Below are 72,089 nucleotides of genomic sequence, written 5' to 3'. Positions count from 1 at the left end.
CTAACGCTAACCCATTTATGCTAATTTACAACAGATGGCCCTTTTAGCGTTTGCTGAAGACATTCGTATTATTCAGTAGGAACATGGAAAACAGGTGCTCATTAATTTGAACATAATTTCGTCAATTTTCTAATTCATTGAGCACATGGCAGCACATGGTAGCCAAGATGGCCTCCAGAAACTAAAATGGCTTCTAAAAAGCGGATAAGATAACTTCTAAATGCGAAATGGCTTCTGCTAACGCTAACCCATTTATGCTAATTTACAACAGTGTAATTTCTCGCTTGGCTAATACGAGCCACATGTCTATACATTTACTGGTAATCTTATTTTTGGGGGTGTGGGGGAACCAGTGTAGCACCCCTACTGCTATGTCGAACACTAAACTTCGTTCTGTGATCGCGTTCAGGGTGTCTCCCACCTCCTTCCAATATAGCTCCAGTGCCGACACGTCCACAGCATATGGCCCAGCTCCGCTCCAACTAGTGCACATCTGGGACAGGCCGCCCCGTCTTCATTGAAGTATTTTTGGATGCTTCCCGGCGTAAGGTACGCGCAGTGGAGGATAAAAAAGTGCACCAGCTGAAATCTGGTGTTGCGTGTGCTCTTCTGGGCCCTCCGCACAATCTGCGCCCAAGTTGTCTCAGGTATAGGTCTTCCTATCTCTGTTTCCCACTTCCCCTTATATGTCATTAGAGGGGTTAAATCCTCATTATCCATTCTGGAGTAAAGACAGGTGCATGCCTTGTAGGTTCCAGCAGAACTGGTACAGAGCAGGAATATCGTCGTAAAAATATCGACTAACATAAATATCGCTGCAAAAATATCTACAGGAAGAAATATCAATGACAAAAATATCGTCTGACCAGAATATCGACAGACAGGTAAGTAATATCGTTAACATTAATATAGTTGTAATAAATATCGTTTACAAAAACATAGTTTACAATAATATCGTTTTTTAAATAATTATAAGTAATGTAGTGTTTTTAATGATTATTTTTAGTCAAAGTAGTATTTTTAGTAGTATATTATTATTTAATAATGTATTTTCAGTTGAATTTAGTATTAATAGTTCCGTAGCGGGTTGTGGGTTTATAGGGGAGTAGGGTGGGAAGTAATTTAAATATAATGAAATAATACATTAATTAATGTTTTAAATGAATATAAATAGATTAATAAATAATAGTTAATTAATTTCAATTAGTTAATTGAATAATAATTATGTAATTAATTATGTTAATTTTTTAACTATTTTTAGGTGTGTGTACAGGATTTTTTTAGTGAAAATGTTTTTGGGTAAAGGGGTATTTTTAGGGTTCAGGGTCAGTTTTCAGTTTTTGGGTAAAGGGGTATTTTTAGGGTTCAGGGACAGTTTTCAGTTTTTGGGTAAAGGGGTATTTTTAGGGTTCAGGGTCAGTTTTTAGTTTTTGGGTAAAGGGGTATTTTTTGGGTTCAGGGTCAGTTTTCAGTTTTTGGGTAAAAGGGTATTTTTAGGGTTCAGGGTCAGTTTTCAGTTTTTGGGTAAAAGGGTATTTTTAGGGTTCAGGGTCAGTTTTCAGTTTTTGGGTAAAGGGGTATTTTTAGGGTTCAGGGTCAGTTTTCAGTTTTTGGGTAAAGGGGTATTTTTAGTGTTCAGGGTCAGTTTTCAGTTTTTGGGTAAAGGGGTTTTAAATATAATGAAATAATAGATTAATTAATGTTTTAAATAAATATAAATAGTGTAATAAATAATAGTTAATTAATTTTAATTAGTTAATTGAATAATAATTATGTAATTAATTATGTTAATTTTTAATTAATTTTAGGTGTGTGTACAGGATTTTTTTAGTGAAAATGTTTTTGGGTAAAGGGGTATTTTTAGGGTTCAGGGTCAGTTTTCAGTTTTTGGGTAAAGGGGTATTTTTAGGGTTCAGGGTCAGTTTTGGGTTTTTGGGTAAAGGGGTATTTTAATTATATATATGTATTATTGTTGTTATATAAAGTAATGTGTAAAATCAATTTATATGTCCACATTTATTAAGTTTATAATTAAAAAGTGTAGTAATTTTTTTTGAAATAGTTAAAAAATAAAAGTAATGTAATGTATTTTGTTAATAGTACTTATATTTATTTATTATTTAATGTAATTTTAATTATTTTAAAAAGTCGATATTTTTTACATCTATATTAATTACAACGATATTTTGGAGTCGATATTTATGTACTTACCTGTTTAAGTATAGTGTGTCGATATTTTTGTAAACGATATTTTTGCAACGATATTTATGTCAGCTATATTTTTGTTATCGATATTTTAACACCCTACCAGCAGAACTCATGGCATATTGGCACGCCATTGTCGTTTTCGGTTCAGTCAGGCCTTCTTTCCAGTGTTTCTGTATCGCTTGTGTTAACGCGGCATGGAGCAGGAAGTCACCCCTAGGTAAGTCGTACCATTCTAGTAGCGTCGGGTAGGGCACCAGGGCCCCATCCTCATATAAGTCTCCTACCATCTGTATTCCCGCCTCCTCCCGAAACTGCAGTCTTGACCAGTTGGCCCCTTGCGGGAGCGCTGTCAGCATTCCCAAAGGCATCTATGGGGCATATGGATGTATCACCCCCGCCTTACGTTGAGTGCGGTTCTAGCATAGCCTTATCGTATAACATACAAACTGATTATGACAACCAAAATCCAATGTGCACTATGCACACGTCTAAAAAACCAACAATTTGGTGCAAGCGACAACGCAGGTACCCCTGCACCATGGTGCAAGGATGACTGCATTGTTGGCAAGATTGGTTTTGTGCAGTAAGCGGCGCCTTCCTGCACAAAAACAATCCATGGAGGCACTTTCTGCATTCTATGTGTGCTGCATACTGCAGCATACATATAAAGAGGAAAAAACAAGGAGAAATGAAAACATTTCTTATTACGCCTGTTCCTGGGAGGTGTAAGGTTTTAGCGTTGCCCTAGGTCTATCATTCCATCCTTCTCACCCGTGGCAGGGCGGCGGGCATCGAGGGCCCTGCTTTGGCCTGGATCAGCTCCTTTCTGAGAGATCGCTCCCAGGCCGTTCACCTGGCCGAATTCATCGCCCCCCCCCCTCAGTCCGGTATGGTGTTCCCCAGGGTTCTTCCCTTTCTCCGTTATTATTTAACCTATACATCTATCCTCTTATTTCTGCACTTCAAAACATGGAGGTCACCGTATACAATTACGCCGATGACCTCCAACTCATCTTTCACCTGTCACATTCCCCTACCAGTATACTCAACTTCCAGTCGGTCATGCTGTTCATCAGCGATTGGATGAACGGCAACCATCTGAAATTAAATCCGGATAAGACGGAACTTGTTGTTACTGGTAGCACCCCCAGTCCCTGGTCCCCCAGTTTTTGGCCTCCTTCCCTGGGTACTTCCCCACTCCCTCTCTTTCCGTAAAAACTCTAGGGATCTCACTCAACAAGCATCTCACCCCCCACACTCAGATCAATTCTGTTGTCTCCTCCTGTTTCTTTGCCCTTCGCACTATACGTAAAATCTCCCGGTTCTTCTCTGTTCCCGCCCTTAAACTTATCCTGATGGCGATGGTTCTGTCCCGGCTGGACTATGGGAACATTGTATATAATGGAGCTCCCACATATGCTTTCCACCGTCTCCAGCTAGTCCAGAATCAGGCCGCTCGCCTGATCCATGGCCTACCCAGATTCCATCACGTCACTCCCCTTCTCCAATCCCTTCATTGGTTCCCTATTAAAGAGCGGGCTCTCTTTAAATTGGGTTGCACTACTTTTCAGGCCTTGGCGGGGACTGCCCCTGACTTCATCTCCTCCGCCATCAGCACTTATTGTCCCAACAGAGAACTCCGCTCCTCTACTAAATTTCTGCTTTCTGTCCCCCGGTTTAAGAAAAAGAAATCCGGGGGCCTGAAATTCAGGGTCCTTGCCCCTACTTTTTGGAACTCTCTCCCCTTCCACATTAGATCCATCCCCTCCTATTCTGATTTCCGTAGAGCACTTAAGACCTTTCTTTTCTCCCGTGCTTTTCCATCCTAGCATCTTGCTTCCCCTACTACTCACCTCTGGCTAAGCGTCCTCCTAGCGCCATGAAACCGCATGGTATAAGTGCGCTATATAAATTGTTGTAAATTCAAATTCAAATTCAAGTCTACTCGATTTTGTAAACCTGGAGCAGCGTCATAATCCATGGTTGTTGCGTGGGAACACCCACCACAGCTTTTCACTGCCTTGCCTTATTCCATATCTATGAGGCCTTGCAAAGCAACGCAGGGTGGCTTTGGCCTCATAGATTGAGAGGCCTGCACCAGGGCTGGACTGCCAGTAGTGGGAACCGGGCGATTTCCCAGTGGGCTGGAGAGGTGGGGGCCGCTTTTGTACTCATGGGGCAGGTTTTGCTTTTGGGGGCTGGTTTTGCAGCAGTGCTGCAATATCACCCCCTGTAACAAAAGTAGGAGCGCTGCTTCTCACGAACACACCCTTCCCCCTTCCCAGCTCCCAGGGCTAGTCAGGCATCAATCTGCCAGGGCTGTTTGCTGTTCCCAGTCCGGATCTGGCCCGCACCACCACAGTTTAAAAAAAAAAGGGATGCTTCAGCAGTGCAGGTCTCTTGTAAATAAGCACCCACGTTTTTAAGTACTTCTTGAACTGTGTAAAGTTATTTTCCTGTCGTAAATGACCCAAAAGGAAATTCCAAAGCATTGGAGCTTGGACGGAGAAGCTTCGTCCTTCACAGATATTTCTTTTTGTGTTTAGGGGTAACCAAATTGTTAATATTTGATGATTTTAGGAGTAGGCTAGGGATATATATCCTAAGTCTCTTTGTCATAAAGCGAGGATATATGCCATGTAAGCCTTAGAGCTCGGTGTACTAAATAAGTGATCCACTTTTAAAATGCCCGGTGGGACAGCCACCAGCCAATCCCCCACTGGAGGAGTAAGAGATAAATTCATATGGATAGTGGATACCTTCTCTCTAATTAATTTTCAAACACTCACAAGAACCCCACACCCAGAGATATCAAAACAGACTCCTGTTATGTGAGTATCACCCTGCTTCTTGTAGAAACATGCAGTTTCCTCTGTTAGACACTCACCCAGTCTACAAGTGGCATGCTTCATTATCGGGTCTCATCCTGGTCCCTAAAAACCAAGGGCCTCATTTATGAGGCCATGCGTCACTTTTAAAAAATGTGCCTTGTTGCACCATATTTACAAAGTGACGTATCTAGGTAGATGCATCACTTTGTAAACCCCTGCGCCACATTATACCTGCAGCAAGTATAATGTATGCAGTGGGGGCATTCTGACGCAGAAAGGGTCATAGAAGTGATGCAGTGAAACCTAAATGCTTTCACTGCGCCACTTCTAGAACGCAAATGCGTCAATATCTTACGCTTGCCTCACAGCAGGCATAAGACTGACACAGGCCCTTTCACATGGTGCTTGTCCCACGGCACATTGCTGGAGTTTCGTCACTTTTGTGTCACACTCCAGCAATGCGTCACTTTTGCACCATACAGATACGTCGGAAATACAGACGTATCTGTAACTCCTTGCGACATGAAGCGTCATACAGTAAATATGACACATCAATCATGTCGCAAGGAGGGCGCACTGAGAAGTGACGCATCGCTGCTTTCACGCAGCGATGCGTCACTTCTAAAAAATGAGGCACCAAGATGGGCTGGACCATGTTCCAGGGGGCACTTTATATATAGTTCCAGCCTGGGCCTTCTAAGAATAAAAGTACCTTGAACCACCATGGTATCCCCTTTGATATTGGTTGTTCGGGTATGATAAAAAAAGAATATGGAATTGTGAGGGCCCTATTTCCCTACTATTCTGTAAACATGATTCAAAAAAATGGCATCTTAGGGTCCAGGCCTGTCATCAGGATAAAGACGTTACTTCCGATCTACCTCTCTTTATGAGGGGGACATACAATCATGCAACAAATATTTCATGCAGATCTGGCTTCCTCGCCCAATCTGAAGAAGTAATATTGTCTTGAATCCCGATTAAGGAACCTCTCAAAACAACATGGAAGGAAGAGAGGCACAATATGATATATAAGGTTAATCTGAAATGAATTATTAAATACCGATGGTGCCTGTTAATCATTTGGGATAGGTGTGGTTGCAGGCCTTTGCCTGGTGATAAAACCGAATACTGCATAAAAGTGACTTTGTATCTCACACTTCTTCAAAATACAGATGACAGATTCCTAACATCTGCCTTGCCAACCCGTACCATCGTTGCCAGGACTTACCATAGTCGCCAGGACCTTTAAGAATTGTGGTCTCTATTCCATCACACATATTTTTAGATACCTTTACATGTGGCAGGGTCAGTCAAGGGAGAGACAATCCTGGAGTATCTGTTCAGCAGTGCCTTTAGTTTTGTCCATACACTACACTCTGCCACAGAAGAAGTGGTTGTAGCCTTATACAGCATCAAGGTGCTCAGAAAAATCTTACCCTACATCCCGATCATGTTAAGAAAGACGTTGATGGGAGCCTTCGTAATGTCCCGGATAGACTATTGTAACTCCCTCTATCTGGGAGCAGGAGAAAAACAACTGTCCAAATTACAGGCAATCCAAAATGCGGCGGCCAGAGCCGTACTGAACCTCCCCAAACGTCACCCTACATCCAAAGCCATTCAGGAGCTTCATTGGCTCCCGGCTAGACGCCGCATTCAATTCAAGGCTCTTTGCTTGGTACATAGATCTCTACATGGCAAGGGACCTGACGACTTCATTAATCTACTGCCCCGATATGTACCTTCGCGAACACTGAGGTCAGCCACCCATGACCTAGTCTGTCAGCCCAGAATAAACAGAGCACGATGGGGAGGAAAGTCATTCTCCTACCAGGCGGCTAAAATATGGAACTCGCTACCCCCAGCTTTACGCGCCCAAAAATCTAAAATGAGCTTCAGGAAGGATCTAAAGACCTGGCTCTTTACCTAAACCGATCTGCCCCACTGCTTTCCTCTCCTCTCTGTATCTCACAGCGCCAAGACGCCGCGGCATTCGTGCGCTTTACAAATATTTCAGTCAGTCAGTCATACAATCTTCAATAATCGCCCCCCAAGCCTACCTGGAACAGGGTGGACATACAACTTGCAAGAACTGACAGCAATCTCCTCAAGAACATATTTTATGACACCTGTATCTTGGCATTATTAGTATGCCCCCATATTACTGCTCCATAGGTTGCCACCAAAATGCACTTAGCTCTATAAACAGTGCAGGAGCTTCAATCCGCAAACTATTCAAAACTCATCTTTTCAATTAGCTTATGTGTAACTCTGCTGTTGGCCTGTCCGCTACTGTCTATGAGCGCCATGAAACCGTTTGGTGACTGTGCGCGGTAAAAATGATTTTAACATAACATAACAATCCTAGGTTGGATGAGAAGAAAAAAAGTTTTGTTATTGCCTTCACAAAGCGATCATTTCTTGAATTAATCTGCTGCTTCCAAGTACCACCAAATCAAAAGTTTCTCCAAAGTATGAGAAGGTGTTGGTGTAATTTCGATAGACTTCATTGACAACAAAACTGCGGGTTATAGTCTTATTAGACCCACACGTCATAAGAAACAACTTATTTAGACCTCCTTTTAATTTGAGTTCATCTTTGTAGGTTACAAAGGTAACCAATGATATCTGAAGAGCTTTCGGAGTGTGCGGGCATCAGACTGCGTCATCTACTTACAGGAGGGCAGGAATGGGACAGTTGCCAAACTGGGGGATGTCCATGCGCCTCTCCAGATTGTCAAGTTAAATACTTGCATTTTTGAGAAAAGTACTATTTTAATATATGCACACAAATCACAAAGGCAGCACACTACATAAAAACCACAATCTCTCATGGTTGGCTCTCTAGCATCATTCTGGCCAGTGTCCCAGAGTCCTTCCATCCACTTCTAGTTAGGCTGGGTATTCTTCTTCTACACTGAAGGTGACTCAAAGATGCAGTCCACACTATCCCCATGCCATAAAAGTCATATTCAAGTTTGTGCAAGTCCACAGTAGACCTCTACTAGCTTTGAACAGCCTTTACCGACCTGATGGCAGATGCTTAAGTGTAGGAGGAACGGTCATGTCTCATGGGCTCAGGTCTCCTGATGCTGAGGGTCCCCGACCCTGACCTCTTATGGCCTTTCCCCGATGAAGTGTTAGGCCATCTTCAGTCTCTGGATGGCTTGCGTCAGCTCCTCACAATTATTAAGCGTTCCTCACCGCAGCCTGGCCACGCCAATCCAGTTCCATGGGGCTCCATCCTGGCACATGGGGGTCGCTGACTGGGTCTGCACGTGGATGATGGCTCTTACTTCATGGTCCCCCCCTCACGTGGCATACTGGGGGTTGCTGGTTTGTTCTGCTCAAGGTTTATGACGCTTACTTTCATGGGGTCCCCACTAGGCATATGGGAGGGTCGCTAACTTTGTGAAAAGGTCTCATCCAGACCGGGCGTCTCACACTTCACTCACTGGCATCCACTCTGCAGGACCCCCGTTGGGCCTCTCTGCCTCCAGGTGCTATCCCACTGAACTTGGCAGACAAGTAGGCAGAAAGCTAGTGCTCCAGGTGCAGAACAAGTGGTCTTACTGTCTGGAGTGATGGCCCCTCACCAAGCAGGGAGACTGGCAGACCGTGGCCCCTAGTTCTGGTTCCGGCAATTAGAAATCTTGATGATCTCCCCCGCTGAACAGTGCTGCTGAACAACTTGTGGGTGTTGTGCACCCACTTTTATAGTACATCTCAAGACACAAGGTGATTTGGAATTGGATTATGGGAGTCAGCTCCTTTGGAGTGCTCTTTCCACTGCACTGCCATTTGTCAAATGGACAGTCTGCCACAGTAGGAATGGTTCCAGGTCTGTTTGACATGCAACACAGGCCAGAGTTCGCACTTGGTTGTCAGCTTCCACTGAACTATGCCTCATCCCGGTTCAAAGGCCGAAGCCTTCATCTCTATCAAGATTCCCTGGTCCACAGTGCCAACCTCATCAGTCCCACCATCTCCCTGACAATGAGTCCAGGCTGCAATGACCAGTAACTCTTCCTGGAATCAAAAAGACCTTTGGTTTGCACTGAGGATGGTCTGCTTCCCTTCTTTCAGTGGGTGCTCCCACCCCGCCCCCAGGAATGTCAGCAATACACATCTGCTGTCCGGGAGATGCATGACACACCTCTCCTGCCTCTCCAGGCCTTGTGCTTCCAAAATGGGACCCACAGACCTCCATGTTATGTTGCAAAAACAAGCGTACACATACATCCAAGCATGCAGACGCAACTATCACAAGCTGTTCAGCGCTACACACAATCCTTCTAGGCCAAGGGTGAGTTAACGTGATACAGGTAAAAAGTCTTTTCACAATATTGATCACTATGAAACTCAAAACAAATACGCTGTCACCACCATGCTTGTGTCACTTACCTACAGGAACTGCTGTCTGCCATTCTGAGGGTAGCACTTGGTGTGGTCCTGTCGATACAACAAGACCTCATTATCAAGAGACTGGCCTAAGACATGGGGCATGCGTGTGACACGTGTCTGCCCACAACCAAAAATTATTACCAGGAGAGCAGATATCTATGCAGCTGGGGCTCTCAGTGCAGGGAAGCACATTTGCCACCATACAAAGGAATCTTCCATCCTAACTTCTATGTTATCTCAAGCACCAACCAATTTTTATGTTGCGGTCCCATGAAAGGACTAGCAGAAGTATGTAAAGCACTACAAGTTCATCTCACTAACTACAATAATACAAATCAAGCAACAACAGCAACAGACCATACGTACAATGTGTTTGAAGTATTTAAACCATCCCAGAACAATTATCAGGATAGGGCAAGCATCTGGGAAATGGGTGGGAAAGACAGACATATCCTTAGGAGGGTTGGAGTACCTTGCAAACAGGTAAAAAGCAAAGGAGGCAACAACAGCAAAGCTTTACAAATGATAAAACCATACAAACCTTAGGAATCAATTCTTTTAGGCTCGCAGTTCACCTGGACCATTGTGGAGGTACATGTGGTTAAGAAGTCAGAAAAAACAACTTCTACAGAATAAGAGAAATGTAGATCTGAAGCCTGCGTTTACTGACCACCTGTTTGCGGTTCATCATTGACAGTTCTCTGAGACCACTGACATAGTGTCAGTCAAAGCCTCATGAAACTTATGAATTAACTGTGAAGACTAATTGAGGAAAATAATTTCTATAAAGTGATCTAATTTGGTCTCTATATTAGTACTTGGTATGTTCCTTTCAGACGTTTTTGAGCCTCATTAATATTACTCACCTACCCTCCATATTGCCAATGTTTATGTTCTTTTGTATTTTGTCAGCACTTTTCACACACCCAATACAAATCTGTTGTGTCAGTGTTAGGACCCAGACTATAGTAATGCTAAACTAACTTCAAGGCCCCCATGAAGAGGACTAGCATGGATCTTTCTTCTTTAGAACAATGCTCCCGGTGACCCTGTCACTGGACAAAAAGCATCGTAGGTGCCACCAGCACTACGCATAACATTTAGGGCCACATTTATGAAAAGTGACGCATAGCTGCGTGAAAACAGCGATGCGTCACTTTTCACTGCGCCCTCCTTGCGACACCAATGATGCGTCATATTTACAGAATGACGCATCATGTCGCAAGGAGTTACAGATACGTCAGTATTTCTGACGTATCTGTAGGCGCAAAAGTGACGCATTCCTGGAGTGTGTCACAAAAGTGACGCAACTCCAGCAATGTGTATTTTCACATGGACAAGTCCCATGTTGGTAGTGCCTGCATCAGTCTTACGCCTGCCATGAGGCAGGCGTAAGATTTTGACGCATTAGCGTCCAAGAAATGGGCGCAGTGAAATCTTATAGATTTCCCTGCGTCACTTCTATGACTCTTTTTTGCGTCAATACGCCCCCCTTGCATACATTATACCTGGGGCAGGTATAATGTGGCGCAGGGGTTTACAAAGTGACGCATCTACCTAGATGCGTCACTTTGTAACTATGGTGCAACAAGGCACATGTTTTACTCCGCTGGTGCTTCAAAAAAGTGACGCACCAACGACGTAAAAGTGGCGCAAGGGCTCATAAATGAGCTCCCTACACTTTACCAGACGAAAGCCAGAACAGATGGTTTTGCCAATGATTGTGTTAAGTTTTCAAACTCTTTAACTAATTTGTTTATGCAGACTTGCTGCCCTTTCACATCTGCTGCCTCCAAAAATGGTGTTTACTCACCGACCGCTCATCTCTTCTGATCACTCCAACTACTGCCAATGCTGAGCAATCTAGGTGGAGTCACCATTCACTCAAAGTGCCGGGTTAGCATGAGTTCGCTCTACAGGCTTCAGGATAGGTATCATATCAGTTGGATGCTCCGGTGATGTGTAAGCTTTCAAAAAAGAAAGTCGGAATGAGGAAAGAGCTTCCGTTCCATCATGAGCATACATGCCAACACTTTAAAAGAGCAAAATTGGAGATTTTGAAAAAATAATCATGAGAATGTATTTGCCCCATTGACGTCTATTAAAGCAAAAGCAATTTTAGGGAATCAGGCCTATTGGTGTGTTTGCATGAGTTTTTTTTCTTTATGTGACTGTCAGCAGGCACAGCAGGTTGACATCACACAACTGAAACAGAAATCAGTTGGTGCCATTATATGCGCTGACTGCTTAGAGTCTGATCGGTGCCCTCCAAGCACCTATCAGAGCAGGAAAGTTACTGCAGGGAAGGGGACAATATCCCCTTTCTAGGAGTGCTTCTCCCTAATGGATCCCCGCTTCGAAGTCAACCCAAGCACGGAGTCACCCTCTACATCATGGATTTACTTTTGGGAGGGCTGCCCCTTGGGCAAGTTCCTCCTCCCCCAAAGGAACAGTCTTTCTACCTCGCCAAGGATGTCGATTTGGGGGACTACTCGGAATTGTGCCCTGCTCCCCGATAAAGGCAGAAGACCCACTAGACCGCAAGGGCAAAGTCTTTTGTTGCAAAAAATGTGCTGAAAGAGGGTGGGGTAGCCATACACCATCCCGCAAGAGGGGAAAGAGTATTTCTTTATTTCTTCCCCCCTCGCCCCAAGAGACAGATTAGGTGGTTTTACCCCAAACTGCCCCGGGGGGAGGTAAAAAGCCTACACATGCAAATATTTTAAAATCAAGTTGATACTTCTCCAGGCATCAGGCCATGCCCCCACCCTTTTAGGGCTTGTAAGTCTTTCTGTCCCCTGAACTTACCCCAATGCTGCTCTTCCTTCAGGGACAGAAAGACCACTAGTCCACCAGGGATAATGTTTTAAAAAAACATAAGGTGTGGCACCATTCCACCGTGGCATAGGCCATGCATTCACACCATAACGACTGAAGAAAGTGACCCGAGTGGGCCACCCGGGTCAACCACGACCACCTCTCAGCGTTCCCCACAAATGAAGAGTCAGTCAGACAGTAGAGAATACAAACCAAAGTTATTTTATTAGTATTCGCTCAAGTGGAGTCCAGTCTGACCAGCCTCCTAGGATAGCTGCAGAGGGACTGACACCCGTCCTAAAGGTAAAGTTAGATATACATTTTTGGCACCTCTGAGACACTCCTAGACTGGAATTTTCCAGCCTGGGCACAGATGAACAAAGGAGTTACAGAAGGATGAGCTACCATCCTGAGACCGGGAACACACTATTTTAGCTTCAAGGTTACCCAGACCGTGTCCGTCTCTCTGAGAGTGGGAGCGTGCCTACAGTACATATGAGGAAAAGCGTGAAAACACAAAATGAGCTATTCATTTGTGCAACAAAGCACAAACTTGAATAAAAAGAAACAATTGAGGCTGCTTTTTTGCTGAGGCAGATGAGTACGAGACAGAAGCTTCATTTAATTTCATCACACAAAATGGTGGCTGGATATAAAATGGTGCAGCAAATGCTAACTTAACTCGCACAATTCCAGAAGGTGTCAACTTGGCATATTCTCAGCCCAACACAGCCCCAAAGGTCTTTCTGCCCTTCCTGGGACAGAGGTGGGGTGGGGGCGTTACTCTCAGTTTCCCCTAAATCCCACCCGGGGAGCAGAAAGCACGCAGACCACCAAGGAAGACATTGAACCCCACCAAAAAGAGGCAAACCAATCTTTATATCATTAGTATTGAGAGAAGTAAAGGAACGGTGTAGCAGGAATTTTCTAGCTCACCACAGATTCTGGAGATTTCTCTCACAGAAATGTGAGGAACATGTGCGATTTTAGAAAAAATTTGAGGTTTGCAGGGCATTCTGGGTAAGAAAAGGTTCAAGCAAATCACACCACTCTGGACTCTCCTGGGTGTCTAGCTTAGAGAAATGTCTAGATTTGGTAGGTTTCCCTTGAGAGACGGCCGAGCCCAGACCAAAATGCCGCACACACATCTACAGTGCCAACAGGGGCCCATTCTCATGGTGAAAATCGGCTGTCTTCACGTTGTGTTTTGGGGCCTATTGGATGTTGGGCAAAAGCTATGCCACACACATATGGTTTTGTTTTTATTGAAAAGTGGGCGGATGCTGAGTTGTTGGACTTTTATAGCTCCCCATGTATTCCAGATCATTCCCTCAGAAACATGAAAAAATTTGAGATTTTAGATAAAGGGCCTGGTTTAGATTTTGGCAGATGGGTTACTCTATCACAACAGTGACAGATATTCCATCCGCCAACATATAAATCCCATAATATCCTATGGTATTTATTTTTCGGCGGACAGGATATTTGTCACCATTGTGACGGAGAAACTCATCAGCTAAAATTTAAATCAGGCACAAAGTTTGCGGTTTGCAGGGCATTTTGGATAAGAAAAAATTATGGGATGCAAGTAAATCACTACTTCTCGAGTGTCTACTTTTACTTAGGTGGCGGCCAAACAGAGGGCCAAAAACAATAATGGGTACATTTTTACGGCAAAAATTTGATGTACCCACATTGTGTATTGGGGCCTTTACTCTCATGGGCTATAGCCCCAATCAAACAGGTGGGGTAAGGTATTTATCAGAAGTGTTAGAACACAGACTAGTATAACATTTGGTGTTAGCAATTGGATTTCTCTTCTTTTTTGGCATCCAAATGTGAGCCAGTGACCAAGAAATAATACATTTTACAAAATGGCCCTGAACCATATATTAGTATGTGGTTTACAAATAACCACTATTCCTAAACTTAGTATCTTAAGCACATTTAAAAAATGTATATGCTGCCTTCATGACCATTTTTAATTCATTAGATTTTACTACATAAATTAAGCATAGTCGTGCAAAAGGAAAAATCATTCTAAGCGGCAGGTCAGTTGTTGGCTCTGGGTATGGCATGATTTTGAAGCACAAACAAAAACTATAACGTCCTCAGATGGGAATGGTCTAACTGATGTACCAGTATATACTTTCTTAACTCAACCATTGGGGGACAAATGACGGATGAAAATGGTGTCACTTTTTTCTATTTTTCTGATTTATTTCTATTTTTTAATTTCAACAATTAGTTTTTATGAAAAAATCACAAGGAATCTACACAACTGACCCCTTACGGAATTCGGAGTTTTATCTTTTGTATCCTAAATGTGTAGCTTACCAGGTTCACCCATGGGTTTCACATCGGTTTACACATCAAATGGAAAGTAGTTAGAAATTTCAAAAAAGGAAAAATCGACTACTTTTAGAAAAATGCAAAAACTGTGGTTACCTATTTTTTCACAACTCCTCTTGATACTGAAGCAGGCAAGATGAAGATCAAAGCCCAGCAAACCTTTTATAGGTGACATTTCTAGATAAAAATATGCAGTCTTGTATAGTACTTTTTGCATTTTTAAATCAAATAAAATTTAAAAAAACACAATTTTGCAATATTTTGGCTGTTTTCTCTATCCCCTTCAGGTCAATCAACAAGCACGGGACCCTTTATAATCCCCAAGGTATAGGTAAAAAAGGACACAAACTCGAGCAGGATACCTTTCGTGCTGAAAAAGTTCTAGAGGCTCACAGGTAAAATGCCACAAAAAAAGTGACTCAGGTCTGGAAAAGCCTCAGCAGCTACTGTTCCTGAGGTTATTCCATATTGAAATCAGCACAAATTCAGTGCCTTTTTTCAGACATAAACCGGTTTGTTTTCTGAGAACAGGACATTTTATTGAAGGGAAAAAGTCATTTGGATACAAGTGGTCTTTCCAGTGAGTTTCCTTAGTAATGGTCAGTTTGCAATAGGTCCATAGTTGTATAGTTATAGTGATGAATGAGGGCCCAGGCTTCCTTTTTAGTCCTGATATAATAGTGATGTAGGATGTTACAGGCTTCATTTTCAGTCCTGATATGATAGTGATGTAGGATGGTCCAGGCTTCCTTTTCAGTCCTGATATGATAGTGATGTAGGATGCTACAGGCTTCCTCTTTAGTCCTGATATGATAGTGATGTTGGATAGCGCAGGCTTCCTTTTTAGTCCTGATATGATAGTGATATAGGATGGTCCAGGCTTCCTTTTCAGTCCTGATATGATAGTGATGTTGGATGGTGCAGGCTTCCTTTTTAGTCCTGATATGATAGTGATGTAGTATGTTACAGGCTTCCTTTTCAGTCCTGATATGATAGTGATGTTGGCTGGTCCAGGCTTCCTTTTCAGTCCTGATATGATAGTGATATAGGATGGTCCAGGCTTCCTTTTCAGTCCTGATATGATAGTGATGTTGGCTGGTCCAGGCTTCCTTTTCAGTCCTGATGTGATAGTGATGTAGGATGGTCCAGGCTTCCTTTTTAGTCCTGATATGATAGTGATGTTGGATGTTACAGGCTTCCTTTTCAGTCCTGATATGATAGTGATGTAGGATGGTCCAGGCTTCCTTTTCACTCCTGATATGATAGTGATGTTGGCTGGTCCAGGCTTCCTTTTCAGTCCTGATGTGATAGTGATGTAGGATGGTCCAGGCTTCCTTTTTAGTCCTGATATGATAGTGATGTAGGATGTTACTGTCAGGGTCTCAGGACTTTGCGCCTGCATTGTCTGTGCACTTAACAAGGAGCGTGCATAGAAAGAAATACAAGTGACGCTATATTTGGATAGGGACTACAACTCCCATGATCCCCGGTAGGGGAAGTACTTAGGCTGCAGTCACACGCTTCCTTGTTGCGTGTAATTCGGATTGTTGTCAGTAGAAGCCGGAAGCCGCTGCATGCCGCATCTGTTTAGAGCGGAGCCCGGAGGAAGAGAAGCCGGTGCTCGTACCAGCGTTGAACAGATCCAGGTAGGATCTGTCCCGTGGAACTCCTTGTTCGCGGGCGGTAGCGTCTTGCTCCGCCGCGCGTTCTTTTTTTGTCAAGGAAAAGAGCGGAACGCGGTGGTATCTCGCCACGCGTTACCGTTCTAAAAACCTCCCGCGAGTGAAGCTAACTGCGGAGGAGAACTTGTTTAAAGGGAAACTCATTTGCGCACCATTATTCCAGCTGAGTGGAAGTCTTGTGGGGTATTTTGATGTGCGGGCGCTGTGGTGGTCGAAACTACGCGTCACCGTCTTGAGCTCAAAGGGTGCCTGCACAGCGGAGCTCTGAGGAAAGATGTTGATACTATAAACCATTGACTCAGCTGTTTATGCACTATACAAACCCTGGTGGAAAGGGTCCTACGAATATAAGTTCTTTTGTGTTCTAGTGCAGAGCGGAGTGTTGTGGTTCTTGCTTCCCACACACCGCCGTTTCTGACAGAAGAGGAATCATTCTTTGCTTTATCCTTGAGAATCACTTTTGCTTTATCTACTACAATAGAGTGCTGCTTATTATTCTGTATCCAGCTATAACATCTCTCGCCTGTTGTCCTGGTATGCCACTTACATGGATGTAGTTGTTGGGAGTTTCTGTGTTTTGGGAGGTGTGTTGTGCCTGACGTGTCTTTTGTGTTCTATAGGCCAGTCAGGTGCCAGAAGGCGATAGAAGAGAAGTATGATCACAAAAGCAGTGGGCAGTTTATCTCAAGGTATACTGAGTTCATTTAGCGAGATATAATGAGTGTAGCCATGTGTTAATGAACGTGTATCTAAGTGGTTTGTTTTTGTCGTTACAGGTAATCCCTTCCCAGCTGGCCCCTCCCTTTCCCTTCCTGGTTCTATTTATCCCTCACCTAATGGCTCAACCCCTCTGTGTTTTTTCTACCAGAGGCGTTGTGACGTTTGGAGGTGGAACATTGTAAGCATCAATCGTATTCTGTGGAGCAATTCTGGACAGAATTACATGCCCACGAAATACTGCTTCACCCGATCCGATCGTGTTCACAATGGCTTCGCTTGATGATGTTTTACAGGCCTTGTTGTTGGTCCAACAGGAATTGGCTGCCTCTAAAACTGAGGCCGCTGCTTTGAGAGACAAGGTGGATAGGTTAAGTAGAAATCCCTTCGATGCGTCCACTTCACAGGTGCAGGTTACCGTCCCGCCACCCATTCCTTTGGCTAGTCCTGAGAGGTACTCAGGAGATCCAAATAAAACTCAGGTCTTTTTGACTCAGATCATGTTGCATTTCTCTTGCAAACCGGCCTCGTTTCCAAACCATCACTCCAGGGTTGCCTTTGCCATATCTTATTTGATTGGGGACGCAGCCAATTGGGCGGTGCCCCTGGTACGGAATAATGATGCTATATTGTCTGATTGGTCTGCGTTCCGTGCGGAGTTCGAAAGAGTGTTCGACAGACGCGCTACTACGTTTAGTGCGGATAGAGAGCTGCTCACTCTTAGACAGGGTAGGAGGGATCTGGTGTCATATTTGACAGACTTTAACAGGTTAGTGGCAGAGACGTCTTGGCCAGAGGAAAAGAGGATGTCGCTTTTTTACCAAGGACTAAGAGACGGGTTAAAAGATGTCATTGCCCAGATAGACCCTCAACCTGTTACATGCACAGATATGATTAATCTAACCCTGCGGTTGGATGGTAGGTTAAGCGAAAGAGGTGGAGAAAGAAGAAGGTGGGACAGGGCGTCTTTTGGGTCTGAGGCTAATCCACGAAAGGCATTGTCTTCTTCTGAAGCTAGCGCAGAACCCATGGAAATAGGAGCAGTACGAGCCCCTTTGTCTAAAGAAGAAAAGGAGAACCGTAGAGCATTGGGGTTGTGCTTATACTGCGGGAAAAAGGGGCATTTTGTAAAAGAGTGTCCTACCAAACCAAAAACCTCGGGAGCATGGAACAGGAGTAAAAGGATAGCCGTTTCGGTTGTGAGTGCATCCGAAACAGAGGCTGAGAAATCCTTGGAACCATCCAAGGCATCCCAGCCATTAAAGATACCTTCTCTGACTGTTCTGGCACTACAGAACTCGGAGACACACATCGTTCTCCCCATGATTCTAGAGAGCCAAGTACAGATACATCAAGTCAAAGTCATGATTGATTCAGGAGCCACAGGAAACTTCATCGATAGTGGTTTAGTATCCGCACTGGCTTTAGACAGAGTAACTAGAGAAACCCCGGAGGAGGTGCTTGCAGTAGATGGGAAACCTTTGATATCCGGACTCATAACGGAACAGACAGATGTGGTAGTGTTGTCCTTCAAGGGAAAAGAGGGATTGCATAGTGAGGAAATAACACTCAAAATAATAGAGGCACCGCAATACGAGGTCATTCTGGGTATGCCTTGGCTAAGCTACCACAACCCAATGATAAATTGGAAAACCAAAGAGGTCCGGTTTTTGTCAGAGGAATGCAAAGGGCATCTGAACACTGATAAGACATCACAGGCCGCCGCTTTACTTCTCCCAGTAGTTGTGGCTACTGCAGCGGAAAAAAATGTGATTCTTCCCTCTGAATATAGGCGTTTCCTGGATGTTTTTAGTGAAACGCAAGCAGAACAACTGCCCCCACATCGGATCTATGATTGTCGCATAGATTTGGTGGAGGGGGCCTCATTACCTTCCTGTCGTGTGTATGCACTCTCTGTACCAGAGACAGCGCATTTAAAAGAATACCTGGATCATTATGTTGCTACCGGGTTTATCAGACCCTCCAGATCCCCCGCAGCATCTCCTCTGTTTTTCATTAAAAAAGCCAATGGAGACTTGAGAGCCTGTGTAGACTACAGAGTGCTAAATAAAAACACGGTACGGAATAAATACCCGTTACCCCTCATTTCGGTCCTACTGGATCAAGTAAGGGATGCCCAAATCTACACCCGTCTGGACCTGAGGGGGGCGTACCATTTGGTGCGTGTTAGAGAGGGGGACGAGTGGAAGACTGCCTTCAAGACTCGTTATGGATTATATGAATATACAGTTATGCCATTTGGGTTGTGTAACGCCCCAGCGGCATTCCAGTATTTCCTTAACGATGTCTTGAAGGAGTTTGTGGATGTATGTGCGGTCGTCTACATAGACGACATACTCATTTACTCAGACAGGACAGAGATACACGGTCACCATGTGTCTCAGGTACTACAGAGGTTGGGTGAGAACAAACTGTTTTGTAAGTTGAGCAAATGCGAATTCAGCGTGACTGAAGTGGAATTCCTGGGAGTGATATTGAGCCCCTCTGGACTGCAGATGTCAGAGAGAAAGGTTCAGGCAGTCCAGGATTGGCCAGTTCCGTCCAGCGTAAAAGATGTCCAGAGCTTCCTGGGATTTGCGAACTATTATCGCAGGTTTATAGCTCAGTTCTCTCAGGTAGCGTCTCCCCTGTCTAAACTACTCAGAAAAGGTGTGTCTTTCCTGTGGTCTAACGAAGCCGAAAGAGCCTTTGTGTACATGAAACAGGCTTTTACCACTGCCCCGATCTTGGCCCATCCCAAACCTGAACATCCATTTATAGTGGAGGCAGATGCGTCAGATGTAGCGATAGGGGCCATCCTATCACAGAGGAATCAAACCACAGGGCAGCTGCATCCAGTAGCCTACATGTCCAAGAAATTGAGTACGGCAGACACGAATTATACTATAGCCGAGAAAGAGCTGCTAGCAATAAAGAAAGCTTTTCAGGAATGGCGCCAACATCTCTAGGGGGCTGCATTCCCAGTCACTGTGTTCTCAGATCATAGGAGCCTTCAATATATGAAAACCGCCCGGAACCTCACACAAAGACAGATGAGGTGGATGTTATTCTTTTCGGAATACGATTTCATTGTTACCTACAGACCAGGGGTAGAGAACAGAAAAGCCGATACCCTATCTAGGCTGGACCAAGCTGGCATCCTCCCGGGTGTTAAGGACCTGGAGTCGATTATAGATCCAGGGAAGGTGATTTGTGTTGTTCATGCCAACACCTTTTTGGATTTGGTCCGCCAAGCAATGTCTCCGGATGCATGGGTGAGGTGGGCTACACTAGGAAGCGGCCGCAGTTTAAAACAAGGACTACCTATGCAGAATGGCAAATTATACCTGCCCAACACTGACCTGAGGAAAAAGGCTTTCGAGTGGTGTCATAACACTTTGCTGGCAGGTCACTCGGGGGTGAACAAAACAACACAGTTGCTACAACGTCATTTCTGGTGGGAGACCGTCAAGGGTGATGTGAGCACATGGGTTGGAGCATGCGAGGAGTGCGCTCTTGCAAAGAACGAGACAGGAAAAAAGAAAGGGCTTTTGATGCCTCTGCCCACACCTAAAAGGCCTTGGCAAACCATCAGCCTTGATTTTATCACAGGTCTTCCTCCGGATCAAGGTAAAACAGCAATCCTGGTGGTGACAGACTATCTCACTAAAATGGGACACTTCATTCCGTGCACGAACCTCCCCACCGCTAGTCAGACAGCACAGCTGTTGTTGAGCAACATCATCCGTTTGCACGGGGTACCCGAAGTCATAATCTCAGATAGGGGTCCGCAATTCATCGCCAGGTTCTGGAAGGCTTGGTGCCAGGCCATGCAGATCCAGTCTTCTCTTTCCACTAGTTTCCACCCCCAGACAGACGGGCAGACGGAAAGGCTCAACCAAACCCTGAAGAAATACCTGAGATGCTATGCGGCCGAAGCCCAAGACTCGTGGGTGTCCCTGTTGTGGATGGCCGAGGTGGCGTACAACAACGCCTGGCACAGTTCGCTGGGGGTATCACCTTTTTGCGCTACGTATGGTTTTGACGCCCGAATACTACCTATCAGCATTCCAGAGGGGGTAGCTGATCAACCTGCAGTGTTGGGACAGATACGGAACATACAGGCAGTACACAAAAAGATCAGGGCTCATTTACAGAAGGCCAAGACCGAGTATAAAAAGAACGAGGACAAGCACCGGAGGGCAGGACCTTCCTACGAGATTGGAGATAAGGTGTGGCTGTCCACCAAGAACATCCGGTTCAAATTGCGCAGCATCTTTCACCCCAGATACATTGGTCCCTACGTTATCTTGAAACAAATCAACCCTGTGGCTTACAAGCTGAAGTTGCCAGGAACCTTGAGGATACATCCTGTGTTCCATTGTAATCTATTAAAACCTGCCCTTGATGCCAGAAGGCGTGCCCCTCCACCTGTGTTATGTGATGGAGGTTATGAATACGTGGTACGGAGTATCAAAGATTCCAAGTACAGGAGGGGGGTTCTGTGGTATCTGGTTTACTGGGAAGGATATTCGGCGGAGGATGATTCCTGGGAGCCTGTGCAGAATCTCCGCGCCCCTGAAGCCATCCGTTCCTTCGATCGTAGGTTCCCACAGAAACCTGGCCCTAGGAGGCGCTAGGAGGGAGGACATACTGTCAGGGTCTCAGGACTTGGCGCCTGCATTGTCTGTGCACTTAACAAGGAGCGTGCATAGAACGAAATACAAGTGACGCTATATTTGGATAGGGACTACAACTCCCATGATCCCCGGTAGGGGAAGTACTTAGGCTGCAGTCACACGCTTCCTTGTTGCGTATAATTCGGATTGTTGTCAGTAGAAGCCGGAAGCCGCTGCATGCAGCGGCTGTTTAGAGCGGAGCCCGGAGGAAGAGAAGCCGGTGCTCGTACCAGCGTTGAACAGATCCAGGTAGGATCTGTCCTGTGGAACTCCTTGTTCGCGGGCGGTAGCGTCTTGCTCCGCCGCGCGTTCTTTTTTGTCAAGGAAAAGAGCGGAACGCGGTGGTATCTCGCCACGCGTTACCGTTCTAAAAACCTCCCCCAAGTGAAGCTAACTGCGGAGGAGAACTTATTTAAAGGGAAACTCATTTGCGCACCATTATGTGGAAGTCTTGTGGGGTATTTTGATGTGCGGGGCGCTGTGGTGGTCGAAACTACGCGTCACCGTCTTGAGCTCAAAGGGTGCATGCACAGCGGAGCTCTGAGGAAAGACGGTGATACTATAAACCATTGACTCAGCTGTTTATGCACTATACAAACCCTGGTGGAAAGGGTCCTATGAATATAAGTTCTTTTGTGTTCTAGTGCAGAGCGGAGTGTTGTGGTTCTTGCTTCCCACACACCCCAGTTTCTGACAGAAGAGGAATCATTCTTTGCTTTATCCTTGAGAATCACTTTTGCTTTATCTACTACAATAGAGTGCTGCTTATTATTCTGTATCCAGCTATAACGTCTCTCGCCTGTTGTCCTGGTATGCCACTTACATGGATGTAGTTGTTGGGTGTTTCTGTGTTTTGGGAGGTGTGTTGTGCCTGACGTGTCTTTTGTGTTCTATAGGCCAGTCAGGTGCCAGAAGGCGATAGAAGAGACGTATGATCACAAAAGCAGTGGGCAGTTTATCTCAAGGTATACTGAGTTCATTTAGCGAGATATAATGAGTGTAGCCATGTGTTAATGAACGTGTATCTAAGTGGTTTGTTTTTGTCGTTACAGGTAATCCCTTCCCAGCTGGCCCCTCCCTTTCCCTTCCTGGTTCTATTTATCCCTCACCTAATGGCTCAACCCCTCTGTGTTTTTTCTACCAGAGGCGTTGTGACGTTTGGAGGTGGAACATTGTAAGCATCGATCGTATTCTGTGGAGCAATTCTGGACAGTTACAGGCTTCCTTTTCAGTCCTGATATGATAGTGATGTTGGCTGGTACAGGCTTCCTTTTCAGTCCTGATATGATAGTGATGTAGGATGGTCCAGGCTTCCTTTTTAGTCCTGATATGATAGTGATGTAGGATGGTCCAGGCTTCCTTTTTAGTCCTGATATGATAGTGATGTAGGATGTTACAGGCTTCCGTTTCAGTCCTGATATGATAGTGATGTTGGCTGGTCCAGGCTTCCTTTTCAGTCCTGATATGATAGTGATGTAGGATGGTCCAGGCTTCCTTTTTAGTCCTGATATGATAGTGATGTTGGCTGGTCCAGGCTTCCTTTTTAGTCCTGATATGGTAGTGATGTAGGATGTTACAGGCTTCCTTTTTAGTCCTGATATGGTAGTGATGTAGGATGTTACAGTCTTCCTTTTTAGTCCTGATATGATAGTGATGTTGGCTGGTCCAGGCTTCCTTTTCAGTCCTGATATGATAGTGATGTAGGATGGTCCAGGCTTCCTTTTCAGTCCTGATATGATAGTGATGTAGGATGGTCCAGGCTTCCTTTTTAGTCCTGATATGATAGTGATGTAGGATGTTACAGGCTTCCTTTTTAGTCCTGATATGATAGTGATGTTGGATGGTGCAGGCTTCCTTTTTAGTCCTGATATGATAGTGATGTTGGCGGGTCCAGGCTTCCTTTTCAGTCCTGATATGATAGTGATGTAGGATGGTCCAGGCTTCCTTTTTAGTCCTGATATGATAGTGATGTAGGATGGTCCAGGCTTCCTTTTTAGTCCTGATATGGTAGTGATGTAGGATGTTACAGGCTTCCTTTTTAGTCCTGATATGATAGTGATGTTGGCTGGTCCAGGCTTCCTTTTCAGTCCTGATATGATAGTGATGTAGGATGGTCCAGGCTTCCTTTTCAGTCCTGATATGATAGTGATGTTGGATGGTGCAGGCTTCCTTTTTAGTCCTGATATGATAGTGATGTAGGATGTTACAGGCTTCCTTTTTAGTCCTGATATGATAGTGATGTTGGATGGTCCAGGCTTCCTTTTTAGTCCTGATATGATAGTGATGTAGGATGTTACAGGCTTCCTTTTTAGTCCTGATATGATAGTGATGTAGGATGGTCCAGGCTTCCTTTTTAGTCCTGATATGATAGTGATGTAGGATGGTCCAGGCTTCCTTTTTAGTCCTGATATGGTGGTGATGTTGGCTGGTCCAGACTTCCTTTTCAGTCCTGATATGATAGGGATGTAGGATGGTCCAGGCTTCCGTTTCAGTCCTGATATGATAGTGATGTAGGATGGTCCAGGCTTCCTTTTTAGTCCTGATATGATAGTGATATAGGATGTTACAGGTTTCCTTTTTAGTCCTGATATGATAGTGATGTTGGATGGTGCAGGCGTCCTTTTTAGTCCTGATATGATAGTGATGTTGGCTGGTCCAGGCTTCCTTTTCAGTCATGATATGATAGTGATGTAGGATGGTCCAGGCTTCCTTTTTAGTCCTGATATGGTAGTGATGTAGGATGTTACAGGCTTCCTTTTTAGTCCTGATATGATAGTGATGTTGGCTGGTCCAGGCTTCCTTTTCAGTCCTGATATGATAGTAATGTAGGATGGTCCAGGCTTCCTTTTTAGTCCTGATATGATAGTGATGTAGGATGGTCCAGGCTTCCTTTTTAGTCCTGATATGATAGTGATGTAGGATGTTACAGGCTTCCTTTTTAGTCCTGATATGATAGTGATGTAGGATGGTCCAGGCTTCCTTTTTAGTCCTGATATGATAGTGATGGTGGATGTTACAGGCTTCCTTTTTAGTCCTGATATGATAGTGATGTTGGCTGGTCCAGGCTTCCTTTTCAGTCCTGATATGATAGTGATGTAGGATGGTCCAGGCTTCCTTTTCAGTCCTGATATGATAGTGATGTAGGATGGTCCAGGCTTCCTTTTTAGTCCTGATATGATAGTGATGTTGGATGGTGCAGGCTTCCTTTTTAGTCCTGATATGGTAGTGATGTAGGATGGTCCAGGCTTCCTTTTTAGTCCTGATATGATAGTGATGTTGGATGGTGCAGGCTTCCTTTTTAGTCCTGATATGATAGTGATGTTGGCTGGTCCAGGCTTCCTTTTCAGTCCTGATATGATAGTGATGTAGGATGGTCCAGGCTTCCTTTTTAGTCCTGATATGGTAGTGATGTAGGATTTTACAGGCTTCCTTTTTAGTCCTGATATGATAGTGATGTTGGCTGGTCCAGGCTCCCTTTTTAGTCCTGATATGATAGTGATGTAGGATGGTCCAGGCTTCCTTTTTAGTCCTGATATGATAGAGATGTTGGCTGGTCCAGGCTTCCTTTTCAGTCCTGATATGATAGTGATGTTGGATGGTGCAGGCTTCCTTTTTAGTCCTGATATGATAGTGATGTTGGCTGGTCCAGGCTTCCTTTTAAGTCCTGATATGATAGTGATGTAGGATGGTCCAGGCTTCCTTTTTAGTCCTGATATGATAGTGATGTTGGATGGTGCAGGCTTCCTTTTTAGTCCTGATATGATAGTGATGTTGGCTGGTCCAGGCTTCCTTTTCATTCCTGATATGATAGTGATGTAGGATGGTCCAGGCTTTCTTTTTAGTCCTGATATGATAGTGATGTTGGATGGTGCAGGCTTCCTTTTTAGTCCTGATATGATAGTGATGTTGGCTGGTCTAGGCTTCCTTTTAAGTCCTGATATGATAGTGATGTAGGATGGTCCAGGCTTCCTTTTTAGTCCTGATATGATAGTGATGTTGGCTGGTCCAGGCTTCCTTTTCATTCCTGATATGATAGTGATGTAGGATGGTCCAGGCTTCCTTTTTAGTCCTGATATGATAGTGATGTAGGATGGTCCAGGCTTCCTTTTTAGTCCTGATATGATGGTGATGTTGGATGGTGCAGGCTTCCTTTTTAGTCCTGATATGATAGTGATGTTGGCTGGTCCAGGCTTCCTTTTCATTCCTGATATGATAGTGATGTAGGATGGTCCAGGCTTCCTTTTTAGTCCTGATATGATAGTGATGTTGGCTGGTCCAGGCTTCCTTTTTAGTCCTGATATGATAGTGATGTAGGATGGTCCAGGCTTCCTTTTTAGTCCTGATATGATAGTGATGTAGGATGTTACAGGCTTCCTTTTTAGTCCTGATATGATAGTGATGTAGGATGGTCCAGGCTTCCTTTTCAGTCCTGATATGATAGTGATGTAGGATGGTCCAGGCTTCCTTTTTAGTCCTGATATGATAGTGATGTAGGATGTTACAGGCTTCCTTTTTAGTCCTGATATGATAGTGATGTTGGATGGTGCAGGCTTCCTTTTCAGTCCTGATATGATAGGGATGTAGGATGGTCCAGGCTTCCGTTTTAGTGCTGATATGATAGTGATGTTGGCTGGTCCAGGCTTCCTTTTTAGTCCTGATATGATAGTGATGTAGGATGGTCCAGGCTTCCTTTTTAGTCCTGATATGATAGTGATGTTGGATGGTGCAGGCTTCCTTTTTAGTCCTGATATGGTAGTGATGTAGGATGGTCCAGGCTTCCTTTTTAGTCCTGATATGATAGTGATGTTGGATGGTGCAGGCTTCCTTTTTAGTCCTGATATGATAGTGATGTTGGCTGGTCCAGGCTTCCTTTTCAGTCCTGATATGATAGTGATGTAGGATGGTCCAGGCTTCCTTTTTAGTCCTGATATGGTAGTGATGTAGGATTTTACAGGCTTCCTTTTTAGTCCTGATATGATAGTGATGTTGGCTGGTCCAGGCTCCCTTTTTAGTCCTGATATGATAGTGATGTAGGATGGTCCAGGCTTCCTTTTTAGTCCTGATATGATAGAGATGTTGGCTGGTCCAGGCTTCCTTTTCAGTCCTGATATGATAGTGATGTTGGATGGTGCAGGCTTCCTTTTTAGTCCTGATATGATAGTGATGTTGGCTGGTCCAGGCTTCCTTTTAAGTCCTGATATGATAGTGATGTAGGATGGTCCAGGCTTCCTTTTTAGTCCTGATATGATAGTGATGTTGGATGGTGCAGGCTTCCTTTTTAGTCCTGATATGATAGTGATGTTGGCTGGTCCAGGCTTCCTTTTCATTCCTGATATGATAGTGATGTAGGATGGTCCAGGCTTTCTTTTTAGTCCTGATATGATAGTGATGTTGGATGGTGCAGGCTTCCTTTTTAGTCCTGATATGATAGTGATGTTGGCTGGTCTAGGCTTCCTTTTAAGTCCTGATATGATAGTGATGTAGGATGGTCCAGGCTTCCTTTTTAGTCCTGATATGATAGTGATGTTGGCTGGTCCAGGCTTCCTTTTCATTCCTGATATGATAGTGATGTAGGATGGTCCAGGCTTCCTTTTTAGTCCTGATATGATAGTGATGTAGGATGGTCCAGGCTTCCTTTTTAGTCCTGATATGATGGTGATGTTGGATGGTGCAGGCTTCCTTTTTAGTCCTGATATGATAGTGATGTTGGCTGGTCCAGGCTTCCTTTTCATTCCTGATATGATAGTGATGTAGGATGGTCCAGGCTTCCTTTTTAGTCCTGATATGATAGTGATGTTGGCTGGTCCAGGCTTCCTTTTTAGTCCTGATATGATAGTGATGTAGGATGGTCCAGGCTTCCTTTTTAGTCCTGATATGATAGTGATGTAGGATGTTACAGGCTTCCTTTTTAGTCCTGATATGATAGTGATGTAGGATGGTCCAGGCTTCCTTTTCAGTCCTGATATGATAGTGATGTAGGATGGTCCAGGCTTCCTTTTTAGTCCTGATATGATAGTGATGTAGGATGTTACAGGCTTCCTTTTTAGTCCTGATATGATAGTGATGTTGGATGGTGCAGGCTTCCTTTTCAGTCCTGATATGATAGGGATGTAGGATGGTCCAGGCTTCCGTTTTAGTGCTGATATGATAGTGATGTTGGCTGGTCCAGGCTTCCTTTTTAGTCCTGATATGGTAGTGATGTAGGATGTTACAGGCTTCCTTTTTAGTCCTGATATGGTAGTGATGTAGGATGTTACAGTCTTCCTTTTTAGTCCTGATATGATAGTGATGTTGGCTGGTCCAGGCTTCCTTTTCAGTCCTGATATGATAGTGATGTAGGATGGTCCAGGCTTCCTTTTTAGTCCTGATATGATAGTGATGTAGGATGTTACAGGCTTCCTTTTTAGTCCTGATATGATAGTGATGTTGGATGGTGCAGGCTTCCTTTTTAGTCCTGATATGATAGTGATGTTGGATGGTGCAGGCTTCCTTTTTAGTCCTGATATGGTAGTGATGTAGGATGGTCCAGGCTTCCTTTTTAGTCCTGATATGATAGTGATGTTGGATGGTGCAGGCTTCCTTTTTAGTCCTGATATGATAGTGATGTTGGCTGGTCCAGGCTTCCTTTTCAGTCCTGATATGATAGTGATGTAGGATGGTCCAGGCTTCCTTTTTAGTCCTGATATGGTAGTGATGTAGGATTTTACAGGCTTCCTTTTTAGTCCTGATATGATAGTGATGTTGGCTGGTCCAGGCTTCCTTTTTAGTCCTGATATGATAGTGATGTAGGATGGTCCAGGCTTCCTTTTTAGTCCTGATATGATAGAGATGTTAGCTGGTCCAGGCTTCCTTTTCAGTCCTGATATGGTAGTGATGTAGGATGGTCCAGGCTTCCTTTTTAGTCCTGATATGATAGTGATGTTGGATGGTGCAGGCTTCCTTTTTAGTCCTGATATGATAGTGATGTTGGCTGGTCCAGGCTTCTTTTTAAGTCCTGATATGATAGTGATGTAGGATGGTCCAGGCTTCCTTTTTAGTCCTGATATGATAGTGATGTTGGATGGTGCAGGCTTCCTTTTTAGTCCTGATATGATAGTGATGTTGGCTGGTCCAGGCTTCCTTTTCATTCCTGTATGATAGTGATGTAGGATGGTCCAGGCTTCCTTTTTAGTCCTGATATGATAGTGATGTTGGCTGGTCCAGGCTTCCTTTTCAGTCCTGATATGATAGTGATGTAGGATGGTCCAGGCTTCCTTTTTAGTCCTGATATGATAGTGATGTAGGATGTTACAGGCTTCCTTTTTAGTCCTGATATGATAGTGATGTAGGATGGTCCAGGCTTCCTTTTCAGTCCTGATATGATAGTGATGTAGGATGGTCCAGGCTTCCTTTTTAGTCCTGATATGATAGTGATGTTGGATGGTGCAGGCTTCCTTTTCAGTCCTGATATGATAGTGATGTTGGCTGGTCCAGGCTTCCTTTTCAGTCCTGATATGATAGTGATGTAGGATGGTCCAGGCTTCCTTTTCAGTCCTGATATGATAGTGATGTAGGATGTTACAGGCTTCCTTTTTAGTCCTGATATGATAGTGATGTAGGATGGTCCAGGGTTCCTTTTCAGTCCTGATATGATAGTGATGTAGGATGGTCCAGGCTTCCTTTTTAGTCCTGATATGATAGTGATGTTGGATGGTGCAGGCTTCCTTTTCAGTCCTGATATGATAGTGATGTAGGATGGTCCAGGCTTCCTTTTTAGTCCTGATATGATAGTGATGTTGGATGGTGCAGGCTTCCTTTTTAGTCCTGATATGATAGTGATGTTGGCTGGTCCAGGCTTCCTTTTCATTCCTGATATGATAGTGATGTAGGATGGTCCAGGCTTCCTTTTTAGTCCTGATATGATAGTGATGTTGGCTGGTCCAGGCTTCCTTTTCAGTCCTGATATGATAGTGATGTAGGATGGTCCAGGCTTCCTTTTTAGTCCTGATATGATAGTGATGTAGGATGTTACAGGCTTCCTTTTTAGTCCTGATATGATAGTGATGTAGGATGGTCCAGTCTTCCTTTTCAGTCCTGATATGATAGTGATGTAGGATGGTCCAGGCTTCCTTTTTAGTCCTGATATGATAGTGATGTTGGATGGTGCAGGCTTCCTTTTCAGTCCTGATATGATAGTGATGTTGGCTGGTCCAGGCTTCCTTTTCAGTCCTGATATGATAGTGATGTAGGATGGTCCAGGCTTCCTTTTTAGTCCTGATATGATAGTGATGTAGGATGTTACAGGCTTCCTTTTTAGTCCTGATATGATAGTGATGTAGGATGGTCCAGGGTTCCTTTTCAGTCCTGATATGATAGTGATGTAGGATGGTCCAGGCTTCCTTTTTAGTCCTGATATGATAGTGATGTTGGATGGTGCAGGCTTCCTTTTTAGTCCTGATATGATAGTGATGTTGGATGGTGCAGGCTTCCTTTTTAGTCCTGATATGATAGTGATGTTGGATGGTGCAGGCTTCCTTTTTAGTCCTGATATGATAGTGATGTAGGATGGTCCAGGCTTCCTTTTTAGTCCTGATGTAGGATGCACCTTTCGTGCTGATTATGCTTAGTTCAAATTGCCTACAAATGTGTGTAGCCAAGAAGAATGTATGAGTCATTTTAGTCCAGACAGATATTTATGACAAAGAGGCAGTCTGGTCTGAAGTCAGAGAGCACAAGCTCCTCTCTTTGATAACAGGGAGACGTCTCAGTTTTCGATGTTCAATGGAGAATTTAAATAAATAAATTTTACTGAATCAATCCAAACGTTTTTCTCAACCCTCAAATCAGTTACAATTGCATCTAGAGTATTCCCAATAGAGTTCGTTGGGTGAGTGATTAGTTGTAAGAGGACAAGAGCTTCAAAGCTGATCATGAATAATGTATGTGGTGTGTTTCAGGCCTGCCTCACCAGGGGGCAATTACCCCCAAAAGGTACTTGCATGTGAAGCAGTACTGCATAGTATTGCTTCCCATACTCTTGAATAGTTTTGTGAAATGCCTAACTCTCCATTAGTAAAGGTGCAAAGAGGACACTGTCCTTACTGTTTGTACGGTTTATGAATTCAAGAGTATCTGGGAAAGCAGTCTCATGTGGGGGCAGCCAATAGTTTAGCAGGAGGGAGCCAGAGGAAGTCAGGTCAGGTGAGTATCACATGAGTAAAGCCTCACGCTACTATTCTGTGCACTTGGGTGATGGCAGTTGGTAATGATTATTTGGAAACCACCACTTGTCTCCAACCTCTTCTGTTGATTGGGAGGTTGCTATGTATGGGTAGGTAACCCTTACGGAGTGGCATTGTGTAGAATGGGTAAGGCATCTTATTCCAGCCAGGTTTTTATGACACAGTGGAAGTCTGGTTTGAAGTCAGAGAGTAGGTCTTGTATGAAGAGTTCTGTCGCGGGACCGTGCACTGATGAGGGTGGACGAAACATGGTTTAAAGGCAACTGGAAGTTCAGACATCCCCTGGGGAACTTAGCGGTTTTAGAGATTACTTGTTAATGAAGCTACAGACATGTGGAAGGAGGCAGTGGTTCTGTGCTCATGTTGCAAGTGGGCGGTCAATGACTGGCGATTGCTGTGTCGGGTAAGGCAGCAGGCTGTGTGGGATGGGAATTGTAACTGATCCTTATGGTAGTTGCACTAGAGGCTGCAACTGCTGTAGCCTGTCAACTCAATCTCAGAGTGAGTAAAAAGGGATAGTTGTTCTTTCCAGTGGTTGACCTGGCAGCTCTTCTGGCTGGCACAGCCATGGAAGCTGTGAGGCTGGCGGACTCTCTTGAAGGAGAGGCAACAGATATGGAAAGGTTTGGTTTATATAACCCTGGAGTAGTGGGATGATTGGTGGGTGACTGTTGATTGTTCAATGCTTTCTCCGGCATGTGTGGCAGTGGAGTCCATGTACAATTTGACCGCCTTTATGATACTGAGGTACATGTCCAGGCCCTAGAGTGGTTGAAAGACTCCTTGGATGGGCGTTGCCAGGTTGCCTCCATCCCCCCTTTTAAATCTAGGCCTGCTGATAAGATATGCGTACATTAGAGCTCCACCCTGAGTCCTACGCTTTTTAACATCTATGTGGCCCCAGGTGAAGGCTTTGGTATCATTAGGAATTGAGATCATCTCATATGCTGACGATATACAGCTGGTTCTGTCATTTGGTCAGGAGATCGAGCTCACTAAATTCAGATTTGAGGACTGCATGCATGCCATGGTTAACTTCAGTTAACTCCAGTCTTAGCTCCAACTGAATGGAGCTAAGACTGAAGTTATGCTTTTTGTAAAGCCACTCAAGCTGAGTCAGAAAACTGGAGGTCCCCGAACTGGGAGTTCCCCCCGCCCCAAAAAGGCAGTGAGACATCTGGGATTCAGAATGGCTGATAAGGTCACAATCGAAATATCATGTCACGGCCACATAAGAGTCATTTGTTTTGGCATAGTGGTTGCCTTTAGATTGTATAAAGAAGGTGACTCAGGCACTGATAACCAGTTGCATGGATTTTGACAAGGCCTTGCTGGTAGGCATGAACTCTTCTCTGATGCCTGGCCTTCAGCTGGTCCAAAACTCAGCAGCCTGTCTGGTGTGCTATTTATTTACTCCTTGCATTGGCTCCCTATCAGGAAGCGGTGCGTCTATAAACTTCTTTGCCTCTCTGAAAGACCCTGTATGACACAGGACTGTTATATATCTTCGTCTCGTATTTGTTTCTACCATCCAGCTAGGGCTATAAGGTCCTCTGATATTGCTCTGGCTATTTCATGCAGAATTCCCACTACTGAAAATCGTGGTAGTTCCTTCTCCATTCTCGCTTCTTACTACTGGGCCAAGTTACTTGTTTACAATCGCTCCCATAGCGCTGTTATGTAATACTCGCAGTCCAGATAGGTAGAAAGTAATTATGCTATTGGCACGGACCCTAGTTAGATTCTTTAGAGTCTGGGATCGGTGCCAATAGCATAGTTACCAACATAACAAGCGCCTTATTTCTTTTTAAAAAAACATGACTTTTTAACATTACATCTTTGTGAGTGCCTGGATGAGTTTATTTCCTCTCTTAAGCTGTTAGCGCCATACAGTGAGCTGTGTGTCGCGCTACAATAAATACACATAGCATAACAAAACAAGTTAATGACCAATTATTCACTTTATTTGGGACAATTCTTAAATTTACACAAGACCTATAACAATAATGTTATATTCTTATGTTCTCTGTTATGTAATACTCGCAGCCCAGATAGGTAGAAACCAGTATTTATTCATGTAAGTAAAGCACCACCAGTGAACATCGAGCTCCGTCTATTCCAACCTCCAACTCCCCTAACACAACACGGCACGGACCCAAGACTCTAGAACATCAATAGAATCTAACTAGGGTCCGTGTCAATAGCATAGTTACCAACATAACACATCTTCCCCCTTTAAACGAAAGAGAGAGAAAAGAAAAGAAAAAAACCATTATGAATACAACTTATTCCTAATACAATTTACAAAATCAGAAAAACATACAGGTTTTTGGCGTAAACGCTTAGTTGCAGAAAACTGATGAACAGAAATACTTTCATTTTCCTGAGAAACAATCGGCGAAGAAACATCAACATTATTAGAACACTTAGTATTGAGATCACTATAATTTCCATTGTTGCTGACATCAATGGAACTTTTCTTGGAAATATTCTCAATGTCAAGATCCTGCTTAGCTGCAATGTGTACTTCTTTATTTAATTTTCTGTTGCCTTTCAGCAAAGCAGTTCTGTTTAAATTCCAAACTTTTACCGTTGGAAAGTCTAACCGCATTTTTTAAAACTTCTTTCACAACAAAATGACCCATAAACTGACTTTCACCTTTGGATACTTTCCAAGGTTTCTTAACTCTTACAAGCATACCAACTTACATAATGGGATCTATGTTCGAACCTCTTCTTAAATCAAACTTGTGTTTGACAATGTGTGTTCTCTCAATCCTTTTCTTGACCTTATCCAAATGAATTTGACATTTAGTAGAAGATATTAACTAAGGTGGGTTAATTTTCATCCTGGGTAATATGCATGTCATAATCGCAAAAGGAGCACAGTCAGTCATATCATTGGGAGTGCATCTATTCTTCCACATGAGATTTTTACCACCTGAACCTCCCATTTGTCATCTTGAACACCAACCATTTGTATAGCACCTATGAGTACTCTATTCAATCTCTAAATAATACCATTCCCACTAGGGTTATAAAGAGATGTAGTACAACGTATGACACCAGTCTTTTGAAAATATTCCTTCGCCTTCTTAGATAAGAACTGTACACTATTATCAGTAATAATATAATACATATGGGCAGTCATTCCTCAGTAAAAACATCATCTAGAAACAAAAAGTCGGTATTTACCCTATGAACCACTTTTATGACAGGCCACCTAGAGAATTTGTCTCAAGTGGAGAAGTGTGGCTCAATGGTTAGAGCGGCAGACCCTGATGCAGAAGTCTAGCCCAGGACCAGGGTTCAATTCCCCGCCTCGGCGGGTCTTGGGCTCAAAAATTCCACGGACCTGATAAGTCTTGCCTCGGTGTCTATTCCAATCATGGAGTCCCACTCTGCAACTCTGGGCAATAGCTTGCTTAATCTCCACAACGGCCCCCACAACGCTAAGGATGCCTGGCCTCCACCTTGGGGGTGCCCAGTAGTGGACGCCTCACAGGGAAAGCCAGGAAAGGTTCCACAGCGGTATTCGTACAAGCGCCTTGAGACCCTTGCGGGTGAGTAGTGCGCTATACAAGTATCAATTTCCATTTTTTATTTACATTATGTCAATGGCTGCCACAATATATTTGCTGAAATGAAAAATGGGGCCTATAATATCCATAGCAATACTTTACCAAGGACCATTGGGAACACAGTGTTCTCCCATATTGGGTTTTAAGGTCTTCAAAAACTTATCTGAGTTGGCAACATTTATACAATCTCTAACGATACGTTCAACAAAGATATCTAAACCTGGCCACCAAAACATTTTTTTGACTGATTGCTTAGTCCTGGCAATGTCATTAGGACCTTCGTGGCCATGTACGACAATGATGTGTCTCATGCCAGTGGGAGGTACAGCTTTATCACCTCTCCAAATGGTACCCTCAGTAAAAGATGATTTGTTTCTCACCTCCCAAAAATTCCTAAGTTCAGGAGTAAGATTTTTCTTGGTAGGCCAAACTTTAATATTGTTTTTCTGAACTTCTTGTAAATTCCCATCTTCTAAATACTCAGCGCACTAATTCTCACTCTTAAGGACCAAACACCATCGTCCTGCACTAAAACAATTTGAAAATCATGCCATGAATTCTGAACACACTCTGAGTGGTAAAGGAAGTCTGGATAAGAAATCTGCGGTTACATTGTCTTTACCCGAGACATAAACAATTCTATAAATGAAGTCTTGCAACCTCATAGACATACGTGCTATTCTAGCAGAAGCTTTAATCGGAAGTGAGTAAACGTACCAAAGGTTTATGGTGACTTCTAATTCCACACTCCTTTCCCCAAACAAAAACTCTAAAATGTTCTAAGGCCCACACGCAGGCTAAAGTTTCCCTTTCAATTGTGGAATATTTCTCCTCAGTTGGAGTTAAAGCCCTTGAGGCATAAGCAATTATGGCTTCACCACCATTTTCCATTCTTTGTGCTAGAACAGCTCCCAATCCTTTCGAACTGGCATCAGTAGTGATGATGCAAGAATTCTGTGGATGAAAACTATTAAGTGCAGTAGCATTTCCAATGGCTAACTTGACATCCACAAATTCATTTTCACATTCAGCATCCCATACAAATGTACTTTTGTTTTTCAATAATTGTCTGATCAAGTCAAGTCAAGTCAAACCACTTTATTCGATTATTTAAAATCATAAAAGTATGCTATACATATACAAAACGTTAAAAATATTTGTTAAAAATATGTTATACAAGGTAAAAATACAGTGCAAAAACCATTTAAGAATCATAATCAGTCAGTTCCACGTTTAAAGCCATTGATCCGTATACATAGTCATTATAGTCAAGTCAAAAGATCTTTATTCGGAATAAAAACATCCATAAAAGTGCATACAGGATACAATTTCAGAAAAATACAGTACAATGATATAACAACCAACAAAAGGCATAATCCGATTAATTCCACAAAATCACAAAAATGTCTTTTTAAAAACAATATATACAGTATATACAATTAAAAATTTTAGGACAGCTAAAAAATAGCGACAAGAGTAATTAAATCAGATCAGTATACATACAAAATACAAATGTGCAGATTAGTAAATATGTAAAGCGCATAGTGCAATGTGCGAATATTATGCATCAATGTGCAAAGTGGCTCGTGACCGAACAGCAGCTTTAAGAAAACAGCTCACTCTGAATATTACTTCATCTGAGCCCAACAATAATAAGGTCCTCAGTGCTATCCTAAAATCCAACAACTTGTGTTTTCGACAGTAAGGCATTAGATAATGAGCGGTAAACAATTTATAAAAGTCACAGAAGAACAAAAAGTGCATAAGACTCTGTTTCATATTTGGGTTACATGGGCAACTGAAGGTTTCCAGATGTTTATTGTAGCCCAGGGAGAAGTTTAATAAATTTACAATACTCCCATCCCGAAAGCGAAACAGTAGGCTCCTGTTCCATCTACCAAGATGTAAATGTAGATATTTCTGTGGAGGGCCTGGGTGACTACTAGAGGGCTCAAAGTGGCCCATATACTTTGTAACAGTACACTTTGAAAAGTTCTTCCTTTCCCGCTCCTCTCTGTATAAATTATATAGGGCCCTTTGAATCAAGGTCTTATGTGAGCGATTTATTAAACTAGGTGAAATAAACAAATGGCCATGCCCAACACTCGTTAAACATTCTTTTACAGCTTTTAACCACGGTATACAATGTACCCTATCACAATTTAAACAATCCAAGATTATATCACGAGTCAATACGGCGGCCGGGTTTATCCATATCTTTAGCCAGAAGAGTGCTGGTCTTGATCTAACAAAGTCCTCTATATATGAGATGTTTAGTTCACTATGACATATATAGTTTGGGGAACAGATGACACCACCCAACACCTTCCGACAAAACCTATTTTCTTCGGTCTGGATATGGGTACAGTTAGTATAGCCCCATATCTCTGCGCCATAGGTGCCCGTTGGGATGCATTGGGTTTGATAAATTCTTACTAGTGGCGCGATCACATCAGCATGGTTGGGTTGTCGTAAGGAAATGATAGAATTTATCGCTTTACCCAACTTGTTCCTTGCATAGGAGACATGCGATTGCCAGGAACCAGTGTTGGAAAACATCAACCCCAAATATGGAAAGGTGCAGGTACTTTTTAGAACGTTTGCCCCTGATGTAACCTCAATGATTTTATACTTTTTAGGGCCACAACTCATAATAAGGGATTTTTTAAAATCTGTGGTTAAACCTAAATCGGCCATAAAGCTGACAAAACCTGAAATTAAAATACGCAGTGCCTTTGGTGTGCGGCCCATTAGGACCGCATCATCTGCGTAAAGAAGGGTAGGTATTGGAGTCCCATTTACGTATGGTACATCTTTTGTTAAGGTACTCAGGGAACTGCTCAATTCATTAATATATAAAATAAAAAGCAGGGGGGCCAGCACACATCCCTGTCTGACCCCCCTGCCAATGCTGATATCACTGGAAACTTCACCAGATTGATTTATGCGCCCACGTGCTCTTAAGTCGCTATGTAAATAGGATAAAAAATGAACCAAATAATCATCTAAACCATAGTTAAGAAGGATGGACCTTAAACGAGAACGATTTACAAAATCAAAGGCAGAACTTAAATCCATAAAACCAAAATATAAGGGGGATTTTTTGGCGATGTTATATTTTGCCATTATCAAATTCAAGTTCAAGCATTGTTCTACCGTGCCCACACTACTGCGAAAACCTAGCTGGCTTGAGTGTAGAATTTTACTTTCATCTGCCCAAGTTCTAATTCTTTTAAAGATTACCCTACCCAAAACTTTCAGGGTATTATCAATTAATGATATAGGCCGATAGCACCCAGGGTCCAGCCTCTCGCCTTTTTTGAAAATAGGTACAATAGTGCCACACGACCATGTTTCGGGGATGGATTCATTTATTAGGTTATTAAAGACGTTACATAACAGTGGGGCCCAAAATTTAAGTTCACATTTTAATTGGTCAATCGAAAGCCCATCAGGGCCAGGGGCTTTATTACCAGCACTTTCTATGATGGCATCCTCGACCTCAGACAAAGAGATGTTCAAAGGGGTTAAGGGGGGAGGGTTTACTGTGTGGTTGCCAGATGCGGTATAGATTTTAGAGAAATGGTCAACCCACACAGACCCAATGATATTACAATTAATTGGCGTCAAGTTTGAACCTAAAGATCTTAGGTTCTTTACCTCCCTCCAAAACCCCGAGGTGTCTTTTAGGTCAGCCATACGTGCAAGGGATTCCCAATGATCCTTAACTAATTCATTTGATCTAACGCGTAGGGTAGATTTATACTCTGCTCTGAGCAACCTTACCTGGGAAATGTCCCTTGGTTCCGATTTGAGCGCGGCCCTTAGATTCCGGTTTGCTCTAGAGCAAGAGGCATCAAACCATCTCGGGGTTTCCACAGGTTCCCTGGATACAGGTTTAGAAATCTCACTTTTTATTGCGGAGCAGAGTTCACTAAATGATTTAATCACATTACCCCCACAGCTATCAATAGTAAGGCAATTAGCAATCAATGCTGGATGTTTTTTAATTACCTTTGCCAGGACTCCCCTGTTATCCACTCCCCTCCAAACAACCCTTAGTTTGTCCGTTGAAGCTTCCAAATTTCTTGCTCCAATTTCATTTTGTGGTAGCTTACCCCCAAAAGATTTTAAGTGGATTACAATGGGATAATGGTCACTGTATACTTTACACACTACCTCAGCTTTAATTGAAACATCGGCAAGGGGGGATGAAACAAATATATAATCAATTGTTGTGGCGCTCCCATGGCCAATGAATGTGGGAATCGGGGCAGTGCTTGTTTCGGTACCAGCATGTTCCATGCAATTTACAAGTTCTCTAGTTGCAAGGAGATTGGATAATTCTGCGCCTCTCCTATAGGGGGGATTTCTTAAGTGTATATGTGCGTTGAAATCCCCTCCTAAACAGATACCATCGAATTTCCCGTATTTCCGTCCCTCTACTATTTCATCAATAAAATCAAACAAATCTATAAAATTACGATTAGGTTGAGATGAAAAATCATTATTGTAGAAATTAATCAGACATAGCCTTACCCTCTTTGTATATATCAGTGCCATAAAACTTAGACAATTAGTTTGTATTACTTCAATTTTGGCCTCTGCAGATATTTTAGCCCAAATCGATAGGCCCCCACTGGGTCGACCTAGAGAGGGGGCCAATGCAGTCCTGTTATGGCAACTATACCCTTCAAATAACAAGTCAGCTGTACACCAGGTTTCCTGAAACATTAGCACATCGTGGCAATTTACCCAGTCCTTCCAAGTTTTAATTTCCATCTTTGCCTTCAGGCCGGCAATGTTCCAACTAAGGATTGACAAGTTTTTATCAGGCCGTGAACAGACATCCTGGTTGGACACTTGGGTAGATACTATTATTTGGTTCACCGGTTGGTTACATTGTAGGGTTAAAGGCAAGGAAGAGTCCGATGATGTCAAGGGTACCTCAGACGGTGCTTCCTGTACAAAATCGACCTCAGGGGCCACAGCAGCTGGACCCTCGACAGTCAGTCCAAGGTACCCAGGTCACGAAGTATCGAGAATCTATTCTGCAGAGGAAACAAGGGAGGTGGCTGCATCATTCTATGTGGGGGTCTGTAAAAGTAACTCAGCGGTAGGGGGGTCACCACAGTGGATGGACCGGGCTGGACAAAATTCTTGTTCAACAGAAATTTTACAGTGCCAGGGCTCCTAAAGTTGACTATAATACAGTCCCCATTGATGTTTTTAAAAAGAGGACCGACCCAGGTTATCCGACGTGTGGATAAAATTTCTTTAGATATGTCGTAACCAGTCAATGCATTTGTTGTGTAACTGAACCCAAGATTCTCCTTGCCCTTCCCTAAGCGGTGGTATACCAGCCAGAACCAAGACGTAAGGACATGCCTCAGGTGGGAGATGTAAAGCAGGACCTTGATGTTTAAAAGGCCTGTTGTCCTCGTGCTGAGTCTAGTGCTGGCCGGGTTTGGGGGGGACCTTCTGCTTATTTGTGCTTGTAACAGAATTACATTTCTGGTTGTTCTTAATGACGCTAGGGGCGGTGGAAGACGGTAGAGGAGTAGATGACAAACATGGGGCAGAGTTGTTTTTCCTTGTATTTGCTTCCACCGTGGATGTTGTAGGCAGGGACTGACTACTAGCAATCGGTTATTCTTTAGCCCCATTTATTGTAAGTGAATTACAGTTTTTGATACGGTCACCACTAGAAAAGGCACTGGTAATAGACTCCAGGTCTTTTAACAAACGATCGCCTCTGATTTTATCTAGGCATACCGTACTGTGGTAAAGAAAATTACCTGGACATTTTTCTATACATTAATATCAATAGGAATAGCTCATATAATGAGAGGCAGAGTCCGTGGTATCTGAGTCAAAAGGGCTTTATTTCAATGGCTCGAGCCAGGGGAGAATCGGGTTCCATCACCACTAAGGTTCAGGAAGGGATATCTAACGTTTTATTAACATAACACATTATATATAGTAAAATCACATAATTGCAATGAATACAGTAGGCGTAACACTCCAGGCGGAGCAAGTGAAAAGAGAGAGATAAGAACATATGGGCGTAAAAGAAGGCGTGTAAAGAGGCTTACACATGGGTGTTCACTCGACGAGTCATAGGAGTGTCATAGGTGGGTGGATGCATAGAGGAGGTCTGCAGGATCAGCAAAAACCTTTAACCTACATGTGCGCGCAACTGGTCATGACGTGAAATTGACGTGTAACTGGGGAGAGCTGGGGGGTTGCCTTTAGCACTAGAAGAGGAGTCTGGAGTCTGGGATGTCAGAACGACCTGCACCTTTGGCATATCTGATATCTTGTGTTTGGAGAATGTATTGTCTGAAGTAAAGGTCTCTCGAGCAGAGGCCGTTCATCACTAATGCTAGAGTGTGCATATATTTCTTCGTGCATTACGTGGGGACATGGGCCTACTATGGCAACGGATTCAGTAAATCACTTGCATGGAGACAGGAAGGCTAGGCCCTATGCTCTGCAGGCGGAAAGTGTTTACCTATTTCACTAGACTGGAATGTGTTTTTGCGGAGGCTGAGCAGATAACTGTAGGCAAAATACCGTCTTGGCAGGCAGGCCAGGCCGGGCACCTCTCGGCTGGGCAGGGAGTAAGGGAGAGGTCAGGAATGCGAAACTGCAGCTTTCAGAAACAGAAGAGGCTCGGAGCCTGAATTCAGGGCCTGGCTCGGCTGGGCCACAAAAACGTGTGCTTCGCGTTATTTAAACGTGTACCATGTAAATGCATTGGCAATGCAGGCCTTAGTGCAGAATTAATGTTTCATTCATGGAAGGCCTAATAACTGACATGCTAATATTAGACGGAAATGCAGGGGCATCCTTATGCCAGGCACGGGATAGGAATTACATGATAACATGGACATATGTGGAGCATGGGTACGTGGATAGGGTGCGAGTGGGGGGACACACTGACCACATAGATTTTTCTATTTCCTCATTTCCTCCTTTGCCCCTACTGCGCCCTTTAGGATATATCTATTTTCATGAGACCATCTATTTGTTCATATAACATCATTTGCTCGTCTTTTTTCATTCGAGCACGGGAACGTGAACGTGGACGGGGAATGCAAGCGGTGGCACACAAGCCGCAAATCGCTGGGCCACATTGCAGACAGAGACAGCAACTGAATACTATGAGCAGTACTATCCCTAAAAATGACAGTACGGTCCAGCCCCATCCTGCTATTACACTCCAGAGCCAGCCGGACCAAGACCATGGGTCCTGATGCAACTCACGGGCTATCTTATGGAGTCTTGTTATTGCTGCATACACTGATGGTGCGTTATTTGGAATAAACACACAACAACTGGAGCCGATCACTCTACAAGCTCCACCCCTATCGGCCAGGATGACGTCAAGAACAAGGCGGTTCTGAAGAACAGCAAGTCTCATAGCAGACTGCTCTTCGGTCAAGTTTCCTAAGGCAAAAGTAGTCTCGTTCACTACTGCTTCAAGAGTTCTGGTTAACCTACGTATTATTTTACTATTTTGGACGGGACCTATGAACCAGAAGTATCCTTTAATGTAATCCTTGTACTGGTCCCACGCTGACTCAGAGTAATCGATAACTGGAGGAAGGTCTCTCTTGTGTCTTACATGTACAAGTCGGGAATCTCGATGATAATTGGATGGGGCTAGAAAAACCGGTGGCAGTAGGAACGCAATATAACATGTTCCATCCCAGTCTAAGGGCAGACGTACATAAGCTGTCTGACCACAAATAAAATAGGAATGGCGGGAAGCTTTGAAAGTAGACTTTCCTTTATCACTGAATTCGACCACAGTATTACAATCACTGTGTCCTAGGTGTACTGAACCATTTTTTCTGACGCATAATTCACCTTTCACTGGTAAGACTGTAATAAACGGTGAACCTGTATTGGTCTCGGACTGGACGTTCAGAATCATGAGGTTGAGGGAAAAATTGCCTAATTCGTACACTTCATTTTCTAAATCGGTCCCTTTCCTTTGGGGAAGACCGTCTGCGTCTGGAAAACATGCTTTATTCATAACTGTATTCAGGTCTCCCCATATCCAATCGCCTTGGGAAACTGAGGATTTACTGTCTAGTGATAACATTAAAGCAAACCATGCTCCGCACGAACCATTGTGTGTAAACGGATAGGGAAAGAGGGGCAGAGCTCCCTTCAATTTCTGGTAGGATGGGAGTCGGCCACATACCCAGCAATTCGTGACATTGCTGGTCTGGTGAGAATGGTGTAACATACGAATGAAAGTGTTGTTGCGCAGTGCTAGTCGATAGGATAGTTCGTGAGGTGGCAGGTCACTGAATGTGTGCTCTATAGTGTCATTGAAAGAAGAATGTACATGTGAACCAAGAGGAGGAAAGAAAACATGTAGCGTCAAACTTATACATATAATCGATATACTTAGAAAAAACATAATGATTAGGGTTATAATGCATCGACTGCGTAAGTTTTTGCAGTATTTGTCTTTCATTTCTTTCTGTCTATCTCTCTCACTATTTGGGTCTACAGTCTTATACATGTCAGGAACCTGTCTAACCGCTTCACCCGAGGGGGACTTAAACAAATAAACGCTGTCTGACTTACTAGACCGTAATTTAGACCTGTACTCCTGTTGTGGAGTCTTTTCTAGCAAAGGGAGTTTAGTGTCAGTATCGGGACAGTTCTCAGAAATCTTCACCGGGTCAAGTCCATGGAATCTTTTCACGTGGCTGGCGTGGAGCCAACCCTTCCGGCCCTCGATCTTGACGGCAGTCCTCGTGGTCATCAACACCAACTTCGGATCACGCCACCTGGGCTCCAGAGGGCTTGAACGGTCGAAATTGCGAACGCAGACTAAATCACCCGGAACAATTTCATGCGGTTTCACCTGGGTGTTATCAGGGAAGGCAGCTGCGACCTGTGAACGACAAGAAAGTAGTGCAGACATCAAGGAAGCCAGGTAATCTGTCAGCATATTACTGTCAACATCGGTGATTCTGCCCGGCATAGGCGTACCCCACATATTCGGCGGTCTACCAAAGACCACTTCGTACGGGGATAGTCCGGTTCTGGAATGAGCTACCATACGCATGTAAAAGAGGGCTACCGGTAAGGCTACCATCCAATCTACGCCTTTTTCTGCACAGACCTTCGGTCGTGTTTTTAGAGTCTGATTGTGTCTCTCTACGAGACCAGCTGCCTCTGGGTGTCGTACGCAATGGAATTTCCACTGGTACCCTAACAGGAGTGACACTTGTTTCATCAGTTCAGAAGAGAATGGCTGTCCATTATCTGAGTACACGACACGGGGCAAGCCGTATCGTGGGAAAAATTCATGGACCAACTGCTTGGCAGTCCCCACAGCAGTGTAATCTGGGACTGGGTATGCTTCTGTCCATCTGGAAAGAGCACATACTACTACGAGGACATACTTGAATCCTCGACATCTGTCCATCTGAATATAATCCATCTGGAGAACTTCGAAAGGGTGGTCAGGAGGATGAAATCCACCTTGTTCCACGGGAATGCCTTTGCCTGGATTGAACTGACAACAGATCATGCAGGTACGCACTTTCTGTTTCGCTGCTGCACGTAAATGCTTGTTGAACCAGATGTTCTGTATACTGTCTAACATGGCTTTTTCTCCTAAGTGTGCTGGACTATGTGCTGTATTTATGATAACTTGAACCATGGAGTCGGGGAGAAACCATGTGGCTTTGCCTTTTGTCATCCAACCCTGGTCTGTCTGGACCCCTCCTTGTTCAGTCCATTTCTTGATTTCGTCTGGAGTGGCATGTGTCTGTATGTCGAGTACATCTTGTGAGGGATCCCTGACTGTCATGCATTTTGTCAATGATGGTACATCAGTCTTTGTCGTGTCAGTCGGAATGTCTGTTTGAGTCTGAGCTCTAAGTTTAGCTGTTCGATCTGCCAGGTCGTTACCCTGGGAAATAGTGTCAGTGACTTTCGTATGTGCTTTGCACTTCATGATTGCTATTGCTGTAGGCAAATGTATTGCATCTAACAGAGCTTGAATGAGGGGACCATGCTGTATTTTGGCTCCGTGGGAGGTCAAAAAACCTCTCTCTTGCCAGAGGACACCGAAGTCGTGAACGACTCCGAATGCGTACTGTGAATCTGTGTATATGTTTACTTTCAGGTTCTTGGCTCGTATACAGGCTTGGGTCAGAGCAATGAGCTCTGCTGCTTGGGCAGACAGGGTGTCAATTCGATGTGTTTCTATAACTTCGGTATCAGTGGTCACGCCATATGCGGCCACTAACTCTCCTGTGCTTGTTCTCATACATGAACCATCCACATAAAGTGTCAGGTCTGGGTCGGATAATGCAATGTCTGTCAAGTCTTGTCTTGGTTTTGTTACAGTGTTAATTACTTCCACGCAGTCATGTGGTGCAGGGTCTGTTGAGCTCGAAGGTAAAAGTGTAGCAGGGTTTAGTGTATTGCAACGTCTGATCTCTATGTGTGGCTGGAACAGTGTCAATTCATATCCTGTCAATCTTGCTATGGTCAAGTGCTGTGTCTGTGTCCGGTTCAGGAGAACTTCCACTGAGTGTAGAACTTGTACTGTCAGGGAATGTCCTAACACTATGGAATCGCTTTGTCTGATTGCTAGAGCTGTTGCTGCAACTGATTTCAGGCACGCAGGCAGAGCCTGGGCCACTGGATCCAGTGTACTAGAAAAGTAAGCACAAGGCTTGTGTTTTCCTGCCTGATTTTGTGTGAGAACAGATAATGCTGTGCCATCGCGTTCAGTGACAAAAAGCGTAAAAGGTTGGCTGTAACATGGTGTCGCTAAAACAGGTGCTTGACATAGAGCTTTCTTCAGTTCATCAAAAGCAAGTGTATGTTCCTGAGTCCAAGGGAGGACAGTCGAAGTCGCTGCCTCCTGTGTTGTCAACTGTATGAGTGGTTTGGCTAGATATGCGTACTGAGGAATCCATTGTCTGCAGTAAGAAGTGAGGCCAATGAAGGCCCGCACTTCCTTTTGTGTCTTGGGCTGTGGAAGATGTGCAATTAACTGAATGCGGTCAGGTGTCAACTGTCTACCCCTCTTGGACAGCAAGTGTCCAAGGTATACCACTTGCTGGGCACAGAATTGCAGCTTCGAAGGGGACACTTTGTGCCCCTTTTCCGCCAGGAAGTATAAGACTGTCAGTGATGCACGTTAGCAGTCTCGTTCTGTTCGCGCTGTGATCAATAGATCATCAACGTATTGGAGCAGTGCAGTGTCAGTAGGCATGTGAATACTGTCTAGTTGTCTTTTCAATGCTTGACTGTAAATACTAGGACTTTCTGTGAATCCTTGAGGAGCTCTCGCAAATTTGAAGCTTCGACCATTTAAACAGAACCCGAAGAGGTACTGGCTTTCCGGATGGATCGGGACACTAAAGAAGGCGTTCTTGAGATCTATGACAGGAAAGAACGCTGCTTCGGAATCAATAGCAGTCAATAGTAAAGAAATGTCTGGGACCACTGGGTACTGGGGTATTATGCATTTGTTCAATTCTCGAAGATCAATCACTAGTCTGTAGACCGGTGGTGCATTCGGGTCAGTTCGCTTAAGAATCGGAATGATAGGAGAATTACATACATTGGAGTCAGTTTCTACAACCACTCCTTGTGCAATGAGCTCGTCAACAATTTTCAGCAAGGCTACTACAGCATCAGGTGGTAATTTGTATTGTCGGATTCGTGGCAGTACAACTCCTTGCTTGAGTGTGACACGGTATGGTGTAATGTGCATGTAACCTACATCAGTCGGACCTTGTGCCCATAAATGCTGAGGTATATTCTGAAGTCTGGGGTCAAAATCTCTCAATACATACTGTCCTTTAAAATCACGTAAAAACAATCTCACTCCTTCCGGAGAACAACAAATCACTGCTCCTAGTTCTTTCAACGTTTTTATACCAAGCAAGTTTTCTGGACATGATTTCGTAAGCAACAAGTCTGTAGTGCGGGACAATGGTCCAACTCCTAGGGGAACTGGCTTTGACACTTCGTTAACAATAGGCTTTCCTGAAAATCCCAGGGAAATATTCTGTGAGCCTGAGAGGGGTGCCCCTGGAACCTCGTCATGACTGATGGTAGTTCTGCTCGCCCCTGTGTCAATCACAAATTTTCTGTCCTGTCCCAATACACGACTATGTACATAGGGACCGTCTTGATCTACAGGAACTTCAATAAGGGGCAAGCCAACCTCCCTCTCTAGGCTGTTTCATGAGTACTGTTGATAATCTGGGTAGTCTGACTGTGCATACTGGTGCATTTGTTGCGTGACATGTTGTGTGGCAGCAATGGGTTGGGGTTGGGGTACAGCTACTGTCTGTTGTGCGTTCTGTGGCGGTTGCGTGTTCTGCGGGATATTTTGAGGAATGTGTTCTTGTCTAGGAGGACGCGGTCTTTCTTTCGTCTTGCCTGTAGCTATATTGTATTTCAGGACAGCACATTCGTTTATATAGTGACCTGGCTGTTTGCAATAGTTGCAATTTCCTTTTACGGGAGCTGCTGAATGACCGGGAGGTGCCGTACCCCTTTTCTGACCATCGGCTGGGACTGATTGAGCAACTAGTACTTTCATTTTCGTGTCTTTTATGCGTCTCTGTTCGTGTTCATGTTCTTCTCTAATTCGGTTCTGATGGTACTGTAAAATTTGTAGCATTTGGGAAGGGCTATTTGCTTGCCAGGTACGCTCAACCTTCAGTACTCTATTTTTAATCTGGGGTAAGGAATTCTCTACTAATTTGGTCACAAAAAGATGTGGGTATGATTCACTACTTGTCTTCAGGCCACTATTAATAAGAAAACATTTCTCAAATCTAGAGTAAAAATCACTAGTGTCTTCATCATGTTTCTGTTTGCAGGCTGAGATAGCATCCCAGTCTTCCTTTTTGGTAGTCAATAATCTCGGCAAAACCGGTATCAATAGCTCGGGTAATTCTTTAGCTTTATCCCCGAGACCAGTACCAGGGGTTCGTCCTTTATCCTCGTCTTCTATTTCTGCCCAATTAATCTTTTTCTCTCCCACCTCCCACTCTTTTTCTTTAAGTTTTTCGTAAATGCCTGCTGGCAACAATACTTTCAACATTTTAATGATATCGGCGTATGTATACTCCCCCATGCGGAGCATGTCTTTTAATTCACGGTGGAACCCCCCTGGGTCTTTATCATGACAGGGCAGTATTTTTTTCATTTCCAATAATTCCATTTTCGTTAAGGGTGTGTAAACGTATACTCGTTCAAGCTCACCCCCTGTAGTCCGAACAGGATGAACCTCTCGTATGGGATTCTGTCTGTCTATGTAAAAAGTCTTTCTTTCTCGGTGAGGGACAGGAATAAAGCGCGGAGTTAGGAAAGTCATGTATTTATGTTGTTGCTCTAGAATTTTATTAATTAATTCGGTACCTAGGCCTCTCCATCTTGCTAGGAGTAAATCGTCCAATAAGTTATACAAGGGACCTGGATCAGAATGCTGACTCTCGTATAGTGTGATGAGGTGTTGAATCATGTAAATACCAGCTAAACGCTGTTCTTCTGGGGGAAGACTCAAAAATGTTTGCGCTACTATGTCATCTTTATATATGTTAGAATTGCTAGCCCATTGAACTGCTGACCGGGCTAGTTCCTGTTCATGCAAAGTACTAAGTTCGCTACTCCCTACTCGTTTTCTCAGTGCTTGGTCAGTGGCTTGGAATATGTGTTCAAGGGAATATTGTTCTGGTATGGGAGAGAGAGAACGTTTCTTGTATTCTAGACGTACGGGTCTATCAAACGGTCTTGCCCTACCTACGTAAAGTATTTTACTTGTGTCCTCTGGTTCTACATCAACATATCGTCCTCTGAGACTTCGTCGCCTTCTTTCTCGGCGGCTTCCTTTTTGGCCTGTTCTCTCTTACGTATTTCAAGAATTTCTTTACGAATTTTCCTGTACATTGCCTCTACACAACTTTGTTTATCATGTTTCCCGACCGCTATGTTGTCACTCCAAGCTATCATACCTTTAGTTACTTCTCTATTTGGCTGGTCTTGTTCCCTGATCAAACAATTAACCAGAAACTGCAAAATCATGCGTTGAGTCTCCACCTTTCTATGTGCCATGGCTTCATGTATACTGTCTGGTCCCTCCCCCGTTCTAATGAAGTGGTATATTCTGTCTAAATGCTCCCTCATGCCTGGTAAAATGATCAAATAGTCTGCAACGCGTCTTAATCGTATTGAGTATATGATCATTGAACCCTCACCTGGAACTGGATCATATATACAATCAGTAAGGTACTGTCTAAGGGCTGCGTATGTCGCTGCTTTTGGCGTGTGTTGTAGTGCTAAATCTCGTAGTGATGTTCGTTTTAATGGTGGTGGGGTGGAGGGACCCCCTTCCGCTGCTCCTAGACTTGAGTCGCCTGGGCTTGAGGCGGCTTTTACTGGCAGCGCTGTCGCTGTCAGCGTTGTCGCTAGTAATGTTGGTTGATCTTGTACTACGGTTGCTGTGTGAAAAGGATTGGTAGGGTCAGTGACAGTGACAGGAGGATTAGGAGGAGGATTAGTAGGAGGTGCATTAGTAGGAGTTGCATTTACATTTACGTACTCTGGGGCAGCGTCATCTAAATAGGAGGAAAGGAAAATGTCCGCTGAGGTCTGTTTATGACTACGGAGTTTAGTCGGGATCAGTGGTGGCGGCAAATTACTGGGTACTTCCGGGGTCACTTTAGGTAGGCCCTCGGCGAGGAGGGGATACATGCCTTTAATAAGGGCATTTCTTTGTCTGTCTAATTGTTCTGCTTTAACCCGTTCACCTTCTTCTAGTAGTTCTTTTTCTTTGGCTTTTTCTGATGCTTCTCTACTTCTCTCTGCTTTCTTAATTTCTTTCTCTGTTCTTCTATGCGCTTCTTTACGCCATAACTCTATGGCATCTTTCTGAGATTGTCTGGCTTTCTTTTTCCACAGTGCTTCCTCTACTCTCATGATGCAATCAGCATCCCATGTCCCTGAGACAGGCCATCTATATTTCTCTTCCAGATCTTTAGTGTAATCAACCCATAAGTCTAAGTACAGTATGGCATCTAAGCCATGTTTGTGGTACATAAAATGTCCGGGAGTGTCCCTAGGCGGGACGGGAACTGCCTCTTCGAGTATCCCTTTCCGGGTTCCTATCTGACGTAATTTCGAAAACAGCGGCATGTTTAAACTAGTTTGAACAAAAACACAAAAGGCACAAGAATAGACTGCAAACAATCATTCGTACCACGACATTAAAACATTTGAAACAGATACTAACTAGTACATAGAATAACACAATTTTTAACAATCCTAAAATACAATACTATACTGGATGCACTGCTAGAACAGTACAGTCATACCGGTCCCATAAAGAGACACGTCATACCGCATCCACCTAAATGGACACGTCTATACCGGATCTGTGTACCCAGACCCGTCTTGACTGGGCTCAATTAATGAACCCGTCTATATGCGTTCCCAACAACGGTGCTCACCGGGAAGCAAAACTGAAGGCCTCGGAAACTCGATACTGGACTGGACTGCTACGGCTTCTCGCTGCTTGCTGCTGCGCATGCGCCTCGGAACAGGTGGACCTCCGGATACCTCGGACCTTGCTCTCTTGTCTCGGGCTCTGGTCGGGACAGTCCGCAATCCTCACCGCCTCGTATGGATGCCTGGTCGCAGTCTCCGTCTCCTCCGTGGGCCTGAGGGAGTTAGCAGGAAAACCCGCGGATGTGCACAGAATGGGTCCGTCACGGCTATAGAAGGGGTCAGGGGCTGCGCTTACATCACCGGCGCGTGGGGAAGGGGACTAGTCCCTATTCGGGCGCCAGAATGTGGTAAAGAAAATTACCTGGACATTTTTCTATACATTAATATCAATAGGAATAGCTCATATAATGAGAGGCAGAGTCCGTGGTATGTGAGTCAAAAGGGCTTTATTTCAATGGCTCGAGCCAGGGGAGAATCGGGTTCCATCACCACTAAGGTTCAGGAAGGGATATCTAACGTTTTATTAACATCACACATTATATATAGTAAAATCACATAATTGCAATGAATACAGTAGGCGTAACACTCCAGGCGGAGCAAGTGAAAAGAGAGAGATAAGAACATATGGGCGAAAAAGAAGGCGTGTAAAGAGGCTTACACATGGGTGTTCACTCGACGAGTCATAGGAGTGTCATAGGTGGGTGGATGCATAGAGGAGGTCTGCAGGATCAGCAAAAACCTTTAACCTACATGTGCGCGCAACTGGTCATGACGTGAAATTGACGTGTAACTGGGGAGAGCTGGGGGGTTGCCTTTAGCACTAGAAGAGGAGTCTGGAGTCTGGGATGTAAGAACGACCTGCACCTTTGGCATATCTGATATCTTGTGTTTGGAGGATGTATTGTCTGAAGTAAAGGTCTCTCGAGTAGAGGCCGTTCATCACTAATGCTAGAGTGTGCATATATTTCTTCGTGCATTACGTGGGGGCATGGGCCTACTATGGCAACGGATTCAGTAAATCACTTGCATGGAGACAGGAAGGCTAGGCCCTATGCTCTGCAGGTGGAAAGTGTTTACCTATTTCACTAGACTGGAATGTGTTTTTGCGGAGGCTGAGCAGATAACTGTAGGCAAAATACCGTCTTGGCAGGCAGGCCAGGCCGGGCACCTCTCGGCTGGGCAGGGAGTAAGGGAGAGGTCAGGGATGCGAAACTGCAGCTTTCAGAAACAGAAGAGGCTCGGAGCCTGAATTCAGGGCCTGGCTCGGCTGGGCCACAAAAACGTGTGCTACGCGTTATTTAAACGTGTACCATGTAAATGCATTGGCAATGCAGGCCTTAGTGCAGAATTAACGTTTCATTCATGGAAGGCCTAATAACTGACATGCTAATATTAGACGGAAATGCAGGGGCATCCTTATGCCAGGCACGGGATAGGAATTACATAATAACATGGACATACGTGGAGCATGGGTACGTGGATAGGGTGCGAGTGGGGGGACACACTGACCACATAGATTTTTCTATATCCTCAGTACCCTTTCTCTTAGCGTCATCATTTTTCATAAGGGTTTCCATTCTATCAAGTCTCTTAAAAATAGTATTAAATTGCTTGATCATTTGACCTTCTAATTGTTTAAAAATTGTATCGGCAATAGTCTCAATAAGATTTCCCTTTGATTTGAAATGAAGACTGCTTTCGTTTGGGAATTCTGTCTGTGTAGAGATTGTATTGGAATTTATGCCATCATGTATTACAATGGTGTCGCAATGGTCTCCCAAGTCAGGGGGAGCTGGCAAAGACCCTGTTTGTTGTTGTTTCTTCCCCCTGGTCCACATACTCTGTGGGGTTGGCTGATTATTACTCCTAGGGGGCTGCTTCCTTTTGCTTATTGTGGATTTAACTGGACCCCTTTTTCGCTTAGCTCCAATGTTCTCAGTTCTATCAGTGCTCACAGTGGTTGTTGGTGATGCTAATTGCGAAACGGGATCAGGAACAGCAACGGGGGCTGTGTTAATGGTCTATCCATCTTTTGGTAGATCGGTCAAACTAACAGCAGCAGGGTTTGCTTTTACCACAATTACTTCTGGAAATAAGTGCGTGGTATCATTTGGACTAACTATTGTACTAGGTTGGTTAATAATAAGTGAGCCCATAGAAAGCCTCCTCTCAGTTTCAGCAATCTCATTGAAGGCAGTGTCTATTAGTGTCTCAAACGATAGTTGAAAAGATGCGGGAGTTTCAATGTCCTGTATATCAGTGACTATGGTATTGCTTGTAGCGTTGCGTTTACCCATTATTGGTGCAGTGGGCTCACCTGGTATTAGATGTTAGATGGGTGGCCCGCCCGACCACTGTTGACCTCTGAGGGCCTCAGAGGGCCCTCCCTTTGCCCGGGCTTCGCCCCGCGCGCTCCGGCGACGCGGGGGTGGCAGTTGTTTAAATGCGCCTCCGGGCGCTCCGATGACGGCGTCAGGGTGCGCCGCCGCACGTGGTGATGGGAAAGCGAGTCCTCCGCTCGGCGGCCGCTGGAATGGAAAGAGCGGCGGCGGGAGGACTCGCGATGCAGGGCGATGCGAGGCGCAGGGCGCTGGACCCCTTCACAGGAAGACAGAAGCTGGCACAGGGACTGACGCAGTCTCAGTCCCAAGGGCTCCGGTGGCAAGTAGATCCCGCTTCCGCCGGGGGTTGCAGTTGTTTAAATGCGCCTCCGGGCGCTCCGATGACGGCATCAGGGTGCGCCGCCGCAGGTGGTGATGGGAAAGAGAGTCCTCCGCTCGGCGGCCGCTGGAATGGAAAGAGCGGCGGCGGGAGGACTCGCGATGCAGGGCGATGCGGGGCGCAGGGCGCTGGACCCCTTCACAGCAAGACAGAAGCTGGCACAGGGACTGACGCAGTCTCAGTCCCAAGGGCTCCGGTGGCAAGTAGATCCCGCTTCCGCCGGGGTTGGCAGTTGTTTAAATGCGCCTCCGGGTGCTCCAATGACGGCGTCAGGGTGCTCCGCCGCAGGTGGTGATGGGAAAGCGAGTCCTCCGCTCGGCGACCGCTGGAATGGAAAGAGCGGCGGCGGGAGGACTCACGATGCAAGGCGATGCTGGGCGCAGGGCGCTGGACCCCTTCACAGGAAGACAGAAGCTGGCACAGGGACTGACGCAGTCTCAGTCCCAAGGGCTCCGGTGGCAAGTAGATCCCCAGTCATTATATTAAAAGGAATGAGTTTCTTGTGCAGCTTTCTGTCTAACCCTCCTGCTTCTAACAGACACAGCAAGGAAGCTGGCAACACAAAACATGACTTCAGGGGATTCCAACAGTTGTAAAAACAGTAAAGCATTGAATAAAATTCATCTTTTTCAATAATGGGAGAATAAACCTTTTCCTGGCCTCATGGTACAAAGGACAACAGATCATAAAGTGCAAGGTGTCTTGGGGGAAAAATCATCACATTTGCATGGAGCAGCATCCTCAAGCCCACTCCAGCCCTGAAAATCCCAAAGTACCATATGTATTTGGTTGAACCAGAATTTTGTCAATAGCCATCTATGAAAAGAATTAGTCACTATGGACAAGTCGGGAGACAGCGCTAATGACAAAGTAACAAGAACATGTCCCCTGACCGATGGTTTACATAATTCTACAGCTTCCCGCTCTGCCTCACTTAGCTTAGTAAAATGTGTTTTTACCCAAGCTATGTCAGCCTTACATAGAGATTCTGGATTTAAAAAAATCTCGGGGCACCCCATATACACAGCTAACATTTTTATATAAGACAACCACTGGATTTCCTTCATATTATCTAGGTTGATACAGTCCTTTAGAATCTTGTGGTTTAGGGAAAGGTTCGAATTCAGCCAAATTTTGATCCATAGTAGGTTAGGGGCTATTTTAATTATATCTGCTATGTATCCTATCCCCAACTCAAGATGGACAGAGTGGGTAGCTGTGGATTGTGGAAGGCCTAGAAGGGACCGTAAAAATGTATTTTCTTCTGTTTGAATGGGGTCAGGTTTGGTAAACCCCCATATTGCAGCCCCATACCTTGCGATAGATATTGTCTTGGCTTTATAGATTGCCAAGATCGCCTCAAAGGGTTTCACCCCCAATCTTTTAGCAAATCCTAACACTGCAGCAGAAGAACTTCTCACTGCGTTTACCTTTATTGAGAGCTGTGGGGACCAAGTTCCCCTATCATCAAAAACTACTCCTGAATATGTAAATACTTTTACTCTGGTGATTTTTTCACTGCCACAGTAAAAGGTCTTAACTTTATTTTTTGAGATACCTAACGACATAACATGAGATTTGCCATTATTTACCACCAGATCCAGGCTTTTCATAAAATCCCCAAAAGAGTCCAGCAATCTTTGTAGGCCCAGTGGGGTCCTTGCTAATAAGACAGCGTCTTCGGCATAGAGGAGCACCGGGATCGGTGTTCCTCCCATGCGCTGGATGTCAGGAGTGGCTGTTAACAAATTTACCTCCAGCGAGTTTACATACAGCGTAAACAACATGGGGGCCAAGATGCAAACCTGACGCACCCCTCTACCCGACTTAAAACTTGACGTGCATTTCCCCTCGGTCGTCATTCTAATTGAGGCATTTAGGTCTATATGCAGCTCGGCCAAAAAATACACAAGGTACCGATCAAGGCCCATCTCCAGGAGCATTGTCCACAGCCTTGATCTATTAACTAGATCAAAGGCCGTGGACAAGTCCATAAAACCCAGGAAAATAGAGCCCTTAGCCGCCTTCGTGTATTTGGCTATAATTAGGTGAAGGTTCAGACATTGGCCCTCCGTGCTCCTCCCCGCTCTAAAGCCATACTGGGCGTCGGACAGTATGTTATTGTCCGAAGCCCACCCTGTTATCCTTGCTAGAATAACCTTCCCTATGATTTTTATGGAGGAATCTAGCAAGGATATAGGCCTATAGCATCTAGGGTCTCCCCTTTGACCCTTCTTAAACACTGGAATTATTATAGATCGAGACCATGACTTAGGGAATCCTACACAGGCCGAGGTATTGAAAAAATTAGTCAGGATATTTGCCCAGTACATAGGGTTTGCCTTGTACATATCTGAGGGTACCCCATCGGGCCTGGTGCCTTTCGTCCTGCTGTGCCCTTAATTGCTTTGGCAACTGCCGCTAAATAAAACCTTACTGGCATAACAGGAGGTCTGAGGCTGGGGCCACAAAAGTTTCCAGTTCTAGATGACTTCCATACATTTTTTCAAAGTTGCTCAACCAGTCCTCCTCTGCAATATTTACTTCTAAGACAGTATTTTGAGTACAGGAAAACAAGGGGGTATTAATAATAGACCAAAACTTGGCACTATCTTTTAGGGTTGCTTTATCCATAAGCTCAGCCCATGCATCATGTTTAATTTAATTTTTCCTTTCCCGAACTGCTCTTGAATACTCTCTCCTAAGCTGGGCAACCAGAATTGTATTCCTGGTTTGATCCTGAAGAGCTTTTTTGAGAAGGTTATGGGTTTTAGTACATTTGTGGTCGAACCAGCCCATTACTGGTTTATTTTTTGCTGGTCGACTTTTGGTCGTTGGTTCTTTAGCCACTTGGGAGCAGATAGCTTCATATGAGGTTATTACATCCGCCCCATTAGAGAGGGGATCTCCACAGATGTTTAAATCCTGGGCGGCCTTAGCAGTGATGGTATGAAAAAACTCTTCTGGCACAACCTTACTCCAATTTAACCTCCTCCCCTGGTCTTTGGCTTTAACCTCCACTACAGCCTGTGGCGGAACAGATTTATTTAAAAGAAAAAAAACATTTACTAACTCAATCACCACAGGATTGTGGTCACTAAAAGTAGAAGGTATAGCATTATAAGCAATTACATATTTTAAAAGTCCTGAAGAGAGAAATATGTAGTCAATTATTGTTTCACAATCCCTGCCTATATACTTGGCTACACGGGTACTTTTATCAAAAAACCCTGCTTCAAACAAATCGTTATTAGACAGGAGTTTGTCCAGTGCTTCCCCCTTGTGATTATGCTTGAAATGCTGCATGGATGTGAAATCTGGCCCATCATTATCAATTAATAAACAGTTCTGACTACATAAATGCACATTAAAATCGCCCAACAAGATATATTGGCAAAAAGTGGTTTGCTTTGCATTATAAGTAATTAAAAAGTCAGTCAACCAAACCAAATGTTCATTTGGAGAATCCCATTGCTGCGAATTATAGCAGTTCACTAGAATTAATTTGGTGTTATTAGTGAGGCTTAGTTCCAGAAAAAGAAAATTATGAGAGGCATTATCTATCCTTTTAACTCTCCCCCAACAGCACAAGGCCCCCTCTATCTCTACCTGCTGACGATCTCAATGCAGGAACAAAATGCGACGTGAAACCATCCACCCAAAAATCACAATCCTTATCCCATGTCTCTTGGAGAGCCACAATATCATGTTGTTAACAAAATTTAACCAATTACTACCATCTCTCTTGGAACGCAGACCAGCAACGTTCCAACTTATCATCTTAACCGTTTCCCCCTTCGCATTGCATATAGTTGCGGAGTTACAGTGTGTATCGAGAGAAGTCAATGTAGGATGATCAAGTACCAAGGGAACCAAGTCTGGGGGGACTCTTCTCCTTGTCCCTCACAAACCTCTCGTCAATCGCACATCTCTAGACCAGAGAGTGCATCAAATCTGTTATGTGTGACGATATTGGGCCCATATTTACAATACTTCTCTCCACCGGGTCCCTGCAATAAGCCTGGCGTCTGAGCCATGACGGGTGTATAAGGTCTCAGTCTCGCACTATGTGGGGGGGCTCTAGTAAGGTGATTATAAAAGAACCCAAGAGGGCGCACACAAATACTATTGGCATCGTACGTCATAGAAGCTGCCCTTAACAAAACTGTAGCCACATGTTGTGGGTGTCTAAAATTTACAATTATGCAGTCCCCATTACACGTCTTTCTAGAGGGCCCAATCCAGTTGGCCCTTCTAGTTGTTATAATGTCACAGGCAAATTTTATAGGGAAACCACACCTGTTCAACCACGACACAGTTTTGTTTTTGAGGGAGTCATGCGATTCCTCGGGTGTCTGCGCCGAATGCATATCATGGGGCGGGACATTGGTTAAAACAACTACGTAGGGGGTACAATCCGGGGGAAGGTTGATAAATTTACTTCTCCTAGCAGGATTGTTGCTAGAAGTACCATCAGGCCCTGTTGTCGGTCGTGTTGCTACACTCGCTACAGTGGTAGGGGCCGGGGTAACTGGGTCAGTTCTAGTTATGGGCTGGGGGGGTTGCAGCTGATTTTCGGCTCTAACTTCCTGCTCTGGCCCCCCTATGCCCTTTCCAGCCGGTGTAGGTGTCAAAATACCGGTCGGAAACGGCCGAAAATACAGATTTTCGGCCGTTTACAACCGGTATTTTGACATTGGTATGTAGGGCATTGAAAATCCTACAGATTCTGTAATTTTACCGAATTGGTACCGATTCTGTAATTCTGTTAAATTACAGAATCTGTAAATTTGACTGATTCTGTAAATTTACCGATCTGTAAAATTACTGAATCTGTATTTTCCTATGTAGGTAGCACTTCTAACAGTGCTACAGGGCCTTTAGAATTCGTTATTTACCATGTAATACAATTGCATGGTAAATAACTAATTCTTGTGTACATGCACATCTGTGCATGTACACCTGTGCCATGTGACACACATACATGCCCTTAGGGCCTGTATGTGTGCCACATGGCACACAAGCCAGAAACAGGGGTGTAACAGGGTGTCAAAGTGACACCCTGTCCCTCTTGGCAATTCGGTATTTTTACCGATTTGCTATTGAATCCTATGGGCTTCATGGCCCATATGATTCAATAGCAAATACCGATTCGGTATTTACTGAATCGGTAAATACCGAATCTTAACGATTCAGTAAAAAATATCGATTTATTACCTACATCAGATTTACCGATTCTAAAATGCCGAATCAGTAAAATTCGGTATTTTAGAATCGGTAAATCTAATTTACCTACATCTAGCCCCTGGTTATTTAGAATGATATCTTTCAACTTTAATCTCTAAATGAACATCAGAGTGTCAGTTTAAGTATCAAAATAATTAATAACAGTCCTTGCCATAAACAAAATGTCTGTTTGTAATCATATATGTTCACCCCCCTCTACCACCCCCCCCCCTCCCCAAATAGTTAATAATCACAGATATTGAACTGGCTTCGCCTTTTCTCAGAGTTCATGAAAACATAACCTTTTGCAACTCTGTTTGCTTTTAGCAAAGTTGAGGAAGCATTTGTGGGAGAGTGCGTGCAGTCCTTTTAAACTCTCTTGAGTCAAAATAAAAGTACCAAAGAGTAGTAAGTTGTGGTTTGGGGGGTGTACTCTGGAATAACAAGTACAAGAATATGGTGACATGCTACTGTTGTAGCCAAAATATGGTGAGTGCACAGAGGGTTCACTCCTCTTAACTCCACATGGATGTTACTGAATATATATATATATATATCGCATCTGACAGCCCCAGTTTTCTACTAACCTGAGAGGAGGGGCGCTGCAGTCAAACGGGGACACAGAGCTGGCACCGCGATGTTCATCGTCCTTCAAACCACCCCATCCATCTGCAAGGGCACAAAACCACGTTGTTCTCCACTCCTCTACACCAGCCACCTGACATTGCAGACACTATGCATGCTGGGATTTGGAGTCCGCCAAATTCAAAACGGGCTGCCATTCGCTGTGCTGACCGCATTAAGGGGAGGGAACACAGTGCCTCGAGATGAACTTACACAGAAGGAGCTAATTGGGGAGAGGCTCGTTAAGGAGGAAGACGCTGAGGAAGGCACATATGCCGAAATGCATTCGTCAAACCCGGGACCCTGAAATAAACGGAAGCCTGTTCTCGACTCCCCGTGTGGCCTCTTCTCTTTTCTTTGGGAAAGTGTGAATGGTGATTTATACTGCGCAGCCAGACGCGCAGAAAAGAGGCCCTGCAGCTTCAAGTGATACTGGGTTCAACTGGCAAACACGCTGCTTGCAGCTCAAGGACTATCGAGGGATCGATTAACCCAGATATCCGCCAGGATTTTCAGCGCGGTGGTAACTGACAGAGGTATTTCATCTCGAGGGGGCAATCTGTCTCGCATCTGACAGCCCCAGTTTTCTACTAACCTGAGAGGAGGGGCGCTGCAGTCAAACGGGGACACAGAGCTGGCACCGCGATGTTCATCGTCCTTCAAACCACCCCATCCATCTGCAAGGGCACAAAACCACGTTGTTCTCCACTCCTCTACACCAGCCACCTGACATTGCAGACACTATGCATGCTGGGATTTGGAGTCCGCCAAATTCAAAACGGGCTGCCATTCGCTGTGCTGACCGCATTAAGGGGAGGGAACACAGTGCCTCGAGATGAACTTACACAGAAGGAGCTAATTGGGGAGAGGCTCGTTAAGGAGGAAGACGCTGAGGAAGGCACATATGCCGAAATGCATTCGTCAAACCCGGGACCCTGAAATAAACGGAAGCCTGTTCTCGACTCCCCGTGTGGCCTCTTCTCTTTTCTTTGGGAAAGTGTGAATGGTGATTTATACTGCGCAGCCAGACGCGCAGAAAAGAGGCCCTGCAGCTTCAAGTGATACTGGGTTCAACTGGCAAACACGCTGCTTGCAGCTCAAGGACTATCGAGGGATCGATTAACCCAGATATCCGCCAGGATTTTCAGCGCGGTGGTAACTGACAGAGGTATTTCATCTCGAGGGGGCAATCTGTCTCGCATCTGACAGCCCCAGTTTTCTACTAACCTGAGAGGAGGGGCGCTGCAGTCAAACGGGGACACAGAGCTGGCACCGCGATGTTCATCGTCCTTCAAACCACCCCATCCATCTGCAAGGGCACAAAACCACGTTGTTCTCCACTCCTCTACACCAGCCACCTGACATTGCAGACACTATGCATGCTGGGATTTGGAGTCCGCCAAATTCAAAACGGGCTGCCATTCGCTGTGCTGACCGCATTAAGGGGAGGGAACACAGTGCCTCGAGATGAACTTACACAGAAGGAGCTAATTGGGGAGAGGCTCGTTAAGGAGGAAGACGCTGAGGAAGGCACATATGCCGAAATGCATTCGTCAAACCCGGGACCCTGAAATAAACGGAAGCCTGTTCTCGACTCCCCGTGTGGCCTCTTCTCTTTTCTTTGGGAAAGTGTGAATGGTGATATATATAGATATATATATATATATATATATATATATATATATATATACTCAGCATGTTACATCACATTAGATACAGAAAATATACACATACTTCCCTGCCGATATTCTGTCCACGATTGCAAAACTGATTTTGCAGTTTATGTTCTGACGTGCACCTGTGGACTACATTACATTGGAAGTACTAAAGCCCAGGTGCACGTCAGAATCCTGCAACACCTTAGGGCAATATTGCATACAGATCCTTCCTACCCTGTAGCTCGCCATTTTGCAGCTAAACACAACAAAGATCTTAATTGTCTCAGGTACTTTGTGATAGGTTCAGTATTGCCCTTACGGAGAGGAGGCAACAGAGAGTTGTTACTGCGACAACTCGAAACACGCTTTATTCTAGAGTTCAATAGCAAATGGCCGAATGGCCTTAACAATACCGAAGATTTTTACAATTTTTTGTAACAACACTACGAATTCTTTGTATATGGCTGGTATGATTCATTTGCCCCTCTTCTAGTAGCAGCCATATGGTACATTTTGTGGTCAGTCTCTGGCATGCATACCTCTCTGATTTAATGAGTAGTCAGGTTCCCTGTTGCTCATCATCGCTTCGCGTATATGGTTATGTACCTATTTTCTAGAGTCATAATAATTGATAGATAGTCAGGTTCCCTGTTATCTATCAGGGTTTGATATTTATGACTGTTTGCACTTTATTATGTATAATAATATGAATTGGTTACATAATTTTGTGCTATCTTTCAATTTGCGTCCCTCTTACCATTTTAAGATCTATGGATTGCTCACTCTTCCCTCTCTTTAATCCACATTTTTATCACTATTTAAATTATTTATACACTGACTGATATGTTCTTTTAGAAAAATAACATTATAATGAAATAATTGTTTTTAGAAATGCATTTTTAGAATGAAAAATAGTTCCTGATTTTATGACGGGTAACATTGTTTTTTCATAGTGCATTCTCTCATATTCATTAACATGTATTTCAATGTCTTTTAGAATATACAGCATGCACTTTATTTCTAGCCTCTTTGCACACTAGGCAGGGTTGGCCTAGCTTTTTTGGTTGTTAGTATCATAATACCGTTTGGCCCGATTTTTGTTGATATGATTCAACTTCCCCCTTACTTTGATGTCTACAAAAGATAGTAAACAGGCTTATGCTATCTACAGTTCATATGTATGATATTGTTATAATGATCTATGTTTGCACGATCTACTGGATTTAACCAGTCATTTCATTATTATATGGAATTCATTCCGAGATTTGGTTTTTATGTATATTTAACATTTATATTAGTGTATACATCATGCATTTACGCAGGAGACGGTATGTTCAAATCTCTTCAATGTACATTTACTGAGATAGTCTGTTTTCCTTATCAGTTTGGTCACATGACCATTCAGGGAGGAGGGATACAGGCGAGGAACTTAAGCACTTTAAAAAGCACAAAAATGTATCTATACCTTGCATGTGAACAAGGGCTGCAAAGCCCGAAATGCGTCATGGTTGGTTGGTTTTAGGAAAAAAATGGAAAAATAAAAACTTACCTGGAAAAGCTGTGGTCTGTCTCCTGCTTCGCCGGTCCTGTGGGATTGGAGGTGGTATTGCGGAGTTCCTGTCGATATAAATATATATATATATATATATATATATATATATATATATATATATATATATATATATATATATATATATATATATATATATATATATGAACAAAATCTTCATACCAGCAACTCCTGCAATGAAGACACGGACCCAATATATATATATATTCAGCATGTTACATCACATTAGATACAGTAAAATATACACATACTTCCCTGCCGATATTCTGTCCTCGATATCAGTGTCCCACAATATTCTGTATTCCATATTCAACCATCTTTGGACCAATGTTTAGAGAAATTGCCTCAGGTCTTTAAACTATCTAAATATTATAGATGGGAACCTGCAGTCCCTGTAGAGAAGCCTGCCCTAATGTTCTTCTTACATTCGATATGACGTTTCGAGTCACCTGTAATAAATTCATCAGCTAGAGGCCCAGTTGCAATAACCTATTACAGCTGAGTTCTTAGCTCATGATGCTTCCTGCTGCAGCCAAAGTGAAAGGCAGGCCAATGAGCATAATTACTGCTACAGCTTTGACATACAAAACAAACAAGTGCCTTTTCTTCTTCAGATCAGGTTTTCTAAAATGAACAGTGGGCAGCAGCCAGCAGCCAGGAGCAAATTATGGCAAGATCGTGTTTATTTTTTTTCCCCACAGGCCATTACAGGAAAGATGGAATTTCTACGCCTCTACGCCTTCTGGGCTCCAATATTTGTAACCTCACTTACATAAAAATAATTTTGGAGATGGATGTTACCAACCTCTTTTCAACTCCTTCCCTCCCCCCATCTCCCAGGGAACTATCAATGAATAAATACCAGCCCTTGTGTTTTCGCTCCAAACCTGGCCATACCATTCATGGATTTCCTAGAAACAACCTATATCCTCTCCACAAGTAACCCCTTCCACACAGGCATTTGCTTGTGGAGACAATACATAGACAATATATTTGGCATGATACAGAGGACTCCCTAAAACAATTTGTGCATTGGCTCAACAACAATTGTCAGGGCTTGAATTTCACTCTCTCTTTTGATAAAAATACCATTTCCTTTCCTGACCTCACCATTCAACATCATAAAGGTGAACTGATTACAAGTCTATACAGGAAACCCACTAAGCGTAATACACTTCTCAGGTACCTCGGGAGTGCTGCCATCGGCCGTTGAAGGTTCGAATTGCACCTGCGCAATGGAACGTCCAGCACTGGAGCTGGACGTTCCATAGCAGCTATGAGGTTAACTTATAGGCAGTGTGTAATGTATTTATGCAGCACACAAACAGCAATAAAGTGAAAACCCAACAAAAGAAAAATCCTGCACCAATTTAGAAACAACAGAGTAAAATCAAAAAAATAAAATGACAACAAAACTAATTTAACCCAATCAGTAAAACTAGAGATATTAATTTTTATTTATTTTTGTGAAAAATAGTGCCTAAAAGATCAAAGTTGCAATCGCGGGCATATAGTCATACAAGATAGGGACAAAAGCAAACGTTCTGGTAGACCGCGATGGAGCACTGTTCGGATATTTGAAGAAAAGTTCCAGAGAAGGTAAAGTTCAGCGGGGCAAGGCAGCCAGCATTGATTGAGGAGAAGGGGTCATTTTTGGAGAGCCGCTGAACAAAGTCTATTTGAAGATTTGTGGCTTTGTCACTTTTTTGGAAGTCAAATTTCTCCAGCGGGACAATGCTGCAGGCTGTAGCGGACGGGGGCTCCCTGGATTTTTTGGAAGTCGAAAATCTCCAGCAGGACAAAGCTGCAGGCTGTAGCAGGTGAGGGCTCCCCGAGGCCAAATGTCCTTTCCAAGGGGACCCATTGACAGGATATGCTGCTGTGCGGAAGAACGTAGCAGGAGCTACCATGAAGTCAGGCCAACTGGTGATGCACCACAGGTGGATCGGCGAGCAGGCAGATACTAGTCACCGGTCGGTTCTCAGGCCACTTTTTAGTAGAATTTTTTTTAAATCCCAAGTTTTAGAATTTTTCATTTTTTTATTGAAGCTTTAAGTACATCAGGGCTTGGAAAACCCTGGCATGAATATTTTGCAATTGGTACAACTAATGTAACATCACCTCTTAAAGCCTGCACAGAGAAAACACCATCATCCCGAACCCTCCCCTTCCCAGACACCCATGGCTTTATGCATCTAGCAGACATGAATTTCTCATTATCCCTCAGTACTAACATACGATTGTAATGCCATCTCCATAATGGCTTCGGTAGACTGTATGGGGGGGCAACATAATATCTTGATAATTTGCCCAGAGCTTCCAGATTTTACCATGCTTTTGTGGGCAACCTCTTCCTTGGAAGACTGTGATATTCACCCCCATGCTCCTGTCCCCTGCCGCTTTCCACCCTCCCACCAAATGCGGGGATGCCATCTTCCAGTGCTGAGCGATGTCTCGTTTAGCTAGTGTTAGCCCCAAGAAAAAAAGATGTTGTTTGTAGCAGTTCCCTCCAATCCCTTTTATGCTGTGAAAAAGGACCAGTTTGGGCTCGAGGGGGGGGAGGTGGGGGATCGCCCAAGACAACACCTGAGCCAGGTACGAGGTCACCCCGTGCCAGGAAGGCTGCAGTGCGGTACAGTTCCAGACCATGTGCATGAAGGTCCCCTCCAATACATCATAGCTGAGGCACACAGGCGGTTATTACTCCCATTCACCATAGGCGGTGCCTGGTATAGTAGGCCCTGTGGAAATATTTGAATTGGATCCAGCAAAAGCGTGATGATATAGCGGCACCGCGGACGGCCGCCAAGGCTTCAGCCTAGTCACCATCATTTAGATTGTCAATATCGCCCCTCCATGCTGCCCTTAGTGTTGACAGGGTAATGCGTGGCTATGTGTTCCTAAGGTCTGGTATATTTGTCGAATCTTGTGGAAACCCAGATCCCCCAACACAATCTACCCTTCAATGGGCTGAACTCCAGGAAAATACCCCAGGCCCGAAGATATGGGGCAGGGCATGTCTGAACTGCAGATACTTGTAGAATTTGCTGAGGTTGAGCAGGCATTCGTCTTGGAGTTGTTGAAAGGACTTCAGCACTGATCCTTTCATAACATCTCATAATGTACACAGGCTTTTGAGGTCCCATTCCCCAAACCCCAATATTGCAGCTACTTGGGTCAGAACAGTCCCATGCCAGAGCGGAGTTTCCTCAGTCAATCTACCCCACCAGCCTAATTGTCTAACGGTCTGCCTCCACATTTGGATAACCACCCTGGCAGCCCGGGGCAAATGCTCCATTCCCGCCTGACTTGATTTGGTGCCCATAGCCCATCTATCCATGCATAGACAGGGTCAGTTTGATCACCGTAGGAATATATATCTGCTGCCGCAATCCCCCTGAGAAAAGGTGAACTGAACCCAGGTGCTTAGAGCCACAGGAATCTCCCCACCTTCTCAAGGAAATGATTTAGGACTGCGTTAATTTACTGAAACCACGAGTAAGGGATATTGTATCAGTAGTTTTGAGGCCAGTACAGTAATCAGTGTAAGGAGGATACCATTTTGAAAAATGTGGATCGACCTAACAGCGGTAATCACCTCTTCTTGAACTGGCGACAGTAAGGGGCCTATATTATTTTGCCAGGACACAGCCTGGTCAGGGGATATATAGGCTCACAAGTATTGAAAGCCCTCAGTGGCCTGGGTCAGTTGTGATCCCCACACCAAGCTCCCCCATGAACCGAAGACCGGAAAAAGTGTTGACTTCATCGGATCCTTGCAGAGCCCGGAATTCTCCCTGAAGACCCAAGATTTGCAGTATCGGTGGGCCACAGAACGCCGGATCAGTAAGACAAAACAGGAAATCATCAGCGCATAATGCGATCGTGTTGGATATCTTGGCAGACCAATCAAAGCAGGGGGCACGCCTGTCTAGTGCCTCTGTGTACTGGAAATTGATTAGACTGTGTGCCCACCATTCGGACTGTCGCCGACAAGTCCGTGTATAACAGGCAGATTTACATGAGGAACTGTTGTTCCAGATTTATGGTCTCCAACTGGATAAATAAGTACTCCTAGCTAATCAAATCAAATCAAAGGCTTTGTCAATGTCGGCTAATAGGAGGGCTGCCGCCTTTCCCAGTTCAGGCGCCTTCCCCAATACATTGTGAACAGATCTAATATTGTGGCATAAAGCCTGCCTGGTCTGGATGAACCAGTTCGGCTATATGCGGAAGAAGGCGATTGGCAAATGCATTACCTAGCAATTCAACTTCAATATTCAATAGTGAAATCAGCCGTTACTAAGACGGTTCCTGAGAGGGTCGACCAGGCCTGTGGAAGACTGCTATTTCAGCATGTCACCAGTCCAGGCGGAAGGACCAACATGTTGAAAACCTCCTGCAGCGCGTTCAGTAAGTGTGTCCCCAACTGCGGCATGTGGGCCTTCAAAAACTTGCACTGAAATCCGTTAGGTCCTGGAGCCAGCCCGAGCAGAGACTCACCAGTGCCCATGTCAGCTCCTCCACAGTGATCAATTCGTCTAGCTGTTTGAGCACTGAGTCTGATACAGATCAGGGAGGCATGGTGCATACGAACATCTACAATCTGACCGTGAGTTAGGACTTACCGCCAAGCATATAGACTCTCATAGTATTCTGTGAATGCCTGGGCTACTTCCCGAGGGCTGGACTGCAGTGCGGAGCACCTGTACCAGCGCTGGTGTCTGTACGACCTGACATAAGAGATGGAGCCTTGGGGGAGGAGCTACGAGCCTGTACAAGATGGACGTGTAAATTCTCGGCTCTGCCGAGTCCGTCCGCTGGCCCCGAAATCCTGAATATTATCCTGCCTCCTGAGCCCGGGAAAGTGTGGTGGAGGTGAATCAGAGCGATTGAGGCTTTTACTGGGGCTCCGGTGAAGCTCCAGTCGGGAGTTGTGCCCTCTTGAAGTTTGGGGCCTACCAGCGGTGGGGACCGTGGACTGGGGTTCGGAGGCCGGCCGCCCTGGAGTTGAACAACATCGGGGACCCGAAACCAGAAGTGTCCGAGCGGGTCCTCTTTGAAAAGGCGCTAGATTGGCGGTAGAGGTGGGACGGACAGAGGACCCTCTGCCCCTCTCCTGTATGGAATAAAAGCCGACTTGGTGGTCTCAGGAGTGATATTTTCTCAGTGTGACGAGGTGGAAGATTCCTGGCGGTGGGAGGCGGTGTGTTGCGGAGACGGAAACTTCCCCCCCTGAATGACTCTCTACGTTCTCTGATGGCATCGGTGTATGTGGGGATGTATGATTAGCCACCCGGTGCACTTTGTGGCGCAGCTCACCATTTGAACCAGCGAAGAATTCCCTGTGGAGCTGGCCAGGCTGTATGATAACGGCAGAATAAATGGCGGCAAGGCAAGATGGGGAGAAGAACCCCCCGAAATCGCAGAGAGCCCCTAGACTGACACAATCCAATAAGCCCAACCGCTACACCCTGCCTAAAAGCTCACTTACAGGATCGGGTCTCCTACGATGGTCTCATGTGCTAGATCCGACAAAGAGGGGGAAGTCACACTACAAGACATTATGGGTGTCATAGATGGTGTTAAGTCCTCCTTGGGTCAACAAATGGAGACCATGGCTGCTAAGCTGGACACGGTGTCTATAGAAGTCAATCTTATACAGGCAGATCTGACTAAGGTGAACGAGAAGGTTAAAGCCTTGGACATTAAAACATCCAGCCTGGTTGATGATGTTGCCCAGCTCCTACAGGAAGTCTGGGTGCTCCGTACCTCCCATGAGCAAGCGGAGCGCAAATTGGATGGATACGAGAGTAGGGCCCGGAGGAGCAACATACGTATAATAGGTGTTCCGGAAAGATCGGAGGGGCCTGCCCCCGACCTATTCATTGAGGAAATTATCCTTAAACAGCTTCAATCCAAGGGCCTAAGTAAGCTATTTACCATGGAGCGTGCGCACAGGGTGCCAGGAGGGAAGCCGAAACCAGGGGCACCCCCCGCCCACTGATCGCTAGAGTTCTGAACTTTCGTGACAGAGACCTTATCCTACAGTCAGCCAGAGTTGTTGGCCCTGTCCGATTTGCGAACGCTGACCTCTCCTTTTTCCCAGACTTCACGAGAACGGTGCAGAAGCAACGTAGAGACTTTTTGGCAGTCAAAAAGAGACTACGTGAGAGGTGTGAAATATGCCATGATGTTTCCCGCACGTTTGAGAGTTGAGGCTAGACACTCTCCCTGGAGATGAAGCGGAGTCGTCGGGCCGTGCTGAGGAGGAGGCGGGACTGGAACGCGAGTGAGACTCATTATCCATTGTTGGTATGCCTCTTTCAGGGAATCGTACTGCTACTGAATGGAGCCGGAACATATTCTGAATGACTTGAACTCTGATGGATGATCGGACCCGGGCTCAGGGGGGGGTTCACCTGTCATAGGGTGGGGTGCTGGGCGGGGGTGGTGTAGCGGGATCCTCCTGCATTGTTTATCTCTTTCTTTGAAGTGTTTGGGGCGACAGGCACTCTGCAGTTCTTAGCGGGTAGTTTTGTGGCCCGTGGGCAAAGCGGCAGGGAGGGGGGTAGTCGCGGGGGTGTGCTTATGTTTAGTTATGTTGGGATTGTAAGTTACATCAGCATCAAGTATTCGTCAAAATGGCAGCGAGTGGTGGGAGGTGGATGTGGCTGGGTGGGTGATGAGGGGTAGCGAAATAAAAGTATTGAGTTGGAATGTCAACGGGCTAGGGGACAAGATTAAACAAAGTGTAGTCCTTCAGTTTCTAAAGAGACGAGCACCGGATGTAGTATTACTCCAAGAAACCCATCTGGTAGGCAACTCATGTAAGGCTTTACATCGGATGGGATATAAATTGATCGCTCATGCGGGGTTCACTTCAGGTTCGAGAGGGGTGGGAGGGTTGATCCGTACCTCGTTCCAGCTGTCTGTTACTTCGGTGTGGGAGGATGAAAGGGGCAGATATGTCGGAGTGTCGGGCCGGTGGGAGGGTCGCCAAATCACCCTTCTTTCTGTATATGCTCCGCCTGGGCTTCAGGCCTCAACATTAGCTGACCTGGGATTGGTCCTCCAGTCTCTCCCTGAGGGTCTATTGCTGATAGGAGGCGACTTTAATGCCGTTGTCTCAGGAGATATGGATAGATACCCCCCATGTTCTGGGGCGTGCGGTTAGCTGGTTACCCGACTTTATTGAGGCGATGGGTCTAGTGGATTGTTGGAGGATGCGGCACCCTACTCAGAAACAGTACACGTTCCATTCTGGGGCACATAACAGTCTGTCGTGCTTAGACTATTGCCTTGTCCCGGCAGCCCAATCTATGTATGTGGCGGAGATCAGTCATTTGACCAGGGGGATTTTGGACCACTCCCCATTGTGGGTCAGTGTTATTATACAGCCGGGCTCCGTAGTGCGTGTAGGCCCAATAAATCCTTGGTATCTGCGATGCCCCAAGGAACTCCTCGTCAGGTTAGAAGAATACTTTGTTCTTAATGAGGGGTCTGTTTCTTCACCGATATCTCTGTGGGAGGCATTCAAAACTGTTGTTAGGGGACAGGTGGTCTCACTAATAGCGGGAGCTAGGAAAGAGAAGCAGAGGGAGGTGGTGGAGTTGGAGGTGGAAATCGAGCGAATGGAGGGAGAATTGGCGCAAGGGGTGACGCAGGATAGGCTCCACCATCTTAATCTTAAACAACACGACTATAAGGCGCTTGTCTCCCACAGGGCGAAGGCTATTGGTAGGGAACAGCAGGGTAGGCTCTATGATCTGGGGGATAAAGCAGGGAAACATATAGCATGGCTTGATAAGAAGGAATTGGCTGACCGTCTTGTCCCTGAGTTTAAGACAGAGGAGGGGAGGAACTTGTGGATCCCCAGTATATAGCAGAGAAATTTGCCAAGCACTTCCGCTCCGTTTATACTTCGGCCTCTACTAGGCCGGAGGCTGATTCACAACATTTGCTTCGTGATCTGCAGCTCCCACATCTCTCTCAGGGTCTCTCAGACACGGGGCTCTGTAAACGAAATTGTGGCTCTATTGCCACCTTCATGCACATCATTTGGGAGTGTGATTCCGTAAGCGCGTATTGGCACAACATTCACAATACAATTAAGGAGGTGCTTGGGATCTCCCTTTCCCCGGAGGCGAGGAGATGCCTGCTCAATATATGGGAGCCTACTGATTTAAATAGTGCGCAGACACAATGGGTCACATTGGGATACATGATTGCTAAACGTGACATTGCACAGTTGCGGGGTGCGGAGCGGGCCCCCTCGCTTGAAGTATGGGAAAATAAGCTAGATTGGAGTATTTTTAGGGAGAAGACTACATACGTTGCAAGGGGGCGCCCTCAAAAATGGTCAAAGATTTGGGGACCTTGGAATTGCTATAGGGGAGACATTTTTCACCGCCCTTTGTGGAAATGCCAGATGATTCCCCCTCCTTGTGATGTTCCGAAATATTTATTTGAGTTTCCTTTTTCTCCTGCCCGAGTCGACTGCTCAGCCAATGTGATTTACCCACTGTAATGTTTTCATGCTGATGTTTGTTTAATAAAAAGAAATCTAAAAAAAAAAGAGATGGAGCCCTTTACTAGATTTGTCACCTCATTGATATATCCAATTCTGTTCCGCCTGCCAAGCCATCCGGGCCTCATCTAAAAGCAGTTGCTGCAATTGCTGCCGCCTCGCCTTCTAAGGCTTGCAGCTGGATCTCTTGTTCTGCCACTTTCTCGTTTTTACGGTGATGCTTCCCGGTGCAAAAACTAATGTTTACTATCCACCACTGTAGTGTGGGCTTCAGGGCCTCCCAGAGAACCCCCCTGGAGGGAGCCATTGCAGCATTAAAGGAGAGGTATTCGGTAACTGACCATTGAAGTGTGGACCTGTACGCTGGGTTGTATAGGAGCCAGAATGACATACCTCATCGAAATGAGGGTTTGTGGGGACCAATAAGCAACAAGAGGGCCACTGGATAGTGGTCTGACAACCCTTGTGGCAAAATTGTGACCGCTGAGACCCTGGAGATATAGAGGCTAGGAAGAAAGAGTTAATCCAGCTTCGAGAAGGACCCATGGACAGCAGAGAAAAAGGTATAGCCAGACTCCACGGGATGGTAGGCCCTCCATGCTGCTGTCCATCCCAAAGAGGACATTAGAAGGTGTAGTCTAGAATCACCTGAGCTCTGGACAGGTCCGGTCATAAGCAATCTGACCTTCCTGGGAGCCATCACATCTTTCCAGTCCCCCGCACCACTGAGAGTCCAGCTGGCAGGTCCCCCCAAAGTCGTAAGAGCCAGTCAACAAATGTCTGGCCTAGGGGAAAGAGAGGCGTAAACACTGGACAATGTCAGCAGCTCCCCATGCAACATCCCTTTCACCAGGGTGTACCTCCCACCCGGATCTGTCCATATTCTAGTAAGCGTATAGGTAACCCTGTGGTAGATGAGAATTGCTGTGCCCCGCGATCCCTTCACAATCCCGAGTGGAAAATCTGATCAAGCCCACATCGCACCAGGCACTGCACTTTTGTAGCCATCATGTGGGCTTCTTGGAGCAGTAGTATGTTGGTCTCAAGCCTCTTGGCCTGCCGCAGGATTGCCCATGTTTGATTTTGTTGAGAATACCCTTTACATTCCATGTCATGACTCGGACCATGCCAGTCTGAGCTCCAAAAGTAGGTACACCTATGTATGTTCAAGAGGGAAAGCATGCAGAGCCAGGGTATGTGAGTTGAAGTGTATCTGTGCCTGTGTCAAGTTCAAGTGAAAAACAACAACAAACACTCATGGATAACAAACCCCTCCTCCACCCCAATACCTCAGAAAACAAGAATTATCTGTTGAGGCGGGTGTGTCCCAGGGCATTTTGGTAAGCCCATGTCAATGGAGCCCTGAACTAACGAGTACCCTAAACATGAGTCTCTGGACGCTTCAGGAACACATTCCAGTGAGGCAGTCAGGCCTGGAAGTCCCACGTGTGTGAATCTGATCAGATTTATGGCCCAAGCATAGAGCCAAAGAACAAGGTCTAGACCCATCTGGGGCCAGCACTGCAATCCGAACCTGAATCCATGTTATGGGCCTTCCCCCTGTGTCTGAGACCGAGAGTGGTGTTAGCGCTTCGATGTGGACTTCATTGAGGGATTCCGCTCGTCAATTTAGGAGGAGTCAGATTCCAACAGGAGCGGTGTATGCGGTCGAAGGCGTAATGTTTTCTCTGTGTCAAGTTAGCCCCTTTAAACGGTCATTCTTGCAGTGGGCGGAGTCTAAAGGGAATGAAA

This window comes from Lissotriton vulgaris, unplaced genomic scaffold, assembly GCF_964263255.1.
Source record: "Lissotriton vulgaris unplaced genomic scaffold, aLisVul1.2 SCAFFOLD_940, whole genome shotgun sequence".
Classification (NCBI taxonomy): Eukaryota; Metazoa; Chordata; class Amphibia; order Caudata; family Salamandridae; genus Lissotriton; species Lissotriton vulgaris.
The sequence above is the reverse complement of the archived record's forward strand: the minus strand, read 5'-3'. Positions refer to the sequence as shown.